Source organism: Coenobita brevimanus, chromosome 23 (genome assembly GCF_032717465.1).
Source record: "Coenobita brevimanus isolate Jiangsu-jjx chromosome 23, ASM3271746v2, whole genome shotgun sequence".
Taxonomy (NCBI): domain Eukaryota; kingdom Metazoa; phylum Arthropoda; class Malacostraca; order Decapoda; family Coenobitidae; genus Coenobita; species Coenobita brevimanus.
The window spans coordinates 69,464,731-69,516,558 of record NC_136976.1 but is presented as its reverse complement, the minus strand read 5'-3'; the positions used below and the strand labels follow the sequence as shown (position 1 = coordinate 69,516,558).

Genomic DNA, 51,828 nt, shown 5'->3' with positions numbered 1-51,828 from the left:
CGGCCCAACACCCATCCAGAGGCCGAGTAGGATGCCTTTCTCTCTCTCCCCAGAGTAGTTGCAGCTAGAGCAGTTGTGGCGAGGGCCGATTAGTGCCCTGCAGCCAGCCCCCGGATGATGCCCTCTGCTAACGGACTCCATGAGGAAGGGACGCCGCAGGCAGCTCCTGACGGCGGTCTGACCCTGCGGAGACCACAGCCCCCAGACACCCAGGGGCACCCCTAGGACTCCGGGGCGTGACCTCCCCAGCCCCACCCGCAGGTAGCCCTCCTCCAAGAGCAGACGTAGGCAAGCCCGCCTGCTAGCCCTGTTCGGCCTCAGTCCAGAGGGCTGCCTTCCCAGCCGAGGCCCCACCAGGAAAGGCCCTCCCTCCACGTCTGCCAGAAGCCCTGTCCAGACGACATCGCCCCCAGCAGTAGTCTCGTGCCTCCTATATGGGAAGGCACGCCTGACGAGCAACCTATCACACCCGGGCGCCATCTATAAACCGCCCCGACCCCCAACAGCCCTGGCCAGAGTTTATTCGCCTGATTGTGTTCCCTTTAACCTGTCTGTGTATACTACTGTCATTGTACTGTACTGATTGTAACTGAGGCAAAATACGTGTAAGGTTGGTCAGCCGAGTTTTTATGCCCTGTTCATCTTGTTGTGTATTCTAGTTCCGTTCGGAAGAGAACCCCGGCTCAGTCTGAGGACGAGAGGTCGACCAAAGAACACTTAGCATAACAAATGTCTTAGATGTGAGCTGGTTTGCATAAATTCTCTTGTCTGTTCTATTGGGTTTATAAAGTTTTCATAAGGATATACATTTTTGTTTTTATATAGATAATTTGTTCTTTAAGTTACAATGTTTGCCCAGTTCGTGGAATGGGCATTGCATGGTAACATGTTTGCACAGGGCAGATTACTAGGTCATGAACTGGGCAGCGAAACCCATCATCTTGAACTGGGCAGGACAGATCTGCAGCATCTGCTGTCTAATTCGTGAACTGAGCAACTTCTCAAATGTGGCGTAACAGACTACAGTAAATCAACCTCCATAGAGGACGGAGAGGTGGGCTGAGTAAAGTCTCCCTCCTGAAAAGGTAGTTAACTCAGTTATGTTGGTTCATGCCTTATTATCTTTATGTTAATAGTCTAGTGTGATGTAAACCGATGTTATTTAATGTGTCTCCTTAAGTACTGAGCAACTTCACAAATGTGGCATAAAATGTTCGACTACAGACTTAGAGTATAAAGGACGGAGTACAAGACTCAACGAAATCTCCGTCATGAAAGAATCAATTATTATAACAATTCAGTTATATCGGTTTATGCCTTATTTTTATGCTAATAGTCTAGTGTGATGTATACCGATGCTGTTTAACTTAGTTGATCTACTAAAGTGCTACATGATGATTTTCCATTTTCTGTGATTTCTGAACGCAGTGCTGGCCAACATGGCTGCCTTCTAGCAAATGTGGGAGATGAATGCTGGGAAAATATGTGGTGTTAAGGACTATTATGGCCGATGTAGGCGACAAGGCTAAAATCAAGAAGAAAATACGGAAAACATTTCATAAGGTTAGTACTGAATTTGCATGATGAAAGAGCATTGAAGGTGGTGATAGCATTTATTGTGCATTACGTTATCGTCGACCTTCAGGCAGTTTATCATTCTCAGAAAGGAAGGCAGTTAAAGGATCGAGGATAAAATATCTAAGATACCCTCGATCCACATATATACGATTGGGTTTTGCGGGTAAGCATATCGACCAAAGGCTGTCGCTGCTTAAAGTTGAACTACTTCCAACTTCCTCAAACATGCAACACATCATACTTATTTATCGTGGTTATCATAGATGTATTAAAAGTACATAATACATTTTTCCGATTATTGGTACACGTATTTTCGAAATTAGTACAAGGCTATGTTTATAAATTGAGAATAATTTTCAGGTACCATTCATTAAGATAATTCTGCTGTAGGAAAAAAACTGCTTATGAAAATGCAACTTTACAAGCTGCAGCACAATACTGTAGGCCTATCAAACTTAACTAGATGTAGTGTACCATAATCGGGTATGTATTATTAGGCCGTTCAGACTTTCCCTGTAAGACTGTTGGATGGGTTATTTCCAAGGAGGACATTGCCACCTTTTAGATTATTTGTTAGGGGTTTTGACATTAATACGGTCTATGGAAGGGTATAAAGGGGTTTCACATGACATCGTCAGACCTGAAATTCCTTGTCGTGGCAGACAAAAACAAGCGTCCAAATCTGGAAGAATGGTCAGTTTGTGCTGTATCTGTGGCTGTCATGACAGGCATGATTGAAACATGAATACTACCGTACATTCCTGGTTTCTGAAGATATTGGCATTGAGGGAGAAAGCATTAAAGTTCAGTGAGGAGAGATATTTATAGCTGCTTGTTCTTCAGAACCAAAATGAATGTTATTATAGTCACGGCGCCCGACTCTGAGGTCGTCATTATCGTACCCTGGCAACCTACCATTTAAAAGTGCATCCGATTTTGTATCACATTGTGCATGAATATTATTATACATGAACATATTATATAGGAATCACATGTGTGTCATACACGAAATCAGACACACTTTTGAATGGTAGGTTACCAGGGCATGGTATTAACAACCTCAGAGTCGCGTGATGCGACCATAGGAGAGCATGTGAATGTGAATATTCATGGATTGGCAGATTCTTTAGTCATTGATCAATCCACACGTTTAAGGAGTATACTCATTGTTGTTTAAACAAACAGCTGTTAGGTTAACAACCAGTAATGAAGGTAACCCTACCATTGCATTCAGTGCACATTTCCCAGTAAATGGTTGTGGCTAAACATCTCTAACACCTTTGGTAGCTATCTGATTGTAAGCATCAAGACTCCTAGACCTTGTGAGATCACAGGTTGTATAAAGACTAGCTGAGAATATCAGATAATGAAGTCTGGGTAACTTATCCAGAAAGTCATATTCCAGTCACTTCACCAGTTATAAATATTTTAAATATTCCTGAGTAGCTAATGCTTCTTCTGTTCCTGTTGGAAAATCATCATGATAATTGCTTACAAGGAACTCTAAATCAACTGTTCCATGAGTTGACAATTCCAAACATTATAACTTTGAAACTCTTGTTCACTGCCTTTATGTTCTCTCGGTAAATTTTTACAAGTTGCCATTACACCCCTCTGGTTGTGCAGTATATTTTTCTGGTAGTTTTTGATGAGCTTTGTGTGATTTTGACCTAAATTTTTGTTGAAAATGCTTCATTTTGCCTCTTTTCCAATCATGAACTTTGGATGAGGAGATGAAATGAAGCATTTTTGACAGAAAACGAAGGCAAAAATCAATCAAATCGCATCAAAAACCACCATAAAAATATACTGCACAACTGGTTAACCTAACCAAACAGACCTAACCTAACCGACAGAAAACAATGGCAAAAATCACTCAAATCGCATCAAAAGCCACCAGAAAAATATACTGAACAACTGGTTAACCTAACCTTACCTAACCTGCCGCAGTGGAATGCTTCCCATAGAGATATGATGGTCCAGGTTGTGCAGTATATTTTTCTGGTGGTTTTTGATGTGATTTGAGTGATTTTTGCCTTCAATTTCTGTCAAGAATGCTTCATTTCACCTCCTCATCCAGTCAGAGTTCATGATTGGAAAAGAGGCAAAATGAAGCATTTCCGACAAAACCGGTCAAAATCACTCAAATCTCATCAAAAATTACCAGAACAAATACACCTTGTTTTCTCAAGAACTCAATGGCTTCCTCTGGTTCCGAGTGGAAACAATACCGGGTAACGCTTAAAAAAATCAATATCACACCCGGTGCACAGATCACATCCTACTTCGTCAGAAGCCATAGTGAGAAATATTTGAATTTTCCACCCAGAAGGAATCAAACAGCTCGTTTCAGATTGATTGGTAGAATACCGTACCATCACGTGACCAAAAGTATGCCTATGAGAGGCTGAAACAGACCTAGAAGATGCATGCACAGTAGACGGAAGGAGAAACACCTATGAACGCACGCCTTTTTTTTTTTACACAGACTGGCCAAGTCAAGATCCAAGGTATGGTATTTTGGGAAATTATTATTAAATTCAAAATCTCTGTAAATATCGATTTGCTAATGGGGTTATGGGGGTTCACTAGCATTCTTAAATTTTGTACTACGGTATGTGTTTATGGTGGTAATATCCCCGAACTGCATATTGGCAACTTGTAAAATCTGTTCTCTCTCAGTCTTTGTGGGTAAATTGTCCATGGTCCACTCTGACTTATTTTAACATTCATATTTCATTGCCTCCAGTACCTTTAATAAATTTTTTTTTTTTTTTTTTTTTTTTTGCCAGGCTGAATTAGGTCTACTTTTTTTTTTAGCACAAATGCATCATGTAGTTCAGTGCCATACAGCTACTGGTACTTAGTAAATACAGAGAGGGGGTGATTATTCAATTCTTAGTAGCGTCTGTTTTTGCGTCTAAGCTGTGTATTAATAATCAGACCAAACCAACCCAACTTTAGAGATGTGACCACTGCATTTTTTTTTTTTTTTTTTTTTTTTTTTTTTTTAACCAAGGATCATGTGTGATTTTTTTTCCCCTTTGTTTTCAAGCTTCATTATTTACTGTTTCTATTATAAGTTTTAATAAGTGTTAATAGTGTTTATAAAGCAGTCTGTTTGCAATTGTAATGGTCCTGAAGACAGACTGATGCCATCTTATGTGCTGAAGACAGATGGACACCATATTAGAATGCCATTTCAACACTAATCTTCCTGCAGCAGTACTAATTTATCTAAGCCTTACCCATTTTTTTCCTAACATCCTAACCTCATTTATTCTAGCCTACACATACGTAACCAAATTTACCTAAATCTTGCCAAAATATTTGTAACATATTATAACCTACCCAGTATCAATTTAATCTAATTTTTCATAATCCAGCCTAACCCTTTGTATCCTGACCTAACCTAATTTATCCTGATGTAACCTAACCTAATCCTAACTACCTGGTTTTGGCATTTATAAAGTTATGATGCCATTGTAATGCAGCGTGGGGTCCCTTTATCATTTCTAAAGACCAGCATGCTTGCATTCATGGGCCTCGGTCACCTAATGGCGACTCTCCTTCCTGCTCGATCTCTGGCAGCCTCCCTGTTGAGTCCCTTATCCCTTAGGTCACACCATATGATCTTGTTGTAGGTTTTTTTATTTGCCTCTTGCAACACTGCCTCTAGTGTTTATACAGTACTTCTCTCTTTCCACACCCAGTTGTCATCATCCATCCTCTCAGCATTCCCAAACTATCTCAGTCTACCCCTCCGCGTCACAATGCCAATACACTCAAGTCCCGTCCGTCCTCTCAATTCTTCATTTGCAATCCTAGCCCCTTCATGCCTCACATTCAAGGATGTACACATTCCTGTATCCCATTTATGAATTGTATTTTTCTTGTTTATTGATGGATCCTCTTCACACTTGAAAATGCATTTCAGTACACCTTTGCAGTCTCTCAGTAAATCCAAAGGTCAGTAAATTTATTGGCAGATATTTTAGAGGTGGTCCCTCATCTTGAAGTATACCCCTAACTTATCATAATATTAATGTAAATAGCAGACAGAGCAAGGACCTGTAGAATCTCCCTCCCCGCTGTCTTATTTATTACGGTAAGTATTGTATTGTACTAAATGATGCATTTGCACTTGAAAATTCATTAAAAAAATGCACTTTTCTAAGAGAAAAGTGTGACTTCCTGAGAAAAAGTGCAAAAATCTATCTATCTATTGCCAGACGCCATAATCCCATATGGGATGGCCTCAAACAAATTGCCTGCACGTCGCCCTGTCCCCCGCCATTACACTGCCTTGCTCCCAGCTCACACCCCTCTCTCTCATATACCTCTCCAGTCTATCCCTCCATCTCATCCTTGGCCTCCACCTCACTCACATACACTCTCCTCATCAGTCTCTCACTCTCCATCCTCTCTGCATGGTCAGACCACCTCATTGTGTTTCTTTTAATGCATCCTGTCACATCCACATCCACACCACAATGCTCCTTCACATCCTCATTTGACAGTCTCTCTCTCCATGTGACTTCACATGCTCCTCTCAAATATCTCATTTCCACTGCTTTCACTCTTGACTTCTGTCCTTCCAACAAGGTCCAAGCTTCACTTCCATATGTTAGAGTTGGTATCACAATACTGTCACGTAGTAACTTCTTCACTTCTGTGCTCACTTCCCTGTTTCTTATCACTGCTTTCAAGGAACCAGCAACGTTCTTCCTTGTTGCACCCTTTCAAACACTTCACCCTCCAAACTTCCATCTTTACTCATCACACTACGCAAGTACTTAAACATACACATATTTTCCATTTCCTCATCCAACCTCACTGTCCATTCTCTGACTTCACTTCTCTCAAAGACCATAACTTTACTCTTCCCTACATTCACCTTTAGATTCCGTTTCTTACACACTCTCCCAGACTCATCCACTAAGCCTTACAGCTCCCCTTCGTCTTCACTTAACAACACAGTATCATCTGCAAACAACAATGCAGGGAGTTTCCAGACACTGCTCTCTCTCACCAGGGCCACTCCAATATCCACTACCACTACCCTACCTTGTACAGATTGAACAACCATGGAGACATGACACATCTCTGTTTCAGCCCAGCCTTCAAATAGAAAAATTCACTCAGTTCACTATCCACACTTTCTGTCTGTCTTTAACCCGATGCCCTAATCCCGCAAAGGGTGGCCGCAGACAAAATGCCTCCAAGTCGCTCTGTCACCCACCATTTGACTACCCTCCCCCCAACTCACCCCCCCCCTCCCTCATATAGCTCTCTACTCCATCCCTCCACCTCATCCTCGGTCTATCCCTCCCTCTCCCTCCCTCCTCCTCATCCTCAGTCTACCCCTCCCTCTCCCTCCCTCCACCTCATCCTCAGTCTACCCCTCCCTCTCCCTCCCTCCACCTCACCTACATACACCCTCTTAGTCAGTCTTTCATTCTCCATTCTCTTCACATGTCCAAACCACTTCAGTGTATTTCTCCTAATCTTCTCAGCCACATCCACATCCACCCCACAACGTTCCTTCACTTCTTCATTCGTCAACCTGTCCCTCCACGTCACACCACATGCTCCTCTCAAGTAACTCATTTCCACTGCTCTCACTCTTGACTTGTTCCCCTTTTGCAAGGTCCATGCCTGGCTTCCATACGTCAGGGTAGGGATCACAAAACTATCATGCAGTGACTTCTTAACTTCCATACTCACCTCCCTATTTCTCATCACTGCTTTCAGTGTACCAACAACCTTCCTTCCGTGCTGTACCCTTTCTCGCACTTCATCCCCCAAAGTTCCATCCTTACTCACCACACTACCCAAGTACTTGAATGCACTCACATTCTCCATATCCTCACCATCCAACTATCCACACACACTGCAAAAATAATTTTTGTTATTGTCTAATTTTGCAATGATGACAAGATTATTTAGTTCAAGCAAGGTTATTCACTTGTATATATACCCTAGACACATGTACGCTGTTGTCACATAAAAGAAATAAAAACTTACTGTATTTGTACAAGAAAATTGTCATTTTCCAAGAAAAAATTTGAAAATAATTTTTGTTACACTCTAATTTTGTAGTGATGACAAGATTATTCACATCAAGCAAGGTTTTTCATTTGTATGTATACATTAGACACTTATAGAGTGTTTGTTGTCACATAAAAGATATAAAAACTTATCGTATTTATATAAAAACAACAGGTGCGGACGAAAATATGCTTTTTTTCAAATGCAAACTGTAGTTGCCTGATGTGCCATGATGAATAATTAGTAGGACAACCACAGTCACCTAATGAGGCCAAAGGGTTAAAGCACTAGAATTTTTTGTTGTTGAAAGCTTTAAAGTTTGGTAACATTAGTTGTGTTGAAGTTGTTCTTGTCCAGGCTTGGATAAAGATGATAATGAACATAATAGTCATTGTTACTAAAACTCAGTATTTAATTACTTGCTAAGAATGGTTGCATGGTTGTCAGGCAAATACCTGTATTTAAAATATTCCCTCATTTTTCAGCCTGATCGGGAATTTGAAACTTTCCTGCCAGACAGCATGCGAGCACCAGTTATCCAGGTGTTGGGTAAACCCCCATCTGACCATAAGGGTGGTTTTGCCAGTTACAACCACTATGACCAACCTCAACATCATAACTGGGAGAAGCGTGGGGGACGCTTTCATGATGACTGGGAGAAGAGAGGCAGTTTTGGCAGCAGCAGTGGAATGGGTGGTGTTCTTCGAATTAGTGAAGGTGCCAGGAATGCCATATTTTCTGGAGATGCAGGACGACCACCTGGAAAGGGAGGGGATGGTGATGGTGGTGACGGTGATGGACCACAAAATGCTCCAGTGGTGGCACCCTCCCCAGTCATCCTCTCTCGTGCCCGCAGCAACAGCGAGCAGCGGTCCACATCTCCTAACCCTTCTGTTGGTACTACAAGGTTGGTACTGGTATCATTACATGAAGTCAGTTGTCTTGGGTAATGCATGTAATCAATCACTTTGGAACTGATTGAACTGTATATCTGTTTGTTCATGCTTTGTAGCTACAGAGAGTACAACATAGTACAAGCTCATATCTGAACATGCTGTACTATAGTGTATCTTTTTATAACTGATACAGCACAATATGGGGTTTACAGGTATGGTATGATAGTACAGTATTAGAAATTGCCAGATGAGTATCTTAGTTTTTTGTAGCTATGTTCTGGTCATATGGTTTCCTAGCAGGATCAACAGTTAATTTTTCATATTTTCTCATCCTTGCTACTGATGCCTATTTCTTCTGGTTATCATAGTTGGATTTGGAGTTCTGGAAGGTTGATCTCATATGAATTTTCTTTAGAAGTTTAATTTGTCCAATACAAATTCCTCTTGCATAGTTTTTCCTTATCTCAAAATATGTGTAAGGGAAAGCACAGATGTATGTAAATTGTATGTGGGTGGATTTATGAAATTCCACTCACTTGATGTATTGCTGCTCTCTGGTGATTGCCTTTCCTTTCCTCCCTTCCTTCCTTCCCTGTTTCCTCTTCTAGCCTTCTTGCCTTCATTCTGTCCTCTTCCTTCTGTCTGCAGGTGACTTTACACTTAGTGACGAGCCAAATGGTTTCCTGTACGCCAGGAAACCATTTACTACGCTGGGTTGTAACCATATAACCAATAGTGGTTTAATGGGTAATAAAGGCTCTCCAATCAGATTAAGCTGGTGCAGGTTTATATCCAATGGGTGATTAGGGTTTATTGCTTACATAATACCACTCAGGGATGAGAGGTTGGTCACTCTCATTGTAAATGTCAACACCAACTTGCCTTTCCCCAGGCTCATTTTCTTCTCGTGGGGCAACAGAATGAATGAAAATTAAATGGATGTCAGATCTGAAGTAAAAGAGGGATATGATGGGTGGTGAATGGTTAGGTGGAGTATTTCAGATTTGATGTATGCAGATGATGCCATCTTGGTTGATTATAGTGAACAAGAGTGTTGGATGCCCTCCTTTGGTGGCAGTGGTGTAACCAGGTGACTCTTTTGCATGGATATACAAATGTCCCTCAAATCTCTGTCTCCACCAAAAAAAAGAGGCTGGTTGTCTACTAGAGAAGGACATATTCAGCCAGCAATCTACATGTTTCATATCCAGATGAGCCTTGGGCCACAACAACATTGTGAACAGGAACATTGCATTCTGGTCCAGTTTTGTGATAGTTGGTCATTCCATGAAATGTCAACCTTTAATGTCAGTCTCAGAATTGATCAAAAATATGAAAATTATATATAGTATAATTTTAAAGCTTATACATTGAATTTTATGAATCTGGATGAAAAAGTTTCTAAACTCTTTAGTGAGAATGAGGCATTACAAAATGTTGTACCTTGTCAGTTAAGAAAAATTCATGCTAAAATTAGTGATTTTCTTATCATCATTGACTCTAGTATGTGTTTGTTGGGAATGCTGTCATTAGTTTTTATTGAAACAGCATCGATTTGAGTTGTAATTGTTACTACAGTTGTTTACATATACTTTATGGTCAGACTGCGGCACGACCTTAAAGTGGAAGTACTGGACTTCAGGAGTAAGGTGTGTGACTTTTTTTTAACATTTTTCCCATGCACAGCTTACAAATTGGAGAAAATGAACATGTCTATCTATTGCCAGACGCCACAATCCCGTAAGGGGTGGCCATTTGACTTTGAGTTATTTGTTTTATGGGGAGGGGCACTAATCCTCCACCAACCCACTTGTTGACACGTAGGGAGCACGTATGGTTTGGTTATATGGTTACCACCCAGCGTAGTAAATGGTTTCTTGGCTTATAGGAAACCATTTGGCTTGTCACTCAATGTAAAGCCACCTGTAAAGGAAAGAAAAGCAATAAGAAGTGACAGGAAAGATGGGAGGAATATTAAGAGAGGAGGGCAGACACAGAAAAAGAATGATAAAGGCTAAGGAAGAAGTAGGCAGCTTTACTGTACATCAAGTGAGTGAACATAACTTTATATTATAAATAGGCATCCTAGTACTGTACCTTACCAGTGTAGCCCTGTGATATCTTGTATGAGACTCAGGTAAACCATATGCATTGTCACACACGTTACATGCATAGCACGAGGAACGTTACCGGAAAAAGACGTACTGTTTCTCATGCACAGCTTTAAATAAGAAATTGTTGCTGTTACACTGAATTCAGGGAGAGATGGGTGGGTACAATGGGAAGGCTGGATGGGTTGATGTCATGAATGTCATTGTTGGGTGAGCAGGGTGGGTGGCATTCGTGGGTGGGCAAGATGGGTCTTGAGAATGTGTTGGTCAGCTGTGTGTGTGGTGACACAATGGGTCGCCAGGGTGGCTGAGAAGATTGTGTGGCTGGGGTGCTCTGTGTGAGTGGTTGGGTTGGTGGGTTGGGTAGTAGCAGTACAGTAAAACTTTGATATAATGGACTTCAGTTGACCGGAATTTGCTTTGACATATTTATCAGTGTACAGTACAGTATTATTATATATATTATACCAGTTGATTATTGTAGTGAAGGTATAATACAATACAGTACTGCAGGGTAGTGAGAACAGTTTAAAAACCATGGGTGCATACCGGACTAATGTCTGATACAGCATATCGGAAAATGTCCGGGTTAGCAAGGGGAAGTCTGTATGTCACTTTTATCGGAATTTTGCATTTTCTGGAGTGACTTGGGCCCCAATTAGTCTGTTATAGTGAGGTCTTACTGTAGTTGTTCCCTAGGCAGTGTGGCTGAACAGCCCCGAGTCCCTAAGGAAGGCCACGGTGGGTTGGGTTGTTGGATTGGAGAATTGGGTGGATGGGTGGGTTCAGAGTGGGTAGGTGTGCTGGGTGGCAATGTTAGATGAGCTTGGTGGGTGGCATTCATGGGTGGGCAGGCTGGGTGGCCGAGATCGATGTGCTTGGTGGGCCGCACAGGTGGCTGGGAAGGGCAAGTGTGGGATGGGTTGAGTGAGCAGGTGGATATGTGGCTTCCCACATGACAGGGCAGGAGTGGGACTTTTAGGGCCAGTGGTCATATAAGTTGTCACTGTTAGTTAGGTTTTAGTACATCATTTAGAAGACAGTTAAATATTTGGAATAAAATTCTGTATAGTGAGGTCATTCTATTGTAGTCTGCCAAAACCTCAGTGTAATTATTTCTCACTGAGCCAAAGGTGGATGTATACTCATAATAATACATGTAATAGTAGAATAAGTTATACTAATACTCTACATGCAGCAAAACGTGAGAGAGAGCGAAGCCTCAGATCTCCAATCCATCTCCCTAACAAATCGGTGGTTTTGTGGGGGTAAGGAGGGGGAGTTGGGGGGTGGACGTGTGCGATTAACCTGCCCTCTGTTGGCAGACTACCCTGACCTTACTAGTGTTCATTGCTATACTGATTCATTATAGTCCACAATCAAGAAGTTGTCTAAACCTTATGAACTGCAGTCATGGAGTCAGTGCCTGAAGTGGGCATGATCAAAGTCCATTACCTTAGAATGAGGGACATCGACAGAATGGGTCATACTCAGCTCTATTTCCCTGACAATCCAGACAGAGATGAGATAGCAGAGGACATGGTTGTGCAGGCTTTGCCAACTCCTAATGTATCAAGAATGGTATGTACATTCAATGGGGTGACCTTTTCCTCCTCAATCAACTAGTCTTTGTTGATGTCACGTTGCTGAAGTCACTTAAAAAGGAATTTTCTTCTGGTTAGTTCATTCATTCATTCATCATCTAATACGGTGTTGCCTCTTGAGGTGCATAGGAGCCCAAGGTTAGGTATGTTGGTCCTGACATTTAAGATGAGAGTGACCAGCCTCACTCATCCCTGAGTGGCATTTCGTGAGCAGTAAACCCCAACCACCCCTTGGATATAAACTTGCACTGACTCGATCCGATTTGAGCACCTAAATTGCCCACTAAACCACCAGGTGCCATGATTTGTTATATGGTTACCACCCAGCATAGTAAATGGTTTCCTGGTGTACAGGAAACCATTTGGGTTGTCACTCAGTGTAGAGTCACCCGTAGACAGAAGAAAGAGGAAAGCATGAAGGAAGGAAAGACAGAATAGGAAGGAAGGAAGAGAGGAATGGGCAAGCACCCAAGGGCAGCACTTCATAAAGTAAGTGGATGGTGAGCACCCCTATCAACCACTTTCTGGTTAGTTTATTATGTAAATTTCACATCAGTATGCATTTTCTTTATGTTTGTGATACTTACAATTACTGTAACCATAATAAGAGTTGATTGTGTAATCATATTTCAATAAAAATCACACGTGTAATGTTTCTCGCTTTTTCGTTAACGTGTCTTGCGGTCACATTTACCTTAACAGCACATCAGTTATTAGCAATAATCAAATTTGCTGGGTATGATTATGATCCTTATCTAATGTGACATATTACTGATATCAAGCACTCTTTGATTGAACCAGTCAGATCACAGACATATTGAGATTACTTACTCCAAGTTCAAGAGGGGATAGCATTCCAGTAACGTTCCTCATGCAAATAGGATCCTGTATTATGGTTGTATAGAGAGAAAGTGACTTGTAATGTTATGTGCTGATGCATGATCTGTAAGAGATTTGACATGGTGAAAGAGTTTAGCTACTTTAGTGCAGTAATAGAAAGAAAGAGGCTGCTAAATGTGTAAGGGAAGTAGAAAGTATAGTGGCTTAAGAAAAATAGGTAATGGATGCAGTAACAACCTTGATGCGACCTAGTAGACCACGTGTGGAGGCTTCAAGAAGATTGCATTAAGGTGTTTTAGTGCCTGCACAAACATCAGTATGTGGCTTGGGAATGGCATGTGTGTAAAATGTCCAGAGTGAGAGTAGTAGGAAGGAGTAGACTGTAGCACCAGTCGAGCAGGGCAGTACTCCCGAGGTGGATGGAAAGCTGATGACAGGGAGTGCTGGAGCTCCCGTTTCATCAGCCCTCAGGACTAGTTCCTGACCATCCCCCTTTGCTGAACTTTTTCAGTGTCTCAGTTACACAGAGAGTAGACCAGCATGCTCTCCAGTACAAATTTCTCTAACTATCTACACCAAACTACATGCACAGTACACACTACACTTCCTATTCAAAATTCAACTAAAATGGCGTCTCATCACCAAGCCTCGGAGTCCCCAGGGGGGGGGACCATAAATGCCCCCACCATCCGCCCCTCTCCCGGTGACGACTCGAGATGCCTGGAACCACTGTCTGACTCTCTTCTTCTTCATTTCTGCAACATTCGCGGCCTTTCCTCTAACTTTCGCTCTGTTGAGCACCACCTCTCCTCCTCTAAACCTCACCTTCTTTTTCTAACTGAGACTCAGCTGTCTGAGGCAACTGACAGCAAACCCTTTTCTGTATCCCCCTACTTTCTCTATACTCATTTCAAAGCCAAAGGTGGCTGTTGTGTATATATACGCAACGACTTATCTTGCTCTCGTGTTCCTGAACTCGATTCTTCTGAATTCTCTACACTCTCGCTTCGGCTTTCCTGTCATTCTCTGACTAAATATATCTGTGCTGTTTACTTATCCCCTAATTCTACTGACTATCAAAAATTCTTTGACTGTCTTACTTCTACAATGGAACACATTCTATCCATTTCTCCTTTCTCTGAAATCTCCATTCTAGGAGATTTCAATGTTCACCACCACCTTTGGCTCTCCTCTCCTTTCACTGATCCACCTGGTGAACAGGCCTGCATCTTTTCTATCCTTAATGACCTAGAGCAGCTTGTACAGCACCCTACCCGTATCCCTGACCGCCTTGGAGAGAGCTCCAACATACTTGACCTCTTCCTCACAACTAATCCTTCTGCTTACTCTGTTAATCTTTTCTCTCCGTTGGACTCCTCCGATCACAACCTTATTACCTTAACCTGTCCTATCACTCCGGTACGGCCTGTGGACCCTCCAGGGAAACGTCGTCTGTGGCATTTTGGAGCCGCGGACTGGGAGGCCCTCAGGCAGTACTTTTGATTTTCCCTGGAATGATTATTGCTTCCATGGCCGGGAGCCATCTGAGTGTGCCTTGCGCATTACGGAGGTTATTCTCTCGGGCATGGAAGCATACATTCCTTTCTCATATCCTTTGACTAACGCAAGAAAGCCTTGGTATAATCACGCTTTTTCTAATGCTGTCTGCAACAAGGAGAGGGCCTACAAAAGGTACCGGAGCCAACCCACCCTTGAATCACATCATCTTTACGTTTCTGCCCTGAATCGTGCTAAGTCTGTTCTTCGCTCTACTAAAATAATTTCATCCATACTAAATGCTCTCAACTCTCCAACTCGAATTCTTCCCGCTCCTTCTGGCACCTTGCCAAAAATCTTTCTAACAACTTTACCTCATCATCCTTCCCTCCTCTTTTCCACTCTGATGGTTCTGTAGCTATTTCTTCTACTGATAAAGCAGATCTCTTCGCACAGACTTTCTCCTCCAATTCCACCTTAGACGATTCCGGTGCTGTTCCTCCATCACTTCCCCTTTCTGACTTCCTCATAGCTGACATTAAATTTTCTTCAGTTGATGTATTTTCTGCCATCACTGGCCTCGGTACTAACAAGGCATATGGGCCTGATGGGGTCCCTCCTGTTGTTCTCAAGAACTGTGCTTCTGTGCTTACACCCTGCCTAGGCAAACTCTTTCGCCTTTGTCTGTCAACTTGTACCTTTCCTTCGTGCTGGAAGTTTGCTCTCATTCAGCCAGTCCCAAAGAAGGGTGACCACTCCCAACCCTCCAACTATCGTCCAATTGCCTTAACATCCTGTATTTCAAAAGTTTTCGAGTCAATTCTCAGTAGAAAAATTTTAAGGCATCTTTCCTATCACAACCTTCTTTCCGATCGTCAGTACGGGTTCTGTCAGGGACGCTCCACTGGTGATCTTCTCACCTACCTTTCAGACTCCTGGTCATCCTCCTTTCAGGACTTTGGCTAAAGCTTTTCCATTGCACTTGACATCTGAAAGGCTTTCGATCGAGTGTGGCATAAATCTTTAATTTCCAAACTGCCCTCCTACGGTTTCTATCCTTCTATCTGTGCCTTCATCGCTAGCTTCCTTTCTGGTCGTTCTATAGCCGCTGTTGTAGACGGCCATTGTTCTTCTCCTAGATCTATCAACAGTGGTGTTCCTCAGGGCTCTGTCCTATCACCAACTCTCTTCCTTTTATTCATCAATGATCTTCTAAGCTGTACATCAAACCCTATCCACTCATACGCTGATGACTCCACCCTTCACTTTTCCATTCGGTTCCTGCAATGCCCATCTCAACAGTTACTTCAACAAACAAGGGATGAAGCCATGGCACACCTAATGTATGACTTGGCTCGTTTCTTGACTGGGGTTAAAATAATATGGTGGTTTTTAATGCATCTAAGACTCAGTTCTTACACCTATCAACCCGACAAAATCTTCCACAGGTATACCCACTAATGTTTAATAATATTCAGCTTAATCCTGCATCATCCTTGAACATGCTTGGGGTTTCATTTACTCGGGACTTATCTTGGAAAGATCATATTACATCTCTTGTAAAATATGCTTCCAAGAGATTGGGTGTGCTAAGCTGACTCCTCTCTTTCTTTACCCCTGCACAATTGTTGACTCTATACAGGGGTTTTATCCACCCCTGTGTGGAGTACAACTCTCATGTGTGGGGAGGCTCCCCACATACAGCTCTTCTCAATAGGGTGGAGTCAAAGGCTTTTCGTCTCATTAACTCTCCTCCTCTTACTGACTCCCCTCAACCTCTGTCTCTTTGCCGCACTGTTGCATCTTTATCTCTTTTCTATCGCTACTTTAATGGTCACTGCTCCTCTGAACTGTCTGCTTGCATTCCTCCACCTCTACGACGGGCGCGTAGCACCCGTCTGGCAGCAAACTCTCATCCCTTTTCTGTCCAACTCTTTAATGCAAGAGTTAACCGTTACTCCCAGTCTTTCATTTATGCAACAGGTCAGCTCTGGAACTGTCTCCCTCTGTCTGTATTTCCTGCTGCCTATGATCTCCAGTCTTTCAAACGCAGTGTGTCCAGGCATCTCAAAATGATCGGATCTTGAATTTGGCTCTCTATTGTATTTTGTTTTTCTCTTGGAGGGAACTGTTACTGCGGGCTCATGGCCTTTGGTTCCTTCTTCCTCGCATAAAAAAAAAAAAGTTCTAACTAATGACATGCTTTTATATTTTATTTTTGCTACTTTCAGAGGACTTTATTCAGTTAGGGAGAAGAATTTTGAACAGGAGAGGTTAAATATATTCGTCAGTAACCCTTTCACAGCTAGATGTTCACCCTAAATTGAATGAAATAATCTAGTGGGGGGGGCGCTTACCATCCACTCACTCAATGTAGTGCTGCTGTCGGGTGCCTGCCCTTTTCTCTCCTTCATCATTCTCTCCTTCCATCCTCTTCTGTCTTCCTTTCCTTCATTCTTTCCTTGTCCTTCTGTCTACAGGTAACTTTACACTCCCTCTTCTGTCTTTCTTTCCTTCATTCTTTCCTCTTCCTTCTGCCTGTGGATGACTGTACACTGAGTGACAAGCCAAATGGTATCCTGTATACCAGGAAACCATTTACTACGCTGGGTGGTAACCATATAACCAAATTTTGGCGCCTGGTGGTTTACCTATCTATCTATCTATTGCCAGACGCCTCAATCCCGTTCGGGGTGGCCACAAACAAATCGCCTCCACGTCGCCCTGTCCCCCGCCATTTCACTGCCCCGCTCCCAACTCACCCCCCCCCTCTCTCATATATCTCTCCACCCCATCCCTCCATCTCATCCTCGGCCTCCCCCTCCCTCTTCCCCCCTCCACCTCACTCATATACACTCTCTTCGTCAGTCTTTCACCCTCCATCCTCTCCACATTGCCAAACCTATCTATCTATTGCCAGATGCCATAATCCCGTAAGGGGTGACCATTTGACTCAAAGTTATTGGTTTTACAGGGAGAGGCACTAACCCTCCACCAACCCACTTGTTGACACGTAGGGAGCACGTATCCTCCTAACGCTTCCTATCACATCCACATCCACACCATAACGCTCCTTTATATTCTCATTTGTCAGCCTGTCTCTCCATGTGACTCCACAGGCTCCTCTTAACTAACTCATTTCCACTGCTCTCACTCTTGACTTGTGTCCTTCCAGCAACGTCCAAGCTTCACTTCCATACGTTAGAGTTGGTATCACAATACTGTCATGTAGTAACTTTTTCACTTCCATGCTCACTTCCCTGCTTCATATCACTGCTTTCAGGGAACCAACAACCTTTCTTCCCTGCTATACCCTTTCAAGCACTTCACCCTCCAAACCTCCATCCTTACTCATCACACTACCCAAGTACTTAAACGTACTCACATTTTCCAATTCCTCACCATCCAACCTCGCTGTACATTCATTGACTTCACCTTTCTCAGAGACCATCACTTTACTCTTCCCTACATTCACCTTTAGATTCCGTTTCTTACACACTCTCCCAAACTCATCCACCAAGCCTTGCAGCTCTCCTTCGTCTTCACTCAACAACACAGGTTCATCTGCAAACAACAGTACAGGGAGTTTCCAAACACTACCCTGTCTCACCAGGGCCACTCCAACATCCACTACCCTACCTTGTACCTCTTTTATTACCCCATCCATGTACAGATTGAACAACCATGGAGACATGACACATCCCTGTTTCAACCCAACCTTCAAAGAGAAAAATTCACTCAGTTCACCATCCACACGCACTGCAGGCTTAGCACCATCATGCATACTCTTCACAGCATTCAACAACTTCCCATCTACTCCATATATTCTTAATACTTTCCACAATCCTTGTCTATCCACCCTGTCATATGCTTTCTCCAAATCCATGAAAGCCGCATACAGCTTTTTTCCCTTCTCAAGAAACTTTTCCACTAAAGATCTAAGAATGAATATCTGATCTACACAACCTCTTCCCTTGCTAAAGCCTGCTAGTTCTTCTCCAACTAATTTCTCTGTTCTTTCTGTAACTCTGTCAATAAGTATCCTACCATACACTTTTCCTATTATACTAAGAAGACAGATGCCCCCATGATTACCAGACACTTCTTTTTCCCCTTTTCCTTTGTACAAGGGAATAATTATACCTGACTTCCAATCCTCCGGGACTATACCTTCCTCCCAGACCAATCTGCACATTTTCCACACCCATTCTACTACTATCTCTCCCCCATACTTCAGCATTTCACCACACACTCCATCAATTCCTGGGGCTTTCCCCAATTTAACTTTCTTCATTGCTTCCACAACTTCTATCCTACTGATTTCTTCCTGTCTTCTCACCTCCCTCCTCCTCCCAGCCATTCCCCAGCCACATACACACATTACTTCCATCCTCTGTGTTCAACAATTCCTTAGTGTTCTCTCCATCTTCTCGCTTTTTCTCCCTTTTCCACTAGTAATCTACCATTTTTATCTTTCACTCTCCTGCTAACTTCACTTCCACCCTGTCTTACTCTTTTCACCTCTTTCCAGAACATTTTCTTAGTCCCTCCACTTTACACTCAAGTTCCTTCCAAATTCCTCATCCGCTCTCTTCTTAAGGGAGTATCACACGGTACCTGAAATCATGGTTTGCCGACGAAACCGTGGTAGCCGCCGAGGATTCTGTCGGCAAAACTCGATCCCATTCAAATCCATTCCCGTTGACGGAACCAAGAACAAAACGTTTTCTCTGGAAGAAGAGAGGCTATACTGCAGTACATATATTGTTTATTTTTTAAATGTTATAATTCCCTCCTAGAGAGCCTATTACTTTTCATTATATATATATTATCAATTATGAAAGCTTAAATAACCTCTTATATCGTGCACGGATGAAATAACGATGTTGATAATTCAGTTGTTTACATTGGGGAGCGGATACAACACACCACGCTGGGTGAGGGAGTACTGTACATATCTCGCTTTTCATTTCAGCATTGGAGATACGATGGCATCCGGGCAGATGGTATGGAGAAGGGCTGCAGAAATTGCCCTCATTGAAAAAATAAGGCCATTCCCTTGTCTTTGGGATCACAAGAATCCCATGTTTCACACAAAAAACTTTAAAAGCCACTTGCTGCCCTCCTCTCCTCTCATCAATCATTCTCGGCTCCACAGCCGTCTCCTCGTGGTTTTGGCCGCCGCCGCTTTTTTCTCCTCCTCTTCCTTCTCAAGTGCTATCACTGCAAGAGCCAGTGCAGCAATCACTCTTCCCTCAGCCATGTTGCACCTGATGCATGAGCGTAGCTAGGACAGACTACGGCATGTTTGTTTACATTTTTGCCGACCGTCGGCGGCGTTCGAGGAACGTGTGTGATAGAGTTTGTGCCTGGTTCCAGCAAAACAGGAACGCGTTCCGTTGGCAGACCGTGATTTCAGGTACCGTGTGATAGGCCCTTTACTCCCTCTTACTAATCTTTTTACCTCTCTCTTTCTTTCTACATATAACTCTCTCTTCCGCCTCTCAACTTCTTCCATGCCCCTATTTCTCATCCATTCATTGTATGCTTTCTTCTTTTGTGCCACAGCCTGTCTCACCTCTTCATTCCACCACGCTGTTCCTTGCACACCCCTCCGTCTTCTCTTAATCCCACACACCACATCACATGCTGCACATATTTCTTCTGTAAATATCCTGCACACACCTTCCACGTCCCCCATCTGCTCCAATTCGTATTTGCCCAATCGTTCCTCCACTTCTCTCTTATACTCTGCCTTTTTCTCATCCTCTTGTAACCTTTCCACTCTCCTTACAAATACTCCTTCTTCCCATCCCTCCCTTCTTCTATTTCTCCATCCTAATTGGACCTTGATTCTGGCCACCACCAAGTAATGGTGGTTTAGTGAGTAATTATTGTGCTCCAGTCAGATTGAGCCAGTGAAGATTTATATCCAAGGGGTGGTTGGGGTTGATTGCTCATGTAATGCCACTCAAAGATGAGTGAGGCTGGTCACTCTCATCTTAAATGTCGGGACCAACTGCCTACCCACAGGCTTCTACGCTCCTAATGGGGCAATGTAGGATTGGATGATGGATGGATGGTACCCTTATTAAAATGAAAAATTCTTCCTTGGATTGAAGGGGTTAGAGAATGTGTGTTGGTTGCATAGACTGAATAGGATGAAAATCAAATAGTTTGTGAAAGATATGAAATAAAGAAATCTAGTGAGGAAAAGGTTGATGTTATAGTTAGAGAGAATGTATGTAAGGTCATGAAAAGAGTGTATGTGTATACATATATATATATATATACAATATGAGGTAGGTAGCAACTGGTGGTGAGGTTGTGGCTCGGTGTTCAGTTCTCTTGAAAAACTGGAGAATTGAAGACTGCTTGGTGGCATATTTCTTTTCATCATAGATTTGACGATAACAGGACACAGCATCCTCAATTCCCCTGTACACTTTGGCAAACCTCTTTGCATTTGGGTCCTGATCTTCAAATGCAGCCATTGCTTTTTCTAGGAAGTCGAAAGCATTTGCCATTTCCTTAAACTGTCTTAGCAGTTCTACCTCATCACTCTTTTCATCATTTTCCATTTGTTTTCCTAGGTATAGCAAGTCTTCATTACTCAGCTCTTGATCATGTGGATCAATAAGTTCATGTACATCACTCTCGTCTATGTCCAGATTTAAATCGTTTCTAATTTTCACACGGTTGCGCTTGACCTCATTTATACTGTCTTCATCAAATCCTTTAAAGCCATTTACGAGGTTAGGGCACACTTTTTTCCACACTCCGTTCATATTTGTCTCAGTCACTTCAGCCCAACATTCTCCAATATTTTTACCTGCATTATAGATGGTGAAATCTTTCCAGAATTCTTTGAATGTTACTTTACCATTTTCTGTTGCTAGTATTGCCTGTGTGAATGTTTTTCTCAGGTAGTAAGCCTTGAATGCTCTTATAACACCTTGGTCCATGGATTGTAGGATTGATGTTGTGTTTGGTGGCATAAACACAACTTTTACATTAGGGTGCAACTCTGTCAGGCTCGAAGGATGACCAGGAGCATTATCAATAATGAGAAGAGCTTTGAATGGCAGATTCTTTATAGCACAATACCGTTCAATTTCCAGCACGAAACAGTTTGAAAACCAGTCAATGAAAATTGCATTCGTCGCCCAAGCCTTTAAATTACTTTTCCAATAAACTGGTAGGCTAGCTTTAAGGATCCCCGTAAGAGCTCTTGGATTTTCTGAGTGGTACACGAGCAGCGGTTTAAATTTGAAATCACCTGCACAGTTTCCCCCCAAAAGTAGCATTAGGCGCTCTTTGGATGCTTTGTGACCTGGCATGGTTTTTTCTTCTTTAGCAGTGTAGGTTCTGTTAGGCATTCGTTTCCAGTTTAGTCCCGTTTCATCAACATTAAAAATAAGTTCTGGAATGTAGCCTTCCTTCTCAGTCAACTTCTCCAACTCTTTAACGAATGTTTTTGCTGCTTCGTCATCTGCACTGGCTGCTTCTTCAAAAATTCTTCTGCTGGTTAGGTTAGCTCGAGCCCTGAAATGAGTAAACCAACCTTTTGATGCCACAAATGTCTCGTTGGTCTCACTTTCCTCACTTTTTTCTTTCTTAAGGTCTTGGTAGAGTGTGCATGCTTTTTCACAGATTAACTGTTCACTCAGAGGCATGCACCGTTGATCATTGTCCTCAATCCACAGCATTAGCATACGTTCCATCTCAATCAACAGTCCCGATCTTTGCTTGGTAATCACAGTTGATTGCATGGAAGTTGCACCTTTAACGTGAGTCAAGATACGTTCCTTGTCTTTGAGGATGGTAGCTACCATAATATGGCTCATCCTTAGCGCACGTCCGATTGCTGATGCCTTTTCTCCCTTCTCATTATGCTTAATAATATTGACTTTTTCACGTAATGTGATGGTCTTGCGTTTCTTGGAGTCGTTATGGTCACTAGGAAGCTGTCTCTTAGGCATCATGGAATCAGGATGGTGAAAAACAAACACAAGAAAATGACGGTATCACTGTATCAGGCAGTGGTAGCAGTGAGGCTGAGAGCGATTGTTGGTAGTCAAGCGTGAGGCGGGAAAACTCCAGATACATCTCGCAGTACACAGCAACACTTTAAAACCCGCGCTTTACGTATTTTTTCTTTATTTTCCAATATTTTAAAATTTCCTCTCACGTATCGACTGTCGTAACCTTGAATTGACGTGTCGATACTGACATAAACCGGTACCTTACTGAACAGTATATATATATATATATATATATATATATATATATATTATACTGTATATATGTACCATATGTTTGTGGTAGGTGGGGGAGCTTACCAAAATTATTGAAAATGTAAAATATGTTTCTATTGCTGAAACTAGGTGCAAGAGTCAGCATGAGAAAAGAAAAAAAAATGGTGAGAGTTGACAAACACAGGCAGATCGTGGGAGGGAAATTACCGCATTAAAATCAGGACAAAGGCTAGGGAGGGAGGAAGGTGGAGGTGGGGTGGGGGATCTCCGGTGGTAATGAGGGGGAATGAGACACACTCCCAATGTGGGGAAGGTGGTGTGGGGGTATTATGACAGGAGAAAACACACACAAAGTTATCATAGCGGGAAATTTGTCACGTCATTCGATATAAAAGGAAAGTGGAAGAGGAGGGGACTCGAGGGGGGGGGGGAGTGGGCATGAGACACCCCTCATAGAATTAGATGTGGTTCTGGTGATTTGTTTGGGTGGGAGGGGACAGAGCAGGCTGTATCCAATCAGCCAGAGGTAGGTGGAGAAGTGGGTGGAGGGGGTACCCCCACAGACCTGGTAAAGGGGCAGAATCTTCCTTTCCGCCACCTCATCTCCTAGTTCTGATTGAGTAATAATAATAATAATATTAATAATAATCTGGCCTTCTGTATCTCAGAAGCGCCAGTTCTTCCTTTGGGAGTTCACTAGTTCTCGACACCATACATTATTTTTACGGTTACAAGAATTGTGACATTTCTCGTATATAATACAAGCTACAGTACATCATACATATATGAAAGTGGCAATAATTAAACCCTATAATCATCTGTCATAGTACCTCTCTTCAGATCATAGCATTTTGAAAAAGGAAAAGCTTTCAGCTGTCTCTTAAAAGATTCAACAGAAGAGAATTGTCTTATGGTCAGTGGCAATCTGTTATTTAATCTAGGGGCCCTATGCACAAAAGAACGATCAGAGAAAAATGACTGGTGAATGGCTCCTGGCTCGTCAAGACGCAAGGAATCATCTTGACTGCGTAACATCACACCCGGGCGTGCCGATGGGAGTTCTAACAATTCAGCCAGATACTTCAGTTCACCCAACTTAAAAACCTTGAATGTAGGAACCATCTACGTCATAAAAGGGGTTGGCTTAGTGATGGCAGTTTTTGATAGACCTTTTACGATCGTCAGGGATATGACTCTACTTGGCAAACTTGCAAACTGATGATCGTCAGTTATAGTACTTTAGGGATTAAGGAGACTTTCTTATTACAGGAAGGAAAAATTATATTCTGCATGTGTGAGACATTTAATGCTTTATTGTAATGAAACTTGGGCATTAGAGGAAGATAATGTGTGTAAACTGAGTGTAAAAACAGTGAGGATTGCTTGATGAATTTGTAGTGCTTCCCTAACTGACAGAAGTGCAAATAGCAGAATTGCAAATGAGCATCTGAGAGATTGGCTGAGAGTTGAAAGCATTGGTGTTGTGATGCATGGCCTAGATATGTGGTTCAGACATAGGAGGATGGTGGAGGATGAAATTTGGATGAAAAGATCTATGAACGTGAATGCAGAAGGTAGACTGCCAAGAGGTAACCCTAAGAATACTTGGGATTAAGTCCCACAAAATGACTGGTGTTCATTGATTGAATGGAGATGCTATTGGAGATTGTGTAGCATTGGGGGCCACCATCAGTTGAACAAGATTGACACATATAAGCATGTGTCAGCCAAGAGATATTGTTAGATTGTTGTCTTACTTTTGTGGTTTCTCATTCATTGTTGAGTTGGAGCCAGAACTTACAAGGCATGAATGACAGTGTTGTCTGTTTCACCAGGTGTGCTTTTTGATAGGTCTCATACTTTTGTGCTTATACTTTCATTCTTTTTTTGGACCTTATTATACCTCATCTTTTTTTTGTAGAGCTCTAGGTAGGATGATGATAGTATAATTTTTTTTTTTTTTTTTTTTTTTTTTTTTTTTTAGCTGATGAGGAAAATATGCTTTATTTAAGTGTGATATAAAAGTTCTATGGATGTCACTTACTATTACAGGAAGGATTCATCATCAAATGTGAACTCCAATGCAACATCTGGTGGGCAGCAGTATCATATTGCTTCAAAGCCTCTTATGATGGAAGGTGAGTGATGTTTAGAAAATAAAAATATTGTTGCTTCATTGCTTTAGTATGGTATTTTGGTTAGGCCTTTGGCTGTATTAATTTTCTGTCTGGTGTATAAACCATCAAATGCTAGTCAGAATTAAATACTTGAGTTCTAACATTGCAGTGGACAGGGTAGAGAGATTGTTTTCAGTCCTTTGCCATTTAGGTCTCTTCCCTGCTGAGTTAAATCAACCAGAGTTAGCAAGGGTGAACCATATCATTAGTCAAAAGATGGTACTAGGCAGTTTAATTCAACTTGGGGGAGACCTTAAATGTATACTGTACTATACTGTACAAATCATTAAAGTATATATAAATGCAAGAAGTAAAATTGGAGTTATGGAGGTTGTAAGAGGGCTGCATGAATATGTGTGAGGGCAAAAATTAGTTATTAATAATTAATGTTAGAGTTATTTAAGAGGAGCCTGTGGAGTCACATGGAGAAATAGGTTGACAAATGAGGATATGAAGGAGCGTTGTGGTGTGGATGTGGATGTGATAGGAAGCGTTAGGAGGAATACACTGAGGTGGTTTGGCCATGTGGAGAGGATGGAGTGTGAAAGACTGACAAAGAGAGTGTATGTGAGTAAGGTGGAGGGGGGGGGGAGGGGAGGCCGAGGATGAGATGGAGGGATGGGATGGAGAGGTATACGAGAGAGGGGGATGTGAGTTGGGAACAGGGCAGTGAAATGGCAGGGGACAGGGTGACGTGGAGGCGATTTGTTTGTGGCCACCCCAAACGGGATTGAAGCATCTGGCAATAGATAGATAGATAGAGAATTTTATATGGCATGAGTCTGAAAAAATTAGTAAAGGGCAAAAATTAATAATTGTTTGTGAGAATTTTGTATGGCATGAGTCTGAAAAGTTAAGAGTGGAAGTGGGGCTGTTGTGGAATGTACTGTGTAGTGTGCATAAAGTGTATGGGTTAAGAAAAAGGAATTCACAGAATAATTTATGTAAGGGAAACCTGTTGATAATAGAGTAGAAGTTATGGAGAGAATGAATACAGATGGAAAGGTGAAACAGTTATATGTGAGTTAATTTAAAGGTGGGAGATACTGAACACCAAGAAGAAAGTAGAAGAAAGGAAGGTGTAGAAGTTATGTGAGAAGGAATTGATGAGGGACTGAGATGGTTCATTGAAGAATACAGTATGTGGTGATGCACATGATGGGCTCATTTCCTTTATTTTGATACTATACAGAATTAGTCTGTCTGGAAGACATCCACAAAATGCCTCTGTATTAAAAAAAAAAAAAAGTATAGGTACAACCCTCATCATGCAATGATTGCTAACAACAACAAAGGACTGAATTCTACAGCTAAACTAAACTTAGTCTGTCAAATTTCAGTATATCCCCCAGTGACCACTTCTTTTACTAGTGTCCCATATAGATCATGGAAATCAGTTTGCTGGGCCCCTACTTTATTCTCACTGTTTTTGTGTAAAGTTGTTTTGCCTAACGTGGCTAAGTTACCAAAATAACAGCTTCTACAAAGTGTGGTGTGTGCCTTTGTGAGAAGGGGTGGAGGAACCAAGAACTTTGAAAAACAGTAGTCAAACATTAACTTTATTAGGGAATATAATTATGAGGCTGGAATTATGTGATACAGTACTTTGGTAATGTTGCTTGTTTCATAAACAGTTCTAAGATGAGACACTTTTCCTTCTTTTACACTTCTTTTACAAGTGAAGATAGACTATCTCTCTATCTATCTATTGCCAGATGCTGTAATCCCATAAGGGGTGGGCATTCGACTTTTAGTTATTTGTTTTCCGGGAAGGGGCACTAACGCTCCACCAACCCACTTGTTGACACGTAGGGAGTACGTATGGTTTGGTTACATGGTTACCACCCAGCATTGTAAATGGTTTATTGGCTTACAGAAACCATTTGGCTTGTCACTCAATGCAAAACCACTTGTAAAGGAAAGAAAACCAATAAGAAGTGACAGGAAAGATGGGAGAAATAGGAAGAGAGGAGGGCAGGCACAGAAAAAGAATGATAAAGACTAAGGAAGAAGTAGGCAGCACTACATCAAGTGATTGGATGATGGTCACCATAGACAGTACTAATATATTTATGTGCATTTGTACAGCATCCTTGAACCCAGAGCGTGTAATGAAGGGAGCAATGCGGCTGGTGGATGAAAGTCTGAGCCTGTGTGAGGACCTGGGCTCATACCTACTGGACCAGAGCAACTTCTTGGTGGTGGCTGTGGTGGGAATGCAAGGTGTTGGCAAGTCCACCCTTGCATCACTTCTTATTGACCCAGAGCTGGATTTCCACAAGCCCAGGTGAGAGGGTTGTATGTTAATATGCTGTACTTTTCACAGGATTTTTTGTTTGAGCATATGGAAGTTTTAATTTATAATCCTGTTAATAAATGCTTTAATTAATTGTTTGAGCATGCAAAGCAAGTGAGAACACTATACTGTATTGTTACAGTACTCCAGCTGATCTTTGGTGTGTGTAAATTTCATGCTGTATATGACTTGTAAAATTTCCATGCTTGAGGAGCAGTCAAACTTCGTCTTCTCGACTGTTAGGTCATGCCATTTTGGAAATAATGAAACTTGCATTCTAATGCTAGTGGACTGTCCCCCCAAAGAGTCAAATATAGCCTAGAAAAGTGAAGAATATTTCTGCTAAGTAATTTTTTTCTTTTTCCCATGGCTTGTAGCTTTTAGGAATTTTCATGAAAATTGCCTTTCATTGATATGTCATAAAGAGTATAAAAAAAAAAAAAAAAAAATGCTGCCTTTTTTTTCACAGACATAATACACAACTGTGGTGTGGATGCCAGTTTCGTGGTTTATTTTTCCAATTGTAGAGATTCTTCTTTCTTGGGATCAGCTGCTGATTCTCATCTGAGGGTTCTTGATATTAACCCTTTAGTCTAATGACATTTTGCCAGTGGTGGGCAGCGGAAATGAAGAAGGACCTTGCGCAAGCTCAATGCGCAATCCACGGTTCACTACCTTGCGCAAGTGCGCAATCTGACAAATATTTAGCTTGCGCATTGTCGCAAAGTGCAAGCGCAAACCATTTGCATATATTTGTGGGAATTACTGTAAAATATTGAGATATGTAAATAAAATAGCATACTTACTTTTATTTATTATTCTATCTATCTATCTATTGCCAGACACCTCAATCCCGTTTGGGGTGGCCACAAACAAATCACCTCCAAGTCGCCCTGTTCCCCGCCATTTCACTGCCCTGCTCCCAACTCACACCCCCCTCTCTCATATACCTCTCCACCCCATCCCTCCATCTCATCCTCAGCCTCCCCCTCCCTCTTCCCCCCTCCACCTCACTCACATACACTCTCTTCGTCAGTCTTTCACCCTCCATCCTCTCCACATGGCCAAACCACCTCAGTGTGTTCCTCATAACGCTTTCTATCACATCCACATCAACACCACAACGCTCCTTTATATCCGCATTCATCAGCCTGTCTCTCCATGTGACTCCACAGCAGGGATGTTCTGCCCAGAGACCCAATATATCGTACCGTAGCATGAAAATTATCGTATATTACCCTAAAATTATCGTACAGGTAAATTTTCAATTAAAACAAGTTACCAGACGAGATGGTGTGTAAAGAAAGTATGATGAAATGGTAAATGTAGACGGGGCATCATGAGCTTGACTGAGTCAATCCAGGAGAATCACAATTAGGTGAATACAAACTAGTAATTAAGACGGTACATTACTTTTGCCTTTCTTACACTCACGTTTCCCGGTAAGAAATTAAGAATATCCTACAAAGCTTTATGTATACCAGCATATCAACTGTACTTACGACTTTACTGAAGTCCTATACAAAGTTGCAGAGTGGGTAGTGGGTACAGCAGCACTACAGCTTGGCCAGGGCATTGAACCAGACCACTACCAAGCACCAAGTAAAGTTTGAACTTCTAAGTCCTTGACATTTATGGGGTCGGCCGGGCTTGGCCCTGACCTCCCATGGGACTGGGAGGGGAAAGGAATTTCGTGAGTGACTCAGGGGAAGCGTAGGTTACTGGGGTGTGGGCACAATGAACCGTGTGGCGGGAATAGTGAGTGTTGTTAACCTGCAGTATATATATATATATATATATATATATATATATAAAAATCTAGGGAAGCTGAAATAGACAAAAATTATCGTATATTTTGAATGTGATATCGTACATCGTACAAGCATCCCAAATTATAGTACAAATACGATAATTATCGTACGTAGAACATCCCTGCTCCACAGGCTCCTCTTAACCCGCGGCGTCCCGTCGACGTTCTTTAACGTCCACACGTTTTGTCACTGCCAATCCCGTCGACATACATAAACGCGAAAAAATTGCAAGGTCCCTAATTTGCACAATTTTCAATTTTCGCGAGTCATTTTTGTTACGTATACACGTGACACCTTCCTCAACAAGATGCCAGGCAGGGACAATGCCTTACCCAGCATGACCTCCTCCCCCCCCCTGCATGCCATTGTCTCAGCAATTCACCTGTTATCAGTGACCTGGCCAGTATAGCCATGTCATGCCACGGTACGAAATTCAGGGCCAGAGTGATTCCCCAATCACTGACAATGTGGAGGACAAACTTTACATAGCATTAGAGGAAGAAACAGTTAGAAATGATGATCAGGGAATGTGGCAAAAAAAGGTCAGGTTTTAGTGAGTGAAACAATGCTTATAATGCCTATATTACTGCTTGAAAACCAATATACTCTTGTACTACATATAAATACGTACCAAGTAAATAAATAAATACTGTTTATGAGTGGTGTGAAATAGTTATCCTCCCATAGAACTCGTATTCTTTAGTGCCAGCCTGATAGAAAATCCAGTAAGGTAAGGAGGTACTCCTAACTGTAATGAGTATTTTAAACCTCAGGTGAGCGATTTCTCTATGAATTTTCGATGTTTCTCACCAAAAGCAAAGGTTTGAGCCAAAAAAAAAAAATTCCTAAAATGGTTGGGATTGGGGGGAGTCAGTGGTGGAAAAGTGGTCGGGATGGGGCGGGTTAAATAACTCATTTCCACTGCTCTCACTCTTGACTTGTGTCCTTCCAACAACGTCCAAGCTTCACTTCCATACGTTAGAGTTGGTATCACAATACTGTCATGTAGTAACTTTTTCACTTCCATGCTCACTTCCCTGTTTCTTATCCCTGCTTTCAAAGAACCAGCAACCTTTCTTCCCTGCTGTACCTTTTCAAGCACTTCACCCTCCAAACCTCCATCCTTACTCATCACACTACCCAAGTACTTAAACGTACTCACATTTTCCAATTCCTCACCATCCAACCTCGCTATACATTCACTGACTTCACCTCTCTCAAAGACCATCACTTTACTCTTCCCTACATTCACCTTTAGATTCCGTTTCTTACACACACTCTCAAACTCATCCACCAAGCCTTGCAGCTCCCCTTCGTCTTCACTCAACAACACAGTATCATCTGCAAACAACAGTACAGGGAGTTTCCAAACACTATCGTCTCTCACCAGGGCCACTCCAACATCCACTACCCTACCTTGTACCTCTTTTATTACCCCTTCCATGTACAGATTGAACAACCATGGAGACATGACACATCCCTGTTTCAAACCAACTTTCAAGGAGAAAAATTCACTTAGTTCACCATCCACACGCACTGCAGGCCTAGCACCATCATACATACTCTTCACAGCATTCAACAACTTCCCATCTACTCCATATATTCTTAACGCTTTATTATTATTTTCTATTATTTGTAATTTGCGCAAGTGCGCAATCCAATATTTAGCATGCGCAATTTCGCTAAGCGCTAGCGCAAACCATTTGCATATATTTGTGGGAATTACTGTAAAATATTGAGATATTTAAATAAGTTAGCATACGTACTTTTATTTATTATTATTCTATCTATCTATCTATTGCCAGACATCTTATTCCCGTAAGGGGTTGCCACTGGCCACAAACAAGCAACAAATCGCCTCCATGTCACCCTGTCCCCCGCCATTTCACTGCCCTGCTCCCAGCTCACACCCCTCTCTCCCATATACTTCACTCCATCCCTCCATCTCATCCTTGGCCTCCCCCTTCCTCTTCCTCCCTCCACCTCACTCACATTCTCCTCATTAGTCTCTCACTCTCCATCCTCTCCATATGACCAAACCACCTCATTGTGTTTCTCCTAACACTTCCTATCACATCCGCATCCACACCACAACAATCCTTCACTTCCTCATTTGTCAGTCTGTCTTTCCATGTAACTCCACATGCTCCTCTCAAATAACTCATTTATTTCCACAGCTCTCACACTTCACTTCTGTCCCTCCAAGAAGGTCAAAGTTTCACTTCCATACATTTGAGTTGGTATCACAATACTGTCATGCAACTTGACTCGTGGAAGTTCAGAGGAGTGAGCGGGCTGCGAAGCGGAGGGACAGAGAAATGTGATGTTGCCAGTTTTACTTTAATCTGCATTTGTGCAAGACGTTCTGTTTAATAATCCAATATAGATATACAACAGAATATGTAATTCCTTACAAAAATCATTAAAACATTTAAATCAAATGTCCACAGGCCGAGGATGAGATGGAGGGATGGGGTGGAGAGGTATATGAGAGAGGAGGGTGTGAGTTGGGAGCAGGGCAGTGAAATGGCAGGGGACAGGGCGACTTGGAGGCGATTTGTTTGTGGCCACCCCAAACGGGATTGAGGCGTCTGGCAATAGATAGATAGATAGAAATAGCCACAGCCTCATAAATTATTAGGCTGTGGATGTTTGGTTTAAATAATGTTTTAATGATTTTTGTAAGAAACTGCATATGCTACTCTTAATAATATATTTTTAATTTATTGTTATTTCCTAATAATAATAATTTAAAAATATTAAAATACATTATCTCTGTTGATGCATTTTAAGAAATGCTACTACCCTCCATCCCTCCCGCCTCCCCCAGAACCCTCGCGACCCGCCCGAGCCTCCCCCAACCCTTGGCCAGACATACAGGAAGCTCCCAAGACCAGGTGACTCTTGGATTGCGCAGTGCGCAGTCCACAGGACTGGTGCGCAAGGCAGGTGCACAAGCGCAAATTTAGATGTGCAAGTGCAACTAAATTTGCACTTGCTCATCTGCCTTTTTATGTGCGCAAGCGCAAATTGCGCATGGTCTCATGCAGTTCGCAATGCGCAAACGATATGCGCAATTGCGTTTTGCGCAAGTGTTTGTGCACCTGCCCAGCACTGCATTTTGCAGTGTATTCTTGCTATCAGCAGGTGATTTTATTCAGTTTATGAAGGATCTTGAGTAATGGAGTGGTTAAGAAAGACTGTATCTAACCCCCCCCCCTCCAGTTTGAAAAGTTTCATTAAGCTAAATAGAATGGTCTGGTAGTAGCAAGTACAAAATAAAAAATGTCATTGGATTGAAGGCATCAATGGAGATTCCAGCCATCAAATTGATATGCATCTTTACAGGTGTTTTGTTTTGCGTGCATCATAAATTTCCCCTTAACTTAAAGGATCCTTTGTATTTGTTTCTTCACAAATTCCTATGTGTAGGATGTACTGTACTACTAGATAAACAGTTCCTAATAACATCGGTGTATTTTCCTTTGTTATATACATTACTAATCAGTTTTCTAGGTCCATCATCCCATTCTCAACTAGGCTTTGGAATAATATTGCTAAAAATATCATTGAAATTCTTTACCCTTGGAAATGTAACTCCTGGATCAAGTCTTTTTCCTTGACATGCAAACACAGCAGTTCTGTTTTCATACCTACATAATAAATTTCTTCCTGTACAGTAAAACCTCGACATAACGGACTTCAGTAGACCGGAATTCGCTTTTATCAGAATCGAGGAGCTACCGGACTAAATTCCTATATATCAGAAAGAGTCCGATAAAGCCAGAAGCAGTCTGGACTGCCTGGCCACTTAAGATATGTTCACCCCAATAAGGCAAATAAAAGACATGTTTGTCAGTGTACAGTACAGTATTATTATATATATTATACCATTTGATTAACGTAATGAAGTTATAACACAGTACAGTACTGCTGTAGCCACCTGCACTCGTGGAGGGGGATACGTGGTAATGAAACCCTCCCAGCTGGACTCGACTATTTATTCGGTCATACCTGGAATTGTAATTTTACTCTCTCAGTATGCTATAATGGCATCACTCATCATTGTTATAAACACGTGGTTATACATAGAATTACAATTTATCTTCAGTATGCTATGTTATACCACAGTTTACTTCATATACATATATCACTTTAATTCTCATCCTCATTTTCCTACTTTTTTAATCGGGTTATGTCGTGACATCAACCACATGCAGATTAATAAGTATTCTAATGGTAAGCGAGGGCAACTTACTTTTGGTGGGTCCATTTTCTGTCATACAGTATTAGTGTGTGTGTAGGGGGTGTGAGGTAGCAACACTAGTCCTTCATGAGCGTAATATCCTCACTGGAATAGCATCTTCACAGGATGGTCGTGGAGTCGCACATCGCGCGTGAACTCCATCCTTCAGAGTATCTTTCTAAATAATCCATGGGATCGCTGCTGCCTTGTCCTTCACTCATTCCGGCTACCCACACACTGACCCACACTCACCTATAGCGTCTATTTCAGGGTGTGTTGTTTGCTCTTATCTTCAAGCTAATGGATGTTATGCTTACGCTGCCTTACCATATATATAAACGTTGTGCCAGCATCCTTCTCCCCTTCTCTCTCCTACACTCTTCCCCCCCACTCTCTCTCTCTCTCTCTCTCTCTCTCTCTCTTCCGCATCAGATGCGGTAAGACTCCCCCCTCGTTGGTTGGTTACGACCAATACCATACCCTTTCACTCGCCACTCCCTTCCAGCAGACACAGCTTGTTTGCAGGGCGGGTCAGGGTTTTGCGTGCGGATGTCCCGACCTTCACGTGTCTCATGACACCATCATCACCGGGATTCACCTCTACCAGCCTTCCCAGAACCCAGTGATTACGGGTACATTCCAATCCGTCACCAATACCAGGTCCCCCACTTAAAAATTACGCAGCTTCTTGAACTGCTTCTGGCATTGTCGTAAGGATGGTAGGTACACCTTCAACCATTGCTTCCAGAGCTGGTCCGCTAGGAACTGTGCATGCTTCCAACTCTTCCAGTAGATGTCCCCTATAGGCTCTTCGGCTTTACCTCCTAACGAGCAGTGGGGTACCGTCATAGGGCACAGAATATGCAGTGGGGTAAGCATTTTGAGGTCACTGACATCGTTGGAGATTGGGGTGATGGGCCTCCCATTGACTATCTCCTCCACTTCGCAGAAGAGCATGTGGAGTCGCTCGTCGTCCACGACTTGGGCACCTATTGTCGCTTGCAAGACCTTCCTGACTGTCCGGACCTGTCGCTCCCAGACACCGCCCATGTGCAGTGCATGTGGGGGGTTGAACTCCCACTCAATTTCCTTCCTTAACAACGCATTGTGGACCTTGTCATCCTTTTCCCAGCTGAGGGCTGCAGTCCGGAGTTCTTTATCTGCTCTCATCTTGTTTGTTCCATTGTCGGAACGAATGTCCTTTGTTACTTCTACCTAATAGGCTATGTTTTTGTCCGTGTTGATATGTTTGACTGTTTGTTTTTCTGTCTGTCAGCAGGATTACTCAAAAAGTTATGAATGGATTTTGCTGATTTTTTTGGGGGGGAGCGGTAGGGTATGGCCCAAGGAACAATCCATTAGATTTGGTTGTGATCTGTATCATCATCTGGATCCAGGAATTTTTCTTTTGCTTGTTCACATGATATCTCCAAAAGTTCTCAATAAATTTCAGTGAAAGTTTGTGGAAGGGTGGGCCATAGGCCGAGAATGATTTGATTAAATTTGGGGGCAGGTCCAGATCCTGCAATGGCATTGGCGGAGGTGTGTGCTCTCTGGGTGCTTTCTAGTTGGTAATTACCCTACTTATTTGTGAGTTTTGGGTGGGGACAGGAATGCATCTTCACAATTTCGTGAGATAATTATGGGAAAAATTGCTTCAAAATCCAAGAATATTGATATTCAGTTACTGTACTATCATAGGTACGCCTACCCATTGGTCATTGGGGTACACCTGTACTTGATGTGGTGTGTGTATTTCAGGTCATATGTGTTCCGACCAGAAAGTGTAGAGCAGATTATGTCTGGCTGCCATGGAACAAGTGGGATAGATGTCTACATCACCCCAGAGCGCCTTGTGGTTCTTGACTGTCAGCCCCTCCTCTCACCTTCCATCATGGATCGCATCATCACCCAGGAGAAAAAGTTCACCTCTGAATACAAGTGAGTTGATAAGTGACTTTTCATTCATGCTGACAGTGACTTAGTATGCCTTGTGCATTTCATTGTTTCGGTCATTCATCATCGTCATCTCGGATCCCCTTCCTTCCGCGTGGGAAATGTGGGAAATCCTTGCAGGTGGGATAGCCAAGTAGAAATCCTATCTCAGGCATCTGAACAGTGTTCATATATATGTCTCTGTTTTTCAGGAGACAATGTAAAAGAAATCTGGTTAAAAATTATTTACAACATAACTGAACATGATTGTGTGCAACACAGTTTTTAGGAAAAGAAAGAGTAGGCTGATTACATATGAGTCTGGGACTACTCTTGCCTCCATACTCATACGTAATCAGCCCACTTTCTCTTTTACTAAAAACCATGTTGCACACAATCATGTTTAGGCTATGTTGTAAATAATCTTTAGCCAGATTTCTTATATATGGCTGTCCTGATTATACAATGTAGTAATTTATAATGCATTTACTATGTTACAACAATGATTCATAACCCTTTTGACCTTGCATGATTACCAAGTGTTGTAAGTAACTACTGAGACTATCTCTGCCATATAGCTAAGGCTTATTGAATTTAATGTAACCACTGTTTAGTATTCATGTCATGGGAGTGCTTCAGTTCCATTAAGTAAAAACAGTTGAATTTAGTAACAGTAAATGGGTCTGGACCACTGCTTTTATAGATCAGTTTATTTTTCATTTAGGAATTATTGGCATAGCCCTGTATATTTTCTTTGTTCATCTAAGCTTACTGCATTGGAAAACTGGGACAAGGAAAATAATTGTCATCATTATTATTGTTATCATCGTCATCACCACCATCATCATCATCATCATCATCATCATCATCATCATCATCATCATCATATCATCATTAATCAGTCAGTCAGTTAGTTAATCAGTCATCATCATCATCATCATCATCAAATTCTGTCTCTTTTCCACCTGCTGGTGGGGTGAGGCTGGATAGAGAAAGCCCGAAAAGGGAAAGAATACATTAGTGGGAGAGCTAATCAGTAGCATGCCCATTGAAATGGACCAAACACATTCATTCACTGTTGAAGTCCTGGAATCTTGGCTCCACCTGATAGATACACGTGTTAACAGGTAACTTTGTAATCACCCTTCAGGTTGAGTCAGTCTGATGACTTCCAAGTTAAAAAATGGATACCAAACCCTTGTTTTACCCCCTTCATAAAAATTTAACCCACCCAGTATGATTCCTTGTCAGTTTCTTAATCTGCTTAGCTTCCATACCTCTTTCTTACACAATAATTACCCATATCGATCCACTGTCTTCTTACTACCATGCTTCCACTCACCTTCAGACTCACTGACATATATCCTTATCACCACCCTGTGTATATACATTCTCTCTATATGATCATGCCTTTTCAGCAGCTGTTGCCAGGGGCCTCCTTATCCCATGTCTTTTAGAATCATATTATTTATCCTATCCAGTCTGTGCACTCCACACACATTTCTCAAGAGTCCCACCTCCACCACCCTGACTCATGACGTTTCAATTTCATACCACACTAGAATCTCACACCCATTTGTTAGTGTGGGTACTAATACTCCTTCACACAAGCCGTTTGTAACCATCATGCTCAGACCTCTGTTTTGTATCAAGGTCTTTACAGCACAGGCCATTTTCTTACCCTTTGAAACTCTACTTCCCACTTCCTTTGCACATTCACCTCTTTGCATTTTTACTTAAATTCCCCCACCAGCTCATCTCCCTCCATTCACCATCAAATCACATTGAGAATCAACTTCTATCTTGTCGCTGATAATTTTGCTCTCATCCTCATTTTTTTTCAAAGCCCAGTGCTCGCAGAATCCAGTCAAGTAATTGATAAATTTTTGTTTCAGTTCTACTGAAAATCTTATGGAAGTTGAGTCTCTGCAGGTGCTTACATTTATAATGAGCATTTGCCACGTGGTTCTGCTTATCCAAGATAATGCTGCCGACTCCAACCTCATTCGACTCCTGCAGACATGTGAGATGATGAAGCCATCTTCTTCCTCAGCGCCATCCTCTTCCTCCACTCCTACAGCATCATCAACTGGAGAGGATGTCCAGCAGTATTTCCCTCATGTGGTCTTTGTGCACAATAGAGCTCCATCACACCACTTCACTCCCGCAAATCTGAAAAAAATGCAGGTATGATTTACTGTACTTTATTTGGCAAAGGCTAGTCTTGATGCAAAGCAAGGTTATAGTGTATGAAATGGTTACAGGTATATAAGAAGTCATACAAAGAATAATTAATCGCTAAGTGCCGGGTGTCAGTCGTAACTGTCAAGAAATCGGTGGCCAGGCGGCACCGGTTGTCAATGAGAACTGCACTTGTTTTCTCACCACAGTTTGAAGTGGCAGCCATTGATCTTGTTAGCAAAAGCTAGGGAGGGACTCCCGTCAGCCGAGCCAACCATACCTCAGTTCCCTGTATGACTTTCCCAGGTATAAGATGATGTTTTCTTAGCCCTTCTCGTCCGATTCCGTTCCTGTCTCACATGGACTTTGCCTCATCCACCCCCGCCAAGCCTCTTGCCAAGGATACTAGGAAAGGGCTCAGTGATAGTGCCGTAGGGCGTGCCCTGAACACCGCTGTGTCTAGTTACTCCATTAATGGAGAAGTTATCATGTTCAGAGCAAAGCCAAAATCGGGGCTGTGTGCTAATGCATCAAAACAGCCTACCACTTACACCAAAAATTACTCATCATCATTATATCATTACTCATCGATGCAGTGGCCTGCAGACATGGGGATACCTTCTTTTGCAAGAAGAAGAGTTGGTGAGTAATATGGTCTTTAATTTGTTTCCCTAACTGGAATAGTTTCCGAGATATTAAGGTTTGAAAACAGGCTATTTTCGGAAAAATTCCTGTAGTGAGAGAACAACAGTGCTATAAATAGCCCGGCGTGGAGGAGTTAAACAACCCGGTTCGTGTTGAAGGCCTATGGATAGTGTTAGAATATAAATCATGACAGTGGGTAGTGTAAGTGTACAATACATTCTCCTAGTATACACAGATATATGGGCAACAAGAGCCACTGGGTAATACAAACAATAGGTTACATGTATTAATGCATACCGTATGGCTAGCATTTCTTCAGAGAAAGCACCCAGCCAGTGCTCCACCTTCCACCTCCTTTCCTGATATCTTGTACCATATATTTCCATGCACATATCTGGTCAGATTGGTACCCTAACAGTTTTTTAGTGGGATTTAATGCAGTAAGAGGTTTTTATCTGATATGTTAAAAACAAATTATATTGTTCATTGTGAGTGTTAAATCCATCAGCCCCCCCTCAGACATCTCTGTAAGCACTACACAACTTGTTACTCTGTCATTTTGTCACCTGGTGAGTTTGGCAACAGCAGGCTTGCCTACATATACTGTATTTTCATGGAAGTAGAAAATTTATAAGATGGCAAGCCTCGCTGAGTATATTTGGAAGTTAATTCAGCCAGAATCACTGGTCAAAACATAAAAAGGGATAAACTGATTGAAAAGGATTAGCTTTGTGTTATTTATAGAGTTGTTAGAGACGATTACTGCATTCAGAACTGACTTTTGGTTTTTTATCGGTAGGGAATGTACCAGTCATGGTTCCTTGGGTCTTGCCTGGAGAGTGAGAGCCGCATAGGGACATGTAACAGCCTCACCTACACCCCTCTGGCTCAGGCATCATGTGGCTCCATTATCAACCTCTTCCTACTGCCTGATATTAATAACCAACATCACAGTAAGTTAAATTCTGCCATCTACTAGAAAAACTACAGTTCAGCTAATGATCTGATAGCAGTCCTTTCCAGATACATAATTCTTGGTAGGTGGGGGTGCCCATCATCCACCCACTTAGTGTAGCAGTACTCTATTTTTAGGGTAGCTCTACATTGAGTGGCAAGCCAAATTATTTCCTGTAAACCAGGAAATCATTTACAACACTGGATGGTAACCTTATAACCAACCAACATGTGTTCCATACCTGACAAGTGGGTTGGCGGAGGGTTAGTGCCCCTCCACGGAAAACAACTGACTACAAATACGAACAAGAAGCCTCGGACTGGGACTGACCAACAGGTGACGACTAAGAACAGAACAAAGGACATGGTACGGATTGCGACATGGAACGTAAGTCGTGCAAATGATGAGGTGGAAGAGAGAGAGAGATTGTCCAGGTGCTTGAGGGTGCAAAAGTGGGTGTATGTGGATTAACTGAAAATAACAGGTGAGGTGAAAGTGTGAGAGAATGGGAGTATGGATGGGGTATATGCCCAGGAGTGGGTGAGAATGAGAGGACAAATAAGGACTGTGTATTGTTGTGTGCGAGAGATGGAGGGAGAATATAAGAGAGTATGGATCAGTTTGCTCAAGAATTGTGTTGGGAAGATTGAAAGTTGAACCACAAATGTGGGCGATTGTGTGTGTATGCCTCAACACAGGATCATGCAAGCTGAGTGAAAGAAGAGTTCTGGACAAATGTGGAAGCATGCATGGAAAAGTTTGAAAGGAATGAAAGAGTGTTTTTGATTGGAGATGTGAATGGAAAAGTAGGGAATGTGAAGGTGGATGGAGTAGTTGGTGAGTGGAGTGTGCCTGTAGAGGTGGATGAGAATGGCAGTGCTCTAGTGGACATTTGTGCCGAGAGGGGGTTGGTGATGGCCAGTACCCTCTTCAGACACAAAATGATCCACAGGTATATGTGGCGAGTGATGAGAAGGGTGGGTGGTGAAATGAATGAACGGAAGACAATGATTGATTATGTGTGTGTGAATGATAGGATGATAACTTGTGTAATGGATGCAAGAGCATATAGAGGTTGGGAGAGTGGACTTTCTTACCACCACTTGGTGGTGGTGAGAATCAGGGTTCAAGTGAAATGGAGGAATAGAATAAAGGAAGGACAGGAGGTAGTAGTTCATACAAGGAAGGTGGAAAAGTTACAAAAGGATGGGAAAAAGGTAGAATATGAGAGACAAGTGGAGGAGCAATTGGGTAAATATGGATTGGAGCAGATGGGGGACGTGGAAGATGTGTGCAAGATATTCACAGATGAAATCTGTACAGCCTGTGAGGTGGTGTGTGGGGGTGAAGAGAAGACAAAAAGGGGTGCAAGGAACAGCATGGTGGAATGAAGAGGTGAGACAGGCTTGGGCACAAAAGAAGAAAGCATATAGTGAGTGGATGAGAAACGGGTGTGAAGTTGAGAGACGGAAGAGAGAGTTATATGTAGAGAGGAAGAGGGAGTAAGAAGAGAGTGGATGAGGAATTTGGAAAGAATTTGAGTGTAAAGTGGAGGGAATGTAAGAAAATGTTCTGGAAAGAGGTAAAGAGAGTTAGACGGTGTCAAAGAAGTTAGTCAGGGATTGAAAGATAAAAATGGTAGATTACTAGTGGAGAAGGGAGAAAAAGTGAGCAGATGGGGAGAACACTTTAACCCCCTGCGTCTCGGCAGATTTTTCACCAATGACCTCCCCCAATCCCGGCAGTTTTTTTATTTTTTTATTTTTTATTTATTTTTTATTTTTTTGGCTAAAACCTCCGCTTTTTATGAGAAACATCGAAAATTCAGAGAGAAATTGCTCACCTGGGCTTAGAAATGCTGGTACAGGTGACCTTACCCTCACCTGGCACCATGTTCCATCGAGCCCGGCTCCAGAGAAGACATTTTCTATGGGAGGGGTAACTATTCCAAACCACTCACAATAGGTAGATATTTATTTATTTGGTATGAATTTATGTGTAGTACAAGAGTATATTGGTTTTCACACAGTAATACTGTATAGGCGATATAAGCATTACTTCATTCACCAAACACATCAACATACCACACCTTTTTTGGCGACATTACCTGCTCATCACTTCTGATCATTTCCTCCTCTAACCCCTCGTAAACTTTGTCTTTCACATTGTCATCGATTAGGGGATCGCCCTTGCCTTGAATATTGTACCATGGCGTGACATGTCTTTACTGGCCAGGCCACTGGTAACAGGTGAGTTGCGAGACGATGGCATGCGGGGTGGGGGGGGATCATGTGGGATAAGGCACAGACCCCACCTGGCCTCGGGTAGAGGAAGGTGTCCCGCGTATACATACCAGAAATCAGGCACAAAATTTGAAAAATGTGCAAATGATGGACCTTGCAATTGCAGCGAGTTTATAAATGTTAATGGGGGTCACAGTGACAAAATGTTTGGGCGCATATGTACGTCAGCAGGACGAATCAGGTTAAGGAATTATTGAACACAGAGAATGAAAGTAATGCGAGTGTAAGTGGCTTGGGAATGGCTGAGAAACAGAGGGAGGTGAGAAAAGAGGAAGAAATCAGTAGGATGGAAGTTGTGGAAGCAATGAAGAAAGTCAAAATGGGAAAAGCCCCAGGAATTGGTGGAGTGTGTGATGAAATGCTGAACCATGGGGGAGAGATAATAGTAGAATGGATGTGGAAGATGTGCAGATTGGCCTGGGAGGAAGGTAGAGTCTCAGAGGATTGGAAGTCGGGTATAAGTATTCCCCTGAACAAAGGAAAAAGGGAAAAAGAAGTATGTGGTAATCATAGCGGCATTTATATTCTCAGTGTAATAGGAAAAGTGTATGGTAGGATACTTACTGACAGAGTTAAGAAAGAACAGAGGAATTAGTTGGAGAAGAACAGGGAGGTTTTAGGAAGGGAAAAGGTTGTGTAGATCAGGTATTCATTCTTAGGTGTTCAGTAGAAGAGTTTCTAGAAAAGGGAAAGAAGTTGTATGCGGCCTTCATGGATTTGGAGAAAGCACATGACAGGGTGGATAGACAAGGATTATGGAAAGTATTAACTGGTTGATTGCGAGTCACAGCTCATGCTGGGTAGCGTCACATTGCAAGCCACAGCTCAGGCTGTGCTAACCTTCCAGTTGCTGTGCATTACCGCTAACTGCTCCATCCCTACACAGACTTACACATGGCACTACAGAAAGACTAGGAGAGAGTTTTTTTTTTTCACCAGATAATGCCCTGGATGTTTATCTTCAAGTTTATAATAAACAAAAACCATTCCCCCCCCTCCCCCATTTTTTACACACCACAGGATGGGATAAAAAGGTAATTGTGCAGTCCACGGGTTAAGAATATATGGAGTAAATGGGAAGTTGTTGAATGCTGTGAAGAGTATGTAAGAGGGTGCTAAGGTTGCAGTGCGTGTGGATAGTGAACTGAGTGAATTTTTTATATGAAGGTTGGATTGAAACAAACATGTGTCATGTCTCCATGGTTGTTCAGTCTGTGTATGGATGGCCTGATAAAAGAGATACAAGGTAGGGCAATGGATGTGGGAGTGGCCCTAATGAGAGAGGGCAGTGTTTGGAAACTCCCTGTACTGTTGTTTGCAGGTGAAACTGTGTTGTTAAGTGAAGACGAAGGGGAGCTGCAAGGCTTGGTGGATGAGTTTGGGAGAGTGTGTAAGAAACGAAATCTAAAGGTGAATTTAGGGAAGAGTAAAGTTTTGGTCTTCAAGAGAAATGAAGTCACAGAGTGTACAGTGAGGCTAGATGATGAGGAAATGGTAAATGTAAGTGCATTTAAGTACTTGGGTAGTGTGATAAGTAAGGATGGAAGTTTAGAGGGTGAAGTGCCAGAAATGGTACAACAAGGAAGAAAGGTTGCTGGTTCCTTGAAAGCAGTGGTAAGGAACAGGGACGTGAGCATGGAAGTGAAAATGTTACTGCATGATAGTGTTGTGATACCAACTGTAATGTATGGCAGTGAAGTTTGGACCTTGTTGGAGAGACACAAGTCAAGAGTGAGAGCAGTCAGAATTAGTTATTTGAGAGGAGCTTGTGGAGTGACATGAAGAGACAGACTGATAATGAGGAAGTGAAGGAGTGCCATGGTGTGGATGTGGATGTGATAGGAAGGTTTAGGAGAAGCACACTGAGGTGGTTTGGCCATGTGGAAAGGATGGAGAGCGAGATACTGACGAGGAGAGTGTATGTGAGTGAGGTGGAGGGGGGGAGAAGGAGGGGGAGGCCAAGGATGAGCTGGGAGCAGGGCAGTGAAAGTGCAGGGGACAGGGCGACATGGAGGCGATTTGTTTGTGACCACCCCTTACGGGATTAAGGTGTCTGGTGATAGATAGATAGATAGTCTGAGTTGCGTAAGTTGTGTGAGAAAACTTGATATGGATTGGATAGAGGAATTCTGTCCATATATGGGAAGCTGTTTAATGGGGAGATTCTACAGTGTTGGTCAGGAGGATATTCTGAGGAGAGACAATGGTTTTGGCTTGACTTGGACACTTCAGGGTTCACATTGGTCACTAACTCCCCAGAAACTCATGGGTATTCTGTAGTTCCTCCAGTTCAGTAATTCACAGCACTGTAGTGCTGGAGAAGGGCACTGCATAGTTTCACTGATATACAGTAATTGGGCAATTCCACTTCTTTGTTGTATAAACATTCCTCAGCTACTTCCTTATCCCCTGAAAGAAGGATTGTGAACTGCGGATGGATAGCTTTTGCCTACAGTCCACTGTGTTGGCTGCAAAAGGACAGCTTCAGCCTACAGTCCACTGTGTTGATATCCAGATGAACCTGGAACTCCCCCCCCAGAGTGTTAGCAGAGGATTAGCTATTACTGTTTACTTCACTCCATTTTGTACACTGTATTATATTTGGCTAGTTTCATTTTAAATTTTTTAATGTTATAGCCCCTTTGGTAAGATATTGTCAAAGTTTTTTTGTTTATGGTGTTTCCAGGGGCTTATTTTATTCAGCCTAGGAAAATAATTGTAGTATAGTGAAGGGATTAATGAAGGCTAAATCTAACTCCTCCCATTTGAAAGTTTCCCCTAACCTGAATCAAGAATAAGATGAAAAAGACATTTTTATGGTATAGTGAATGGGTTAAGTTTTCAGACCTAGTCTTCATACAGATATCTCTTTTCCAACTCTGTACAGTTGTGTGTTATGTATGTATGTATATTTACTGGCCAGAGTATTTTCCTAGTTTTCCTTCTTTCCCACTTTTCTCCTTGTACTGCTCATGAATTTTATCTAGTTATGTTTGATAATGCCAAAAGTTGTAGAATATTTGCCTCATACTCTAGTGAAAAGTAGTTTGAATAATGATTGTTTGTCAATCTATCTATCTATCTATTGCCAGACACCTCAATCCCGTTCAAGATGGCCACAAACAAATCGCCTCCACGTCGCCCTGTCCCCCGCCATTTCATTGCCCTGCTCCCAACTCACACCCCCCTCTCTCATATACCTCTCCACCCCATCCCTCCATCTCATCCTCGGCCTCCCCCTCCCTCTCCCCCCCTCCACCTCACTCACATACACTCTCTTCATCAGTCTTTCACCCTCTATCCTCTCCACATGGCCAAACCACCTTAATGTATTCCTCCTAACGCTTCCTATCACATACACATCCACACCACAACGCTCCTTTATATCCTCATTTGTCAGCCTCTCTCTCCATGTGACTCCACGGGCTCCACTTAGATAACTCATTACCACTGCTCTCACTCTTGACTTATGTCCTTCCAACAATGTCCAAGCTTCACTTCCATACGTTAGAGTTGGTATCACAATACTGTCATGTAGTAGCATTTTCACTTCGATGCTCACTTCCCTGTTTCTTATCAATGCTTTCAAGGAACCAGCAACCTTTCTTCCCTGCTGTACCCTTTCAAGCACTTCACCCTCCAAATCTCCATCCTTACTCATCACACTACCCAAGTACTTAAACGTACTCACATTTTCCAATTCCTCACCATCCAACCTCACTGTACATTCACTGACTTCACCTCTCTCAAAGACCATCACTTTACTCTTCCCTACATTCACCTTTAGATTCCGTTTCTTACACACTCTCCCAAACTCATCCACCAAGCCTTGCAGCTCCCCTTCGTCTTCACTCAACAACACAGTATCATCTGCAAACAGTAGTACAGGGAGTTTCCAAACACTACCCTCTCTCACCAGGGCCACTCCAACATCCACTACCCTACCTTGTTCCTCTTTTATTACCCATCCATGTACAGATTGAACAACTATGGAGACATGACACATCCCTGTTTCAACCCAACCTTCAAAGAGAAAAATTCACTCAGTTCACCATCCACACGCACTGCAGCCTTAGCATCATCATACATACTCTTCACAGTATTCAACAGCTTCCCATCTACTCCATATATTCTTAATACTTTCCACAATCCTTGTCTATCCACCCTGTCATATGCTTTCTTCAAATCCATGAAAGCTGCATACAACTTCTTTCACTTCTCTAGAAACTTTTCCACTTAAGATATAAGAATGAATATCTGATCTACATAACCTCTTCCCTTCCTAAAGCCTCCCTGTTCTTCTCCAACTAATTCCTCTGTTCTTTCTTAACTCTTGTCAATAAGTATCCTACCATACACTTTTCCTATTACACTGAGAAGACAAATGCCCCTATGATTACCACACACATCTTTTTCCCCTTTTCCCTTTTACAAGGGAATAATTATACCTGACTTCCAATCCTTCGGGACTCTACCTTCCTCCCAGGCCAATCTGCACATCCAGTCTACTACTATCTCTCCCCCATGCTTCAGCATTTCACCACACTATCAATTCCTGGGACTTTCCCCAACTTAACTTTCTTCATTGCTTTCACAACTTCTATCCTACTGATTTCTTTCTGTCTTCTCACCACCCTCCTCCTCCCAGCCATTCCCCAGCCACTTATACTCGCATTACTTCCATCCTCTATGTTCAACAATTCCTTAAAGTGTTCTCTCCATCTGCTCACTTTTTCTCCCTTCTTCACTAGTAATCTACCATTTTTATCTTTCACTCCCCTGCTTACTTCACGTCCACCCTATCTTACTCTCTTCACCTCTTTCCAGAACATTTTCTTACAGTCCCTCCACTTTACACTCAAATTCCTTCCAAATTCCTCATCCACTCTCTTCTTACTCTCTCTTACTAATCTTTTCACCTCTCTCTTCCTTTCTACATATAACTCTCTCTTCCGCCTCTCTACTTCTTCCACTCCCCTATTTGTCATCCATTCATTGTATGCTTTCTTCTTTTGTGCCACAGCCTGTTTCACATCTTCATTCACCACACTGTTCCTTGCACCCCCCTCTGTCTTCTCTTCATCCCACACACCACATCACATGCTGCACATATTTCTTTAGTGAATATCCTGCACACACCTTCCACGTCCCCCATCTGCTCCAGTTCATATTTGGCCAATCGTTCCTCCACTTCTCTCTAATATTCTGCCTTTTTCTCATCCTCTTGTAACCTTTCCACTCTCCTTGCAAATACTCCTTCTTCCCCTCCTTCCCTTCTTGTATTTCTCCATCTTCTTTGGATCTTGATTCTGGCCACCACCATGTAGTGGTCAGAAAGTCCACTCCCCCAGCTTCTGTAAGCTCTTGCATCCATTACTCCTTTATATATTTTACTTTTAGATATTACATAGCCACTGTTTTTTATATACTTCTTTTATTTATTTAATTGTTTATGTATTTATTTATTCTTCATTTACCAGGCCCAGTAACATTCAAGGATGCCCTGAATGAGATGCGGCGACAGGTGCTGAGTATCCGGCGTCTGCCTCTTACCCACGTCACACTAACAGAGAAGTCATGGTAGGTTTCATTTCAGAGGGTGACATAACATGCTCATACACACTCACGCACGTGTGTATGAGTGCGCGCACACACACACACACACACACACACACACACACACCTGTATCCCACTCCCTTCATCCATTGCATGCCTTCTCCCAATTAACCTACATTAAATAATATGCCCAAATACAAACAGTTGGAAGTTAAATAAGGAGCAGCTCTCATACTTTTTGGTCATTGTTCTTCCAGACAGTAACCAAATCTGTACACCCCCCTACTACCTTTGTTACATGACTTTGATAATTTTACTGCTGCAGATATCTCATTTTACAGACATCATTTGTTCACAGCATCACTAGGTGGTAGATGTGGGAGTGCACCATCCACTCATTTGATGTAGTGCTGCTTTGGGTGTCTGCCCTTTCCTCTCCTCGCTCCTTCCACTTCTGGCTTTTTTTCCCTCATTCTTTCCACATCCCTTCTGCCAATGAGTGACTTTACACTCCCCATTCTGTCTTTCTTTCCTTCATTTTTTCCTCTTCCTTCTGCCTATGAATGACTGCACTGAGTGACAAGCCAAATGGTTTCCTGTACACCAGGAAACCATTCACTTTTCTGAGGGGTAACCATATAAACAAATTATGGCACCTGGTGGTATAGTGGGTAATGAAGGCTCTCCAATTGGATAGAGCCTGTGTAGGTTAATATCCAAGGGGTGGTTGGGGTTTATTGCACACATACTGTCACTCAGGGATGAGTCAGTTCACTCTCATCTTAAATGTCCATACCAACTTGCCTAGCCCTGGGCCTCTACACTCCATTGGGGGAATATAGGATTTGATGATGGATAGATAGATAGATATAGCATCACTAACAGATATTCTTACACACATCTGACAGACTTGTGTGGAAGGTAATGCTGGATAATGAGACCTGAATAATAACGGTTCCTTAGGGAACGTAAATATAACCACCATTTTGATGGATTAGCACCTTCAGCAGTGTAGCACCGTTTTATGCTATTCATGCTATTCCAGATTATTTCATTCAGTCAGGAGAGACCATCTGTAGTGAGGGAGTCAGATACAAGTCTTCATTAATCCCATAATCCATCAACCGCAAGAGATCCTAAACTGATCCAGATTTGTTAGTAATAGGAAGAACAAAATAAAAATGCAACATTGTACAGAACAGGTTTGTCCTGATCCATACTCCGCAGGATTGTGCAAAATTGTTTAACATGCAGATGCTTTCACTACCATTATTGATGTATGTTTTAGTTTATGATGTAGAAATTTGTACAAAACCAATTTCACCATTGTGAATTTTTATCTTGGCTTTGCACCCCAAAGGTCACCTTGAATCTTCAGTATCCCCTAAGCTGTGTGCTCTGCTTTTTGGGAACCATTTTTTCTGGTAAACAACATTAAACCAAAACATATAAATATTTGTCCCAAAAGTTTTGGTATAGTTAAGTACTGTACAGTCTGTTGACATTGCAGGTACCAGTATGTGTGCCGTACATGGGAGAGTGTGCGCAAATGGAGTCTCTTCATAGAGTACAGCCGTCTGCTGCCTTGAGCGGTGGTGGTGGGTACACGTGAACACCTCCTGCCTGGCATCATCACTCAAATAAGTGGGTGTTGTGCCGCAAGTGACGCCTGACGCCATTCTCCGGCCTGCTCTGCTCTCCTGGTGGGGTCCGCAGCTAGTAGGCCCAGCCCTGCTCTTGCCCCTCCCTCACCCACAACTCATCTGCTGTGGGTATGGGCAATAATCATGAGGGGGTTGGTGTGCACGTGGGCATTGTGCCCAGCTGTGGGAGTGGCACTGCGTTGTCTGTTGTTTGGAGCTGCTACCTTTGGTCAGTGCCTTGGGAGGCAGTGTGACAGACCCAATTGCTATGTTGGGCCATCCAAGGTTGCATTGCTTTTGTGTGACCTTGCTCATTGCAGTTTTGCATCAGTTCCACTATCATTATATCAAGAAAAGAGAAGATACTTGAGTCAATGGATAAAGCTGCCAGATTGTCTCTTGGAACATCATTTGGGATTACCGTACATAGGATAATGCTCGAATAGAAAGTCAGAGCATTTTCTTAGTTCCTGGTAATGGTGGTCGACAGAAATGCAGCACTGTAATGGGCAAGTCACCACAAAAGGAAACATAACTATATCCCTGACCCCCCTAAAGTGGGTCTGGCTTGTAGTACATGCTGCCTAGAATAACTGGTGAAGGGTCACCTCACCATGTTAGTCAGCATAAAGCAAGTATACAGGATTACTGTAAAAAGAACATTAAAGGAAATTATGAATAAATTAATATTTTAATTATATTTTTTATTGATATTCTTCAGACAGTTAAAATTATTTCATTTGATGCAATTTTTCCCATGCCATCAAAGAAACAGTTTTATGGCAAGTTACACTTCTGACATATACAGTACTGTGAGGATTCGTCATAGCTATAAATTAGCTACTGGGTAAGTCATGATGATTATACAGTTATGAATTATCTGCATGTTGAAAAAATTCTTTATTATTTTTTCAGTTATCAAAATTAATACCATGATGCACACTTGATTTATAGTGCAGGCATTTACTGTACATTTTCATACACCTGTAAATGTTCCACTCCATAATGTCTTGCAGATTTACACTTTTCAAGGCATGTCACACACCCATTATGATTTCACCAGGATAGATGTTCCACTTCATCATGTCATGCATATTTACACTTTTCAAGGCACGTCACACACTCTTTATGATTTCACCAGGATAGACATAAACTTCATTTTGCTATACGCATTTGATACCAGATCCTACACTCCTATGAATATTTTCAGTTTGGATTGTAATTGTTCATGTGATTGGAAATCAGCTGGAAACTGTGAAAGTTAGGAAATGTTGTTTAGTTCATAACTGGTTTATTTACTTGGTAGCATTTTCTCAGGAAGTATGTTGGTCATGAGGTGCAGACTTTGAGTTTTAACTACAGTATATCTGTCTTTATTACGTTCTGAAAAATGAAAGTATATATAAAGCAGTACACCATAAAATACAGTTTATGTTGAAGGGATTTTTACCATACACTAGGATAAGAAACCTGATGTATTCACTTAACTCTTAATTATTTTTTCCTATAAGCGTACAAAGCACTGCTGACTCCGTAACCTAAAGGCTAGTTGCCCTGTTTGACTAATATGGAGATGTTTTGTAAAACTGACCTCACCCTGCCCTCTTCTACTTCATCTTTAGATGGGAGAAAAAAAAAAAAAAAAGAGAGAGAGAGGTCAGAATAGTAATGATTATGATGATACCAGTGGTCCACCTTAAGATTTATGTAGTTGAGTATCAGTGTCTTTGTTAGTGCCTCGAGTGGAGCTCAGTTCAGTGGCCATTGCTGAGTCATGCCTGATGGTATTTTTTTATTAGTTTTATTAAGCATTATTTTGAACTGTATGAGAATGAGAAAGGAAATGATTATGAGTGCTGTGAAGAGATGCTGGTGTGAGTGATTGATGATGAAGAAGAAAAGGCAGTAAGGCACTTTTTTTTTTTTTTTTTTTTTTTTTTTTTTTTTTTTTAAAGTGATGAAATTAGCCCTGTTCAAAGTACACTACACTTAAATATAAAATGAGAAATGTTTATTTTTCCCCACATGTCATGGTTTAGGCACTGTAAATTCAGACCAGCATACTCGGCTGTTGATAAATACAATACAGTATTCTTATCAGTGTGTTACATGAATGCAAAAAGATTTTTCCAGTTTATCCCTACAGATTATTCTTGAGTCTGATGGACAGTCACTGCTTTGAAAAACACTATCTCTTGTTGTGTTGAAATGCAATTTTTTTCTATAATCAGGTTAAGGTGACAAAGTGTGAGTGAAATATCCTTTGTAAGTCAGCATCATAGTTGGTACTGTATGTATCATTATATAAGTTCTGTATTTCATACTGCACATGTACATGGAATCTTGCTTTGTTTGCTTCACATGTGAAAGTAACAATATACAATATATTTTATGTCACAGATGTCAAGAATTTTCACTTGACCTATGCAGCTTCATAGGCATGATTGTCCATCAGTTTTTGTCCGTACTTTGTAAGATGACAGTGAGTGAGTGAGTACGATGCTTCTGTAATGTTCAGATAATCATATCTATTAACCAGTGTGGCGTAAGTTTTACTGGTGCAGTTACAATATCAATGATAGACATAGAAACAGTTCTAATACTCCCTAAGTGCTGCAGAATAGGATTGCCATCATTCTAACACATAATGTAAGCAATAGAAATTGTAATTTTAACATATCCCTCATAGGGTTTTTGTTTGTTCTAGACCAATTTTAATGCCATACATATTCCCAGTGAAAGAATGGTTTCACTGTTTAAGTACAGTACATTACTATGTTGCATAGTTAACTGACATGAACAGCAGTTAACTATGCCTTTGAAATTTTTCTATGAAATGTTGAAAAATGTATTTATTTTTGCGGAACATATAAAGGGTCAGTTGATTTTCCTTTCTGAAACTGATGTAGCTTTAAACAGTGACTGCTTTCTTATGAAAAGACTAAGTTATATAAATTCATCTGTGAACTTCCTTGTAGTCATCTGAAAGAAGGAATACGAGTATAGCCTAATTTAATTGATTTTAAGTTGAAGAGTTTTAACCAAACCCACATGTAACAAGTTATTTTCTAAACTGACAGAAGTGAGAGAATGTGTGTTTGCAGTTTTTTTTTTTTTTTTTTTTTTAACTTGTATGTTGTGGAATATTGAGTGATGGTGGTGGGATTGTAATTCTTATGAACCCTTGGGGATTTTGATTATTTTGCTTAGTGTCATTGTCAATAAATGTGTCACTCCCAAAACA

The 51,828-nt window shown here is 41.9% G+C and overlaps 1 protein-coding gene across 2 annotated transcripts; it reads left to right on the top strand.

Moving 5' to 3' along the window:
* Positions 1-1,436: 1,436 nt before the first annotated feature.
* LOC145393014 (nonsense-mediated mRNA decay factor SMG9) lies at positions 1,437-50,504 on the top strand. 2 transcript variants are annotated; one of them, XM_080267334.1, is made up of 9 exons: positions 1,437-1,563; positions 8,115-8,536; positions 24,888-24,973; positions 27,101-27,299; positions 35,127-35,306; positions 37,196-37,487; positions 38,926-39,079; positions 46,865-46,964; positions 48,452-50,504. In XM_080267334.1, exons 1-9 carry the CDS (start codon positions 1,471-1,473, stop codon positions 48,528-48,530), a joined length of 1,605 nt encoding a protein of 534 aa, XP_080123460.1. In that variant the 5' UTR covers positions 1,437-1,470; the 3' UTR covers positions 48,531-50,504. The 2 variants fall into 2 exon arrangements, with proteins under 2 accessions (XP_080123460.1, XP_080123461.1); XM_080267335.1 differs by lacking the exon at positions 46,865-46,964.
* The last annotated feature ends 1,324 nt before the right edge of the window (positions 50,505-51,828 follow it).

Bases quoted from the DNA above. Each gene is read 5' to 3' on its own strand.
- LOC145393014 (XM_080267334.1), top strand. From the start codon at position 1,471: ATGCTGGGAAAATATGTGGTGTTAAGGACTATTATGGCCGATGTAGGC. The intron at 27,300-35,126 runs GTGAGAGGGTTG...TGTGTATTTCAG, and splicing joins CTGGATTTCCACAAGCCCAG to GTCATATGTGTTCCGACCAG. The intron at 46,965-48,451 runs GTAGGTTTCATT...TTGACATTGCAG, and splicing joins ACACTAACAGAGAAGTCATG to GTACCAGTATGTGTGCCGTA.